The sequence below is a fragment of the Vipera berus genome (genome assembly GCF_964194415.1).
Source record: "Vipera berus genome assembly, chromosome: 4".
Taxonomy (NCBI): domain Eukaryota; kingdom Metazoa; phylum Chordata; class Lepidosauria; order Squamata; family Viperidae; genus Vipera; species Vipera berus.
In genome coordinates this window covers 72161365-72218334 of record NC_138206.1, presented here as the reverse complement: position 1 = coordinate 72218334, position 56970 = coordinate 72161365, and the positions used below count along the sequence as shown (strand labels likewise).

Genomic DNA, 56970 nt, shown 5'->3' with positions numbered 1-56970 from the left:
AAGATATTCTTGTAAGTGAGCTATTCATGTACCCAACATCCTGGCTAAGTGGTTTCTGACAGGTAAATCTGCCCCTGCAGCCCCCCTCTTCCCACTGCAGCCCCCCTTGCAATGCTATCAAGTATTGGCAACTGTTAGCAAGCTTGTATTGCAAATCCCCTAGTAGTTAGCAGAAATAAATAAGTTGTTTAATTGTTTAAGAGCAAATGTTTCTCTCAGAAATCATATTCCTCACTCTCATGTTCATTACACCCACACCTGGGTCCTTTCTCCACATATGATCCCTCTAATCCCCAGGGCCTCGTCTGTACGTATATGCCAGGGGTGTCAAACTGCTGGCCCATGGGCCGGATGCATCATGGCAAAACCACGCCCACCTTATTTCTGGCAATGGAAAAAAAGTCACGATATGTCTCGACATGTCATCTGACGTTGCAAGTTTGACACCCCTGGTATATTCTTTCCTCTGATCCTTGAAAAGCCAGTTGGGAAAGTTACAAATGGTGATAATTGCACAAGTGTCATAAATATATGCCATTTGCCAAGTCCCTGAATTTTGATCACATGACCAATGTGATCAAAATGGCTGCAATGATGTAAGTATGAAAAATGATGATAAGTCTCTTTTTCACTGCCATCATAACTTTGAAAGGTCAATAAATGAATGGTTGTAAATTGAGGTCTACCTGTAGCACATTTTAACTGCACAGAATTTCCTGACTTGTGAGCTAATTAAGAAAAAGAGAACTGTGAGTCCATCAGCATGGAACAAATTCTCCCAACACAGCAGAACAACCAAGTTACAGCCAAACTGCTCCCTCCCTTTTCAGAACCCCTTTTCCATCGACCTGGACCTCCTTCCCGTCAACCTTTGCTCCCCATCATCCCAGCCCTTCCATCCATAATGCCTTCCCCTCATCATAGAGATAAAAAATGTACAAGCTTGCATTCCTAAACTGCACACTTTTCCAAGGTAAATCTTCATACGATTTGACCCTCCTTCCCGCAAGTTCTTCAAGTACGACTCCATCGACGCAGGAAGTTTAAACTGGGATTATTACATTATTATAGACATGTTTTTCTATCTCCAGGCTCATTCCCCCCACGTGACCTTTCCTTCCCCTTTCGAATGCCGTCCTTCTAGAACGTCACCCACTCCGTCCCGTTCTCTCGGCGGCCCCGGCGAGCGATGGGGGCGGGCAGAGGGGAGGGCGACCTTCTGGCGCGCTTTCCGCGAGGGAGGGGGCGGGGCCGCGGTTATTTGGTCGGCCTGCGGCGCGCGACCGCTCTCTCTTTCTCTCCCTCGCGTGGCTTCGTTCCCCTTCCTTCTTCCCTGCTCCGACCCGTCTCGGCCTTCTGTGCCCAGCCATGCCCAACATCGTGCTCTTCAGCGGGAGTTCCCATCAGGACTTGTCCCAGCGCGTGGCTGATCGCCTGGGGCTGGATCTGGGGAAGGTGGTGACGAAGAAGTTCAGCAACCAGGAGACCAGGTGAGCCTAAGGTCGATGGGTCGGCCTGCCTCTGCCTCCCTTGGATGTTATCCCCGCGGTTCTCAACGCCGTCCCCCGATAGGGATTGCTCCTTTGCACTCAGGATGTGGAAATTGGGGCGGCCGATGAAAGAAGAGTGGGTATGAACCTGTTAAGTGAATAGTGCAGCCGGGTCAAGGATTTCTGGAAAGCGCAGCCTGCTCCAATCGCCTGTAAGTCTCGTCCCCTTCCTGCGTGGACTGGTCTTGGTGGAGGACAAGACTACCGTTAATGTTACTTGTGATCCTTCTAATTGGGGGGAGGAGACTGCTGAATAAATAATCAGGGAGAACTTTATGAAATAAACATTGCATGCGTCCCGAAGAACACTGCTCTGGATAATTCTGCTGGCATTTATTAATAAGTTCCTGCTAGAGGCCTCTTTAATCCCTTTGCTTCCTGTATACACCAGTATGTTTAGTCTGGAAGCTGCTACCTACGTTACACATCAACAGACCTGCTTAACCACAAATTATAGCCTCTGTACACTGTCTGGAATATTATCACCTTTCCAGCAGTTTTGGACAACAAGTACTTTTGTATTGCTGGTATAGATTTTTTTTTAAATGATCATATTGATACACAAAATCTCTGGGTAATCATCCAAGTGAATTATGTGCAAATTAGCTCTGAATTTAAAAATACTCCACTTATTGTCATATAATATTTCCAAGATGTACTTTTAAGGCTGTGTTTTGGTCACAAGTTGCAACTAATAACTTACCAAAACTGCTCAAGACTAATGATCCCCTCTACTCACTTAGCTTACATACACTTTATGTATGTAAAACAGCTTTAAACTGTTTTTCTCTTCCTGGTGACAGTCTTGTTTATGAAACGGACTGAATAATGTTTAAAAAAACCTGTTGGTTTCATGATTATTTAACTTTCTTGCTGCTGCTCAGTGTTTTCCACTGATCATGTGATTAGGAAAAAGGTTTAGTCCAGACATCAAGCAAAATTACAAATAATGTGAAAGTTTTTCCTTCTGAACTAATTTCACTTGGAAAAATTGACTTACAAGATTAAAAGAACATGCGTTGAACAATATTTAAAAATAGTTTAAAATTCACTAGATTTGTTGTACAGTGTTTCTAAGTATAGGGAGTGGAACTGTAGTTCTTTATTTTTAAATATATGTGCTTAACATTTCCTCCTTGAACTGTTCCAAATTTACTCAAGGAACATTTATTTGCTCCATATCCATTATGTTGTTGTGGTCTAGCTGTGACCAAAAATGCTGGCAGTGTTCATTAATAATTGCATAGACAAAGCTTATTACATATGTTCCTCCACAGTAAAGAAAGCACAGTAACAGTGGTTCTTCTGAATAGCATGATAGTTGTTGTGAAAGCAAGTAACAGAATAAATAAAGCTATTTAATTAAATTAAGATGAATATAGTTAAGTAGGCTTATTTTTCTTAAGTTTATATAGTTATTGTATTATCAGTCACATTAAGTCAAGAATTCAGTTCATTTAATTTATTATTTTTCACTTTTTGATTAACAAAAGCACTTACTCTATATTATATTCATTATGTTGTCTCATAGTCATGGAGTCATAGAACTGAAAGAGACAATGAGAGTCAACTAATCCAATGTCCTATTCAGTACTGGATCTACCAGAAATGTTGGACAAATGACCATCAGACTTTGTTGAAGAACTCTAGGAAAGAATTCACCATTTCAAGGGCTCAGTCTGTTACAAAGGCTGGCATTATACAGTCAAAAAGCTCTTTATATCTAGCATGAACATAATTCCTTGCAGTTTTAATTTATATTCTGCAAGAAGATAAGCCTATTCCTTCTTTTATGTGTCATATCTTAAATGCTATTATTATATTTGGAGACTTGAAAGAATAGGTAGGGATAGATCATCATGGAGAAAATCTATATGGTCACTAGGAGTTGAAAATGGCTGATACCAATAACCAGTTATATTTCCCCGTGGTCTCTCTTATAAGCTAGGGATACCCATTACTATTGTTATAAAGAAATATGAGGACACAGAATATTTTGTGGAAAATAAATATTTTAAGAAAAGAATTGGATTTGGCATTCATTCTTCAGGTAATTCTTAAAAAGCTGAAGTAGCATAAACCCCAAGGTTTTGTCAATTCACTTTTAGTCCTTGCTTACCAATTCCTTTTTATCTATTCCACTATTGGCACTTTAATTTTTAAAATATTCACTTTAATGTGGATATTTTACATAAAATGCTTCTCTATTTTTGAATTCTTGTTTATTCTTTTAACTTACATTGAAAATTCACTATGTTATGCTACATTAGTCTATGCTTGATCTATTTAATTGTGTTTTTTATTTATGCTTAATTTGAATGCTAATCAACTTTGACAGATCCAAAAAGCTAAGTAGAATTCGATCTAGTTAGTACTTGAGTTGGAGAATATCGGGGGCAGCAGAGTAAACCAGAAAGTTTCCCCCTCCCCAAAAATACCCAACACCATTGTGGAAGAAGATAATAACAAATCACTCTTGTAATGTTATCAAGAAAATTTTCTTCATGGTTTGTCTTTTTATCTTCATTTTTTCCCATGTGTCTTGTAAATAAAATTATTTTAAGAGAGTACAGTTGGATTCTGTATTCAACTTCTTAAGAAAGTATGGAATCATATCATTAAAGTAATTCTGCAAGATAGCCAATAATCTTCACAGTAGGAAATTGAAGTTCTATCTGGAGCTGATTTCCTATATCCAAGCTCATCTCCTTGAGTTAATTTCAGTTATTAAGTAATAGGAAATGAGGTGATACTGATACATTGCTGATGTTTTTGTCTTGTTGTTACTATCTATAATTAGATTTTTATCCCACATTTATTATTATTTATAAGTAAAGCAAGGTGGCGAAAATACATAATACACTTCTCTCTTACTTCACAATAACAGTCCTGTGAGGTGGACTGGGCTGAGACAGGGTAACTGGCCCAAAATCACCATGTGTCACTGAGAGTGTGTGCAGTCACACACACACTGGGAAATTGATGTCAGTCTTTACTTCTTCCTGGAGTTAATGGCACATGCAGCAATAGATACGCACTGTTTCATATTTGTGTTGTGCTCTGCATTTAATATTCTGTGTATAGTTACTGAAAAATGCCTACACTTTTTAAGCTTAGCTGTGTCTAGGCTAGAAATACAACTTGAGATGGGCTAATAATATTTGCCCATCAGCAAAACATTTGCAACTTGATGTTTTGTTTTGCTGATGGGCAAATATTATTAGCCCATCTCAAGTTGTATTTCTAGCCTAGTCTTCTCTAAACTGGTCCCCTCTAAACATTTTAAAACTGTAGCTTCCATAATTCTCATATAACATGACTGATAATTGGCCAGATCGACTGAAGTCAATTCTATGATCTGTAGACTCTTCATGTTTGGAAGGCATCCAGTCAAGGGAAGATCTTGCTGACTGCATTTGTTCTGTTCTTATCAATTAAGTATTAAAAGAGTACTAATCCTCTTCCTGAAATTCAGGCTATTTCCACACACCTCCAAGGAAAATGTACATTGATAAGGCTTGTCCTGAGGGTCAACAAACTTTTGTTCTTTTGGATCAGTTGAGGAAATGAATTCCAGAATCAACATTTGGTCAGCATACTCAATCTATTTTACCAGTCTCCAAAATTATTGTTTCTTGCTAATTGTTAGGTATGCCTCTTTGAACAGGTTTGAAAAACGGTAATATTACCTGACTAGTAGAAATAGTCAGTGCTTTTTTTTGTTAAAAAAAGGTGCCAGAACTCACACATCATACAATCCACCAAAAGATAAACCCTACATGGTTTATCTTTTTAATTGGAAAAAAAAAACCTTCAATTTTTAATGTATCTAAAAGACTAGGATTTTGTTCAAGGTAAGTTAATACTATTAATGTTACCATGCACTGTGTGGCTTTAAATTACAAGAAGGCATTTTTTTTTTATCTTTTGGGACATTTACCACTGTCATACCCATTTAGTTTAATGAGTGGAAATGTCAGCTTTCTATGTGGAATGAAATTGGCCCAATAAAAAAAAATTGGTTGCTTCTAAAAGATTGAATTATTTTTAAGAAGTTGTCAAGGTGGAAAAATTTACGTTTGGAGTTTAATATGGATATTGACCTGAAACAAGTTAAAGTTAAACTTTGTCAGTGAACAGATTACTTTTAATTTACCTTTAAGTTAAATCCAATTTAATAAATAGATCTAATTAAACCTCATACTGTAGATCTACCTTTACATCTGACCAATACATCATTAATATATATTATTATTAATAATACCTCCAAATCACAAGGCATTGGCTTTATCCTTTGCAATTTGAATATAAAAGTGAGGTAAGGGAGAAGAAAGGAAAAAAGGCATTGACTTCCAACTTTCTTTGGTGTAATAGAGTATCAACTTCAAACTTCAACCTTTTAGTTTTACAAAATAATATAAACTAGACATTTCAGTAACATAAAATCTATCTTAATTGGTAAAGCCCACAATCAAAATTTCATTTTTTTCCACCTCAAGCATAAAATCTAGAAGTGGTTTCCACGTGGCAATAAAAGCATTCATATTTTTTTCTTTAATCAATACTGTCAGTCTAACCATCTCTGCTAGCTCCATCAGTTTTAGTAACCATTCTTCTGTTGTAGGAATCGATGTAATCTTCCATTTCTAAGTGTAATCTTGCTGCTGTCAACATATATAACTTCAAAGTTCCATATTTTTTTTCCAGATCTTTGTCTATTAGCCCCAACAGAAAAGTCTCTGGTTTTCTTTCTATATTTAGTTTAAGAATTTTCTGTATTAGCATATGAATCCTACTCCAATGTTGTCTTGCTTTATCACACATCCACCAAAAATGGTAAAACTCTTCACATTTCCAACATCCATTTAAAATACCTTTATACATTTTTGATAACTTGTCTGGTGTTAAGTACCAACGGTACATCATCTTGTAAAAGTTTTCTTCTAGATTATAATTTAATGTAATTTTTTATTCCACACATTTTCCCATTGTTCAAGCATTATATTGTACCTAAAATTCCTTGCTCACTGAATCATACAATGTTTTACGTGTTCATTTTCCAGATTTAAATTCAATAATATTTTGTAAACTTTAGCAATAACATGTTCATCACTACCGCATAGTAGACTTTCCAATTCATTTTAACAAAATTAAACCCATAATTCTTTTTATTTAACTTGAATCTTTCTTTCAATTGCATATATGTAAACCAATGACAGACATGACCTTCTGATTCTAGCTCCTCCTTAGATTTGAGGGTAGGCTCACCCAGGTTGAAAGATATTATTTTAGCATAGGTCCACCAATTTGGCCTCATCACCATCTCTTTTCTAAAAAAGGCTTCTTGCAGGGAAGCCCAAAGTGCCATCTTTGTAGAGAAGTTTATTTTATATTTAATCCAAACTCTCAAAATGGCACGCCTGGTAAAATGATTATTAAAATCAACATTTACTTTAACTTTGTTATACCACAGATAGCCATGCCAACCAAGCCTTAATTCATGGCTTTCTAGGTCCAGTAACCTCTTATTCTGAAGGTTTACCCACTCTTTTAGCCAAACCAAACAAAAGCATCAAAATATAGTTTCAAATCAGGTAAACCCAAACCACCTCTTTCCTTAGCATCTTTATACCTAATTTTCGTTTCCCCCCCCTGCCGTATGAACTTAGAGATATCCCTCTGCCATTGTTTAAACAGAGTTTTAGTTGCAAGTATTGGTAATGTTTGAAACAGGAAGAGCAAGATTTCATTCTTATGTACTAAGGTGGGCTAACTGAAAGCCCTCTAGAATCTAGATGATGAAGATCAGCTCCCATCAGATCTAGCCATCCTGGCTAATGTTCAGGAAGTATTCCTGAATAAGAGCTAGAGGGCCTTTGGTTCTCCATTTCTGGTATGCACAAGCATTGTAAATCCTCTTGAAGTTAGTGAATTTTTTTCCCAAAGAATAGAATAGATTTTTTTTAATTAGCCAAGTATGATTGGACACAAAGAATTTGTCTCCGGTGCATAAGCTCTTAGTTTACATACAAGAAGTGATTTTGCATAGAACTACAATATTAATCTTTTATGCTCCTTAGCCTTAATTACCTTTATGTTTTGAGATTGTAAAATATTCCCATTTTTAATGCATTGAGACACGTCTTGTATTTTGCATTTGATAATATAGCTATATTCTCCCTTTCGAAAAGATTTATCTCTGCATGCAGTCAGGCACTGGATGGTGATCCTTTGCCATTTGAACTCATTCAGTTTCTTCCTTCCTTCCTTCCTTCCTTCCTTCCTTCCTTCCTTCCCAATGTAGTCAGTTTTTTCACTCCCATATGTGCCATAGGCAGGGAAAAATGAAATAGCCCCATAAATGGGTGGGAAAGGATTGTTAATATTGTACATCCCTTGTGAGCTGTTCATATAACATAGTTCATTGGAGAGGCATGAGATAGTATAGGGCTAACTACTACAGTGCTTAAGATTGATTGGCTGGAGGAAGTAATCCTGGGTTGTTGTTGTGTTTTGTTTAAATGAAAGATACAACTCCATGATCCATTTACACATAAGCAGTGTATTTTAATTTATAACCTTGATTGTATTTATTCCTCTGAGATTTTCACTGAAAGAAAACAAACATCAAGAGTTAATAACTCATCCTTTTCTTTTGTGATACCCTGAATTAAGAGTTCATGTGGCAGAGTTGCCAAACAGGTAGCCTGACAAATGTTCTTAAAATATTAGCTTACAGTTTTGATTACAAAGCTTTCCAAAACAACTGTCTGTAATTTAACATTGCTCCTGAACATAAAACAGATTCAGATAGTAATAAAACCAAAATTAAAATGTTTTTATAATATAGGTTATCTGAACTCATTTCAAGATAATTGAAGGCCTAGATTTGAGTTAGACTATTCTGTCACCCTTTTTTTGCTCCTGAGAAAAGACATGGAAGCTTTAAAAAATTGAAGACAAGCACTGTGTTTGAGAACCCCACATACAACAAAGCATATATAAGCCACCCAGAGTTGCCTCCAGTAGTGAGATGAGCAACACATAAATATAATAACTAAATAATAAAGCAGTTTTTAACTATGAATTTAAAAGCTACGCATTAAATATGAGATCTGTCTACCCCAGTTCAAAGTAGGAGAGACTCCATTCTGCCCCTATTTTTCCATTCCTCTCTACCAACAGGTTAATCAGTGTCCCAATGGTGCTTTTACAAACTCGAGTTTCTTGGTGTTTTTTTTTAAAAAACGTTTCACTTCTCATCCAGAAAGCTTCTTTAGTTCTGACTGGATGGTAGGGAATGAAAGGATTTATACAGTATTCCTTTTAGACAGCTGTATTCTTTTAGAGCAGGGGTGTCAAACTGCCGGCCCATGGGCCGGACGTGTCATCCAGAAGCCGTGCCCACCCCATTGCCAGCAATGGCAAAACTGTCCTGATACATTGCGTGACGTCGTGAGTTTGACATGTCTGTTTTAGAGAGTTGTTGAGGCCATTTGGAGGTTTGTCTGTGTCCTCAGAGTGACCTAATTAGTACAAATGTGGAGCCTTCTTGGAACTGCTGAAAGGAATGTGTTGTGGAGCTGTGCTTTCTGCAGGATGTTTTCTGCTGTATGTCCCTGAACACAGGCAGAGGCTGCCAGGGATGAATCTGTGTTGTCAGTTCATACTCCCTCACCATTCAAAGGGTGTTCATCCCAAAGTGCACAGCTAAATGTCTATGGAGATTCTCAGTCATCCAGAAACTGATTTCCAGAAAACTTGCAGACTACAGGAACCATTTGCACTTCAGTTTGAGATGCAGACAACACAGACTCCTTCCTGTGTCCTTCCATTCCCCAACATCCAGTCAGAACTGAAGAAGCTTTTTGGATGAGAAGCAAAACAAAACTTGGGGGCACCGGGGCGGGGCGGAGAAACGCAGCAGCAGCAACAGAGACTCTTGAAGCTAGAGAGCTCTGATTTCTAAAGCTGAGTGGCCGGCTGAGAGGAGCAGACCAGACAGTGGAGCTGAGCCAACCGGAAAGCTGAACGGAGGCTTCACCAGAAGCAGAGACAAGGACCAAAAGAAAGAAGGGAGCTGGCAGATAAAACCAACAAGAGGCCGGAGCAGTGAGCAATGGAAATGGAGGAAACAATTAAGTTTGAGGTCCCAATAGGAAGGGAGGGAAGACCCCCAGTAAAAAATAATAAAAAGGCATTGGAGCTCAAAAACTTAAAAAATAAAGAAAAGGATAAATAAAACTAACAATAGTAAGAAGGTTAAATAAATATAGAAAAATGAGCACAAACAGGTAGAAAAAGGATAGGAAAAAAGTAGGCACAATTACTTAAAACAGAGAAGGAAGAAACAAGGCTAACAGAAAAAGCACATTCACCAACCAAAAAGGGATTTTCAGTCAACAAATTCATGGAACAGGCAACTGATACTATTGTATTCAATACATGTTCCATGTATATGCTTATGCCCAAAGAACACCCAAATTATACATGCATTAGATGTAAACTATGTGAACTACTAGAGGAAAATGTAAGGGATCTAGAGGCAACTAGCCAAATTCCAATCTACGAAAGAAAGCTTTACCCGAACAGAACCAAATAATGAGCAAATAACTCCCAGAGGATTTGACCTTACTGATAAACCCTTGGAGGAAGACAAATGAAGGTATGTCACACATAGAAGGGAACACAATAATCAAAGAAAGAAGCAGCAGACATGTAACAAATCCCTACTGCCCAATCTAACCCAAACAGAAGCAGGCCCATTAAAACTGAACAATCGATTGCTCCCCTAGATGGAAATATAATAAGATAAGATAGATAAGATAACCTTTATTGTCATTTTTTTTACTGTGGGCACAACGGCACACATCAAAAATGAAAGTTGCCCACTCTCAAAGAGAAACATGAGGCACACCTAAACATACTATATACAACATATGTATAGACCCACACCCCTACTTATACATAAACAAATATTAAATACTGTCCATCTTAAATATATAACAGAAGGAGGAAGCTTGAGAGTTCACAAGGTTAATGCTGTATGGAAAGAAGCTAAGGCTGAATCTGGATGTTCTGCTACGGATACCACGAAGCTTCCTCCCAGAGGGTAACAAGGAAAACAGGTCATGAAGAGGATGTATAGTGTCCCAGATAATCTTACAGACCCTGCTCAAGCAACGCTTCTGTGCTATGTCCTGGATGGAGGGGAGGGAACTGCCAATGATCTTTTCAGACATCTTCACCGCTCTGCACTTCTTTCTTGTCTGAAGCAGTGATGCTTCCAAACCAGACTGATGCTGTATGACAGGATGCTCTCGATCGTCCCCCTGTAGAAAGTGGTAAGAATAGGAGAAGGAAGATGTGCTTTTCTCATGCAATGCAGAAAATGCAGGCGCTGCTGTGCCCGCTTTACCAGTTTCTCACTGTTGACTGACCAAGCCAGCCTACTCGTTAACTGCACACCCAGATATTTGATGCTGGTAACCATCTCCACACAGAAGTGTGGCCGTGCCTGCCTTTTCTGAAATCAACAATGATCTCTTTGGTTTTTCCGGTATTTAAAACTAGGTTGTTTTCCTTACACCAGTTCACCAACCCCTCAACCTCTTTGTGGTAAGCTTCCAAGTTGTCATCATGAATAAGGCCCATTACTGTTGTATCATCTGTGAACTTCACAATATGGTTGGTGGCAAACCTAGCACAACAGTCATGAGACAACAGGATGAACAGCAGCGGAATAATAATAATAATAATAATAATAATAATAATAATAATAATAATAATAATAATAATAATAATAATAATAATAATAATAATAATAATAATAATAAAGTTGAAAGGGATCTTGGAGGTCATCTAGTCCAACCCTCTGCTCAGGCAGGAAACCCTATACCATTTCAGACAAGTGGTGCTCTAGTCTCTTCTTAAAAACTTCCAGTATTGGAGCATTCACTGCTTCTGGAAGCAGGTTGTTCCACTGGTTAATTGTTCTAACTGTCAGGAAGTTTCTTGTAGTTCTAGGTTGCTTCTCTCCTTGTTTAGTTTCCATCCATTGCTTCTTGTCCTGCCTTCATGTGCTTTGGAGAATAGCTTGATTCCCTCTTCTTTGTGGCAACCCCTGAAATAATTGGAATACTGCTATCATGTTACCCCAGACCTTCTTTTCATTAAACTAGACATACCCAATTCCCACAACCATTCCTTATATGTTTTAGCCTCCAGTCCCCTAATCATCATTGTTGCTCTTCTCTGTACTCTTTCTAGAGTCTCAACATTTTTTTTTTTACATTGTGGTGACCAAAACTGGATGGAGTATTCCAGGTGTGGCCTTACCAAGGCATTGTAAGGTGGTATTAATACTTCACGTGATCTTGATTCTATCCCTCTGTTAATGCAGCCTAGCACTGTGTTGGCTTTTTTGGCAGTTGCAGCACATTGCTGGCTCATATTTAAGTGATTGTCCACTAGGACTCCAAGATTCCTCTCACAGTTACTACTATTGAGCAAGGTACCACCTATACTATACCTGTACATTTGGTTTTTCTTGTCTAAATGTAGAACCTTACTTTTTTCACCATTGAATTTCATTTTGTTAGATAGCGCCCAGTATTCAAGTTTGTCAAGATCCTCCTGTATCTTAAGCCTATCTTCTGGAGTGTTGGCTATTCCTGCCAGCTTAGTATCGTCTGTAAATTTGATGAGTTCCCCATCTATCCCCTCATCCAAATCATTGATGAAGATGTTGAAGAGTACTGGGCCTAGAACAGAGCCCTGGTGCACCCCACTATACACTTCCCTCAATCTAGATGCAGTTCCATTGAGGACCACACGCTGAGTACGGCCAGTCAGCCAGCTACGAATCCATCTGGTGGTGATGCTACCTAATCCACATTTTTCTATCTTATCAAGTAGTAGGTTGTGATCTACTTTATCAAATGTCTTACTGAAGTGCAAGTAAATTATATCCACAGCATTCCTCTGGTCCACTATAATTTTGTCATCTGGTCAAAGAACGCAATAAGATTTGTCTGGCATAAAGAGGAGGACTTAACGTGCCTAATTTGAAATTATATTATGACGCAGTGGTCTTAACATTGGTTAGTGATTGGCTTAATTTGACTAATAAAAGTATATCTTGAGGGATGGGATTTATTATATGGGTGGCATGCATATTTGATTTATGATAAAAAAAGTTGATAGGACTTTTAAATCCCACATTTTAAGAAGTGCTATATTGCATGTTTGGAAAAAGTATTATTACAAGTTAAATTATAAAATACCAATTTGGGGGATTCCTGGACACGCAATAGAGGGGATATCTATGGGTGTGAATTTGGATGTGATTTCTTACAAGCAACTACTTAGATTGGAAGGGAGCGACTGGCAATTAAGGTCGCTAGCTGAGCTAAAACAAGAAAATATTGTACAATCCTGGTTTCAGTACACTCAATTGCAAGCCAGGTGGAAATTAGACCAGAAGGTTGGTTTGACGCTGATGGATGAAAATTTGGTAAAACAGATTAAGGATCAAACACGAGCGCATATAAAGAGAATTTATAATGCCTTAATAGAATTAGATTCGGAAACGGAATTGGTCAAAGATTGCATGGTGAAATGGGCTCAAAGTATTCAAGAACCGATACCATTGGATGTGTGGGAGGTAATTTGGGTTAGAAATGTGAAATTTGCTCAAGCCCAAAATTTAAGAGAAAACTTCCATAAAATGTTCTATAGATGGCATTTGGACCCTAAGAAGCTGTCTTGCATGTATCCTAATTTACAGCCCAAATGTTGGAGATGTGGTAGTTTGAATGCTACCTACTTTCATATTTGGTGGACTTGTAGAAACATTAAAGCTTTTTGGATCAAAATTTGGTGGAACATGCAAAAGATTTTTAAGAGAAAGATAAAGTTTACCCCACAATTATTTTTACTAGGTGTTATTACAGATGGTGACATTAAAGAAATTAATTTGATGTTGAACCTCATAACAGCAGCGAGGTTATTGGTAGGGCAATATTGGAAGAAGAAGTGCCTGCCTACTATAGAAGAATGGACGCTTAAGGTGTCCAACTTAGCAGAAATGGCTAAGATCTCGGCTTACTTGAATTATCACTCACAAGAACGATACATTTCGATTTGGAGAAGATGGATAGATTATATTCAGAAAAAGTATGAGACCAAAAAGTTCCATTTAGCCTATGAATAAGTCTTTTTTATTGTTATTATTAGTTACAATAATGTATATATCATATGGTATTGTTATTGTATTAGTATAAATTGGATACTTGTAGTTTGTTTGTAATGATGTTATAGATGGGTTAAAGTGCATTGTGTATTTGGTTATTTATATAGTTGGTTAATGTTAGATAGATTATGATTATTTTGTATTTGTAAACCTGTACTCAGCTTTGGGAAGTGGGGGTGGGGGAGGGGCTGTGGGGTGGGTTGGGGAGGGGATAATATTGTAACTTCAATAAAACTTTTCAATAAAAAAAAAAGATTTGTCTGGCATGATCTGTTTTTGCCAAACCCATGTTGGCTTTTAGTAATGACTTTGTTTGCCTCTGGGTGTTCACTGATTTGTTGTTTGATTATCTTTTCCAGAATCTTCCCAGGTATTGAGGTCAGGTTGATAGGTCTGTAGTTACCTGGATCTATTTTTTCCCCTTTTTTGAAGATGGGAACTACATCAGCTCTCTTCCAGTCTTCTGATAGTTCCCCAGTGCTCCAGAATCTTTGAAGACCTACAACTTCCCCCTCAAAGGAAAACATGCAGACATTTAGCAAAGAAACAACACCAAACATCCCTAAAAGAGTTGCATGAACAAACACATGTGAGATAAACTGAAAAGCACCCAGACTGCAGCCCCCCCAAAAAAGAAGGTGAGTGTTGTTAATAGGAGATTCTATCCTCAAAGGAACAGAACCAGCCATCTGCAGACTAGACATACAAACCAGGGAAGTATGTTGTCTCCCTGGAGCAAAAATCAAAGATGTGGCTGTGAACCTAACCAAAGTAATTAGGCCTACAGATTACTAACCTTTCTTCCTTGTCCACATTGGGACAAATGACACAACAAGGAACCTGAGTACAATAGTGAGAGATTATAAACTAGGCAATAAAGTTAAAAAGCTAGGAGCACAAGTAGTTGTCTCATCAGTACTCCCAATGAAAGGCCAACTCCCACTGAGGGGAAAAAGAATTCTAGAAATAAATCATTGGCTAAAGGGTTGCTGTCGCAAGAAAACTTTGGTTTCCTGGATCGTGGATTGCATTTCCTACACGAAGGACTCTTGGCAAGGGATGGACTGCACCTCATGAAAACAAGGAAAAATGTACTCGGAAAAAGACTGGCCCAACTCATCAGGAGGATTTTAAACTAAAATTGAGGGGGAAGGATGACCAATTTTTACAATCTAGAACCCCAAACCAATCATAAATCCCAACAAAACAAATCAAACAATGAGGTGGGAGTGATGAGAAAAAACTCTTAAACAACAATCAGGAGATTCAGGAAACATACCCACGGACAGACATAAAGGTCTTAAATGCTTATATACAAATGCTCAAAGCTTGGAGAACAAACAGTGAACTAGAAACAATAGTACATGAGGGCAGGTATGACATAGTTGGCATTACAGAAATCTGATAGGAAGAAACCCATGAATGTACTGACGGATGGATACAAATTGTTCAAAAGAAATAGATCTACAAAAAGAGGAGGGAGAGTTGCACTATATGTAAGAGAACACTACATATCTACAGAAATGCAGGTGATCAAAGATAAAATCCCTCCAGAATGTATATGGGTCAATATAAAAAGAAAAAAAAGTAACATTGCCATATGTGTATATTACAGGCCACCCAACCAATCGGAAGAAATAGATGAACTCGTTGCCAACCAGTTAACAAATGTATGTAGGAATGATACCACAGTAGTAATGGTACACTTCAACTATCCAGATAGCACCTTGGAGACAAACTGCAGTGAGTGGGAGATCAAACAGATTTTTAACCAACCTAGCCGACAACTCACCCAAAAGGTGGAGAAGGGAACTAGACGTAAAGCTATACTGGACCTAATCCTTACTAATCAAGAATGATAGAATTGAAGTTGCCAGAACCTTGGGTGAAAGTGACCATGTCATGCTGAAATTCAATATAATGCAAACACAAACAATAGAAAATAATCCAACCACAGCTGCTTAACTCATTCTTTGCATCAGTCTTCACACAAAATGAAATTATAGCCCAACATACCAAAAAAAACACCCTACTACCGCAAAAGGTAAACTAGAAACAAAAAAATAAGAAAATGGTAAGAGAACACCTATCCGACCTTGATGAATACAAGTCACCAGATTACATCCCAGAGTTCTGAAGGAGCTGGCAAATGTTATTTCAGAACCGTTGCACCATATCTTTCAAAAATCCTGGAGCACCGGGGAAGTACCTGAGGATTGGAAAAGGGATGACGTGGTTCCTATCTTCAAGAAAGGGGAGGGGGGAAAAACAGACCCAGGAAACTACAGACAAATCAGACTAACATCAATATCTGGGAAAATCCTGGAAAAGATAATTAAAAAACACATCTGCAAACAACTAGAAGCAAAATTATAATGATTAACTAGAACGGGTTTGTCAAAAACAGATCATGCCAAACCAATCTTATTTCATTCTTTGGTAAAGTGACTAAATTAGTAGACCAGCGAAACACTGTGGACATAGTATACTTAGATTTCAATAAAGCATTTGACAAAGTAGACCAAAACCTGTTGCTTAGTAAGCTAGAGAAAGGTGGGATAGACAACAACACCATCAGATAAATCTGTAGCTGGCTGACAAACCGTACTCAGTAGTCCTCAATGGTACTTTATCCACATGGAGAGAAGTAAGTGGGGTACCACAAGGCTCCATCTTAATCCCAGTACTCTTCAATATCTTTATTAATGACTTAGATGAGGGAATGAAGGGGAGCTCATCAAATTTGCAGATGACACTAGAGTGGCAGGAAAAACCAACACCCCAGAAGACAAGCTCAGGATTCAAGAAGATCTTGACAAACTGGAACGAAGGGCTCTATCCAATAAAATGAGTTTCAGTGTGGAGAATAGCAAAGTTTTACATTTAGGCAGGAAAAATCAAAGGTATATGTACAGATTAGGTGAGACCTGGCTTAAAAACATTAACTGTGAGAGGGACCTTAGAATTCTAGTGGACGATCAATTGACTATGAGCCAGCAGTGTGCAGCAGCAGCCAGAAAAGCTAATACACTCCTGGGTTGTATAAACACAGAAATATTATTTATTTATTATTTTATTTATTAATTTTATTTGTATACCGCCCTTCTCCCGAAGGACTCAGGGCGGTGAACAGGGCAGTACATGTTAAAAGACAAAATACAAAAATTAAAAAAGATTAAACAAAATGCCCACCCCTGCCCTGAGTCCAAGGCCGGTGTAGCACCCGGAAGCCTGGTGGGCAAAGATCAACCAGGGGGATACCACCCTCTGGGCCCAACCAGGTCTCCGTGATGCAAGCCAGGTCCGCATGCTCACCCTCGACCAGATCCCGGACGAGAGGAACCTTATTAACGACGGACCTGGCGTTCAGGTACACCAGCCGGAGCTCAGGTGGCTGCACATCCTCGCTCCCGGGGCCTTGGGGTGAAGACAGAGGGTCGGAGCGCCTCACCGCTTGTAGATAGCGGGGATGCCCTCCCGGATATCGATACGGCCCTCTGTTCATACACCTGCTGCCATTCCCTAACGTCGTGGGAATAGGTAATCCCACAACCCGCTCCGGAGGCAACTTACCCCGGCTCCTCCCCTACGCGATCTGTCCCAGGCCTGGCCTGAACAATGGTTGGTGGATTACCCCCCATTTCCAACCAACCACGACCCTCCCCCCTCCCTAACCCCACAAAAAAATTAGCTAGAAAAGTAACCAGGGGTCTCTTATTAAATTTATACCTGAGGCCCCTGTTCCTGCCCAGCCATCTCTCAGGGTCCCAACAATCGGGCCCTTCATCAAGAGGCAGAGTGGAAAATGAGGCAGGTCGCACCCAGGATGGGGGGGCACCCCTGAGGGCGAACAGAACGGTACTAGGGTAACTAAGGCGCTTAATAATAATTAAATAAATCCAGCGGTCCACATTGGGCTATTTGTAGGCAGCTAGGTTGTTAGCGGTGAGCGGTGGCTCAGTGGGTTAGGACGCTGAGCTTGTCGATTGGAAGGTCGGCAGTTTGGCGGGTCGAATCCCGAGTGCCGCGTAGCAGAGTGAGCGCCTGTTACTCGTCCCAGCTTCTGCCAACCTAGCAGTTCGAAAGCATGTAAAAATGCAAGTAGAAAAATAGGGACCGCTCCAGTGGGAAGGTAACAGCGTTCCGTGCGCCTTTGGCGTCTAGTCATGCTGGCCACATGACCACGGAGATGTCCTCGGACAAGCGCTGGCTCTTCGGCTTTGAAACGGAGATGAGCACCGGCCCCTAGAGTTGGAAATGACTAGCACGCATGTGCGGGGGAACCTTTACCTTTACCTTTACCTTTAGGTTGTTAGAATAAAGTTAGAATAAAGATGTTAAAGAATATTGTTGACCTTGTCAAGTCAGGGCGGCAAAACATAAAAAACCATTAAGCCAAGTCCGTCCAAGCCAAGCCAAGCCAGCCAAGCCAGCTCTACTCTCACCCGAGCTGGCAACTGATATAAAGCCATAACAGTTCTCTCACAACAATTGGCGATACATCTGGGCAAAAAGACAACCGGGATAAATCCACCTCAGCTGATCTCTCACATCAGAGGGTGGATTGATAGTTAATTGTTCTGCCCTCTCACTGCAGACAAGTCCCAGATCTGTCAGGACCAGTTCTTGGCCAACAATAACTCTTAAAGTTGCAGCTGATGCTCCATAAGCAAGAGAGAGAGAGGGTGCTGGTCGGCTGCTCCGAAGCATCAGAGTTGGTTCCTAGCCGCCGTATCCCACAGTATCTTTCAACTCCGAAAGAGGGGAGGGTCTCCACGGCACAAAACAGCAGTCCAACAGATGATCCAGGACCTGGAACCATAACCATCTCAGTCGGGGGAAGGAAGGAGAAATCTCTTCGTTGCGGCATATACTGTGCTAGCTGAAACGCCGCCAGCTGAGACGCCAGCTGAGACGCGTAGTAAAACAGCAGGCAAACCATGATCACTGCTCAAAGAGCTCCCTACATCTCCACAACCAGCACTAATCAGCTGTTAATAGGCGGCAATTAGTTCAAACCGCCATATCATTCCCCAGTCTTAAAACTCCAAGGGGGGGGGAGGTCTTCAGGTGCAAAACAGCACCCCATAGTTGACACAGACCTCAAAACCACCATCTCAGTCAGGGGGGGAGGAGGAAGGGAGAAGGGGAGGTTTCCTTGCTGCGGCAACAAGCAAGCTGAAACGCCGCCAGATGGAAGTCGCGGCGAAGTAACAGGAGGTCTTCAGGCGCAAAACAGCAGCCCATAGATGATACAGACCTCAAAAATCACCATCTCAGTCGGGGGGAGGAGGAATGAAGAAGGAGAAGTTTCCTCGCTGCAGCAACACACGAGCCGAAACGCCGCCAGCTGGAAATCGCGGCGAGGTAGTAAACACATCCTCAATCACCAGCCCAGCTTCACCAGCGCCACAACCAGTTCGAAGAGAGCCTTCACACCACGAAACAGTGCCCGGCAACCACACTACCCACACTCCATCCAGGAACAGCAAGTTCCTCAGCTGTTCAGCTGCTCAGCTGCTCAAACAAAAGCCCATTGCGGAGCTCACAAACTCAGCTCCCAACCGCGGCTGCCATCTTAGTTCACCCTTTTGGGGGGGGTTGGGGGAGGGGGGGGAAATAGTTGGTAAAAATGTGAGAAGAAAAGCATCAATGAGACGCTCTCCTCCTCCTCCAGCAAAGGAACGACAGATCAAGATCACATGAAGTATTAGTACCCCTTTATAAAACTCTAGTAAGACCACACCTGGAATACTGCAACCACTTTTGGTCACCATTCTACAAAAAAGATGTTGAGACCTTGGAAAAAGTTCAGAGAAGAGCAACTAAAATGATCAAAGCCTGGAGACTAAAACATATGAAGAACAGCTGCAGGACTTGGGTTTGGCTAGTTTAAAGAAAAGAAGAAACGGGCGACATCATAGCAGTATTGCAGTATTTGAGGGGCTGCCACAAAGGAGAGAGGATCAAATTCTCCAAAGCACCAGAGGGCAAGACAGGAAACGTTAGTTGGAAACTGACCAATCAGAGAAGCAACCTTGAATTAAGAAGAAACTTTCTAACAGTGAGGACAATTAACCCGTGGAACAGTTTGCCTGAAATTATATAGGTTCTCCTGCTTGAGCAGGGGGCTGGCCTAGAAGACCTCCAAGGTCGCTTCCAGTTCTAGTGTATCTTCAAAGAAAAACAAAGTCCAGTTGCCTCTTGAAAAAGCACCTTTGGGACAACCATGACCTGAATGACTGAGAATCTCCTTAAAATTTAATCAGTGTGTTTGTCATTTTGAGACAGGCTTGCAGATGTTATCCCATCAGGGCTAAGCAATTGTTTATTAACTCCTGTCTAATGAATGGTAGAGTTGCTGCTCTTTACTTACTCTTGTAATGTAGTCATAGTGTTCGACATAGAGAAGTATAACTACAAAAACTAGCCTTGTTTTCTTAAATTAGCTCTTCTGGGTTGGTGGGAAAGGAACTTTAGGCATAAACTAAGGCCAGTCTCATAGGTGAAATTTGTATTGACTGTTCAACTTTCTGCACAAAATGGATGCATTGACTTGAATTCAGTGAAATGGATTAGGATATGAACTATACTCGTAAGGGTTGCATTGTGTTGCTTTGATAGTACAGAGGTATACAGCTAGTCCTTATTTAACAGCTGGTAATTATAAATGGTTACATTATGCCCCCTAGTTACATACCTGCATGTCTGGCTGGTTAGCTCTATGATCGGCTGTGGTGGTCTGCGGTCACATGACTGTAATTTGTGATGTATTTTTGTTGGTTTCTGGCATTTTTTGCTGATTTCCAGCATAAAATGCCCATTTAAAAGAATAGGCTCGCTTAACAACCACAATGAAAAAGGCTGGAAAATTACTTCTGGTCATATGGGTACCTCGACCTGTGACTACAAAGACAGCCATAATTCTGGGCTTAATTATGGTTATAAGTTGAGGGCTACTGTACCTATAGTTAAAATAGAGAACTGAATAGGCTTGTCCCAGCAAAGGAAAATTACCATCTGATATTAGCAGCGTTGACAGTAATTGTATTCTGATTTGTGAGGTCCAGGCCATGGATTTCTCACAACATGGCTACTGTTGTGGGATTGACTATAAATGGTTTCCATTGTTGACATGGCGAATCACAAAATGACCATTGGCCAGAAGGCAAACTGATTAAATTGCCTCTATTCTCCCCATGTGCCCAGAATGTTCTATATTGTTCTTATCTTTTATTTCTTGACTGTGGGGAAGTAAAGAACATACACCATTTCTGTTTTCTAAGAGTATTTACAAACTACTTTATAGTAAAAATTGGACAATTGAAATCTCTGACTTCAACACTATTGCTTAATTAGTGTTTTACCATTTTATGTTTATTTAAAATATTAAAAACCTTAATAAAAATATGAACGTCTTTCAATATAGTTGTGAGATATGGTTTACTGATCATTTTATCAGTTTTAGTCTGTTTTAATTTTACATTGTTTGCCTTATAAAATTGTATTGACCATCTCTACTATGGCAAAATAGAAAGGCAATATGATTAAATTATTATTGTTCCAAAATAAGTAGTCACTTCCAATTACAGAATCAGATCATGCGTTCACACATCCATTTCATCTCATTTTCTAACTATTGAGTTGGCATGCATTAATAGAGAATTTGAACAGAAAGATATGAACTACCAAATTTAATAAGATGTGTTGAAAAAAAACATACTTTAATGCTCTTTCATCTATATCATCATTTCTGAAGATTGCTTAAACTGGAGAGGGGAGGAAGAGGAGGGGAAGATGATTAGTTAATTAGTAATTTTGTCCTCAATACATGTGGAATAAAGTGATTTTTGTAACAGTGTAATGCAAAAGTTAGGCCCTTATAAGTTTAATTAGATAACATGACCTGTGGAAACAGGAATGATCTTCTCCATTGGTATTTTGTTGTTGCTGTTTGTTTAGGAAAATGGTTTGGAGTGTTGGAAATGACAATCACCTGGCCGTGGCTGAAGCAGCCACAACTTTGCTAGATTTCCATACCCTATGGTAATGAGTCCTGGATTTTGAACATATTCTGTAAATTAGACCATTTGTTTATGTTGATTCAAAAATTGCTGCCCTGTAATGCACTGTTTCACCCAAATAAAACAAATAGATACAAAGAGTTTCAGTAGTATATACCCTGTTTTCCCCAAAATAAGCCCTAACCCCAAAATAAGCCCTAGCTTGATTTTTTGGGGGTGGGTGGGTGGGCCTTATATAAGCCCTATCCCCAAAATAAGCTACCTATTTGCTAAGACATGAGGTGAGGCAGGGGGAGGTGGAGCTATCCCATGTGCCCCACACCCGCTTTCTGTGTCACAGAGTTCTGCTGCTGCCGTGAGGCACATCCTGCTGCTGTTGCCGCTGCTGCAAGGCGTGTCCTGCCATTGTTGCTGTCGCCTCTACGAAATGCATCCTGCCATTGCAAGGTGTGTCCTGCCACCATTGTTGCTGTCATAGGGTGGCAACAGGCGCAGGACGCGCCTTGTGGCAGTGGCAACAGTGGTGGGATGTGCCTCGCAGTGGCAACAGTGGTGGAATCTGCCTTGCGGCAGCAGGAACAACACAATGTGCCTCACGGCAGCAGCAGCAGCATAATTCCTCACGGCAGCGGTAGCAAGAGCCTTGTAGCACGGTAAACAGATGTGGAGCGCATGGGGCAGCTCCTGGAAAAAAATAAGACATCCCCTGAAAATAAGACATAATGCCTCTTTTGGAGGCAAAAAATTATAAGACCGGGTCTTATTTTCAGGGAAACTCAGTAGATAGAAAAGAAGGAATGTCTTTAAAACTTCTATATTCACTTAATTGTGGATGACTCATGTGTTCTATGTTGTGCCACTTTATTGCATTTTAGGGCTACTTTGTACATTATAAAATAGTGTAGCATAAAATAGTGTAGCAATTGGAAAGTTGGATTACGGGTAGGAATCTCAAATTGATATACCGTTACATTCCTCCATCTTGAAATGAGTTAGTCTATAAAACAAGTATAGGTTCCTTTCTGAGTTGCATTTTTTTTCCTAAGCAGGGAGCTAGATGCCAAGGAAAGTATTGTCCCGTGTGCATTTCAGTTATAGTGCTGAGTTTTCAGGTGGCTAAATGTAAGTCTGTACTTGGCAGCAGGCATAAAAATGTATTTTCACTCTTACTGACGGGCTGGATTGAAATGACTCCATTGCTCTTGTTTCTTTCCTAGGTTCAGTTCTGTTACTTTTTGCGCAGTGAAGCTTCATACATGTTTTGAACCGTTGCTTCCATTATTTGTCATGGATATTTGTTATTTTTTAAAAATGAATTCTACAACAAAAAAGACACCACAAAAATCCTTTTCCCCTCATTTTTGTTTGTTTGTTTTGAAAGGTGCAGTAGTTAGGCTGAATGCTATTGACTGCCCAATCTACAGAATGGGATGACTAAAAAAAAATTAAGCCATACTTCGATGTACTTCAACATAGCCAGTGAAGAGTAGCAAACTTACACTGCTCTCAGGGTGTTGGCTTGAGAGAAAATTCATGTCAGTATGCCAATGAGATATCTATTTTCCTGCAGCTGTTTTTAAGAAGTGCATTTTAAAATTGTCTACTTAAGGAAATATAGGACAAACCTTTTGTTATGTTTTTAATGTTGTTACTGATTCCCACCCTTCCAAAAATATCCCCAGAGGTCTGTATGGTTCTCATCCAGATCATATTTAGAAATTTGTTGAAAAATCTTGACTATTTCTCTATGGGATAAGGTGGATGGTGAGACCTTGTAGGACTTTTGTGTTATTGACTTTTTTTTTACTGTTTCCTGGTTTGAAAGTTGTAAACCAGATACAGTCTTGTGGACTTGGGCAGCTTCTAAACTGCATATAAAAAATAAATGAATCCCATGATGGAGCTAACCATTTGAATATATGAATGGAAATAAATGTCCATAAATGAATGGATACCTATATCTGAAAAGCAATGCAAACAGGCTCACCATGTAACCACTCTGTGCTTGCTTTTATTTGTCTCTGAAGAGGGCTAACTTGGAAATAATTCGATTATGAATGCAAAATGTTAATGGTCTGTAAGATTAGGGTGTTCAGTTGTCAACGCTGTCACAGCACATATTTTAATCTATCTTTCAGTGTGGAGATTGGTGAAAGTGTTAGAGGAGAAGATGTGTACATTATCCAAAGTGGTTGTGGAGAAATAAATGACAACTTGATGGAGCTTCTTATCATGATCAATGCTTGCAAAATTGCATCATCTTCCCGTGTGACAGCAGTAATTCCATGTTTTCCTTACGCCAGGCAAGATAAGAAAGATAAGGTAAGTGAGGGGTGATAATTCTCCATTAGTCAGTTTATTAAGATTATGAAATAGAGATAATTTATTTACAGGTAAACCGTTTGTTCCATAACTGATTTGTTTGGTACAATATTTTGTGAAGCGCTCAGCTTTACATTCGTCAGCTCTTGCCTCCTCAGGAGTTTTGGAAGGTAGGAAAGGGAGCCCACAATGTTGTCATTGCACAAAATGAGAACTATGATGATGTGTCAAAAAGCTGTGGCAGGGAAGGGGCTGAAAGTGGTATAGGAAGCTACAGAAGAATTGGGCTGTATTATCTTAAGATGTTCCAAACCAGAAACAATAGCGAAAAAAGTTTCTGTTCTTAAACATTAAAACAATTATTAAAAGTTCTTAAATCTGGCTAGGAAACTAAACTTATTGAGCACCCAGATGTCAGAATCCATTTATATTTCATTTCTAAGTATCTCCTCTGAGCCAAACCCAAATCTCATCTTCCCCAGGATTCTGCCATTCCCAAGGGGGAGAGGGAACAGGCATGGGACTTTATGGCTTTCACTTCCTCCCTTAAATGTAACCTTTGTTTATTCCTCCTGCCTGCTATCCATCACAATATAATCAATTGCTTTCTCACTAGGCATTCCCTCTACGGGCAACTAGGAAAGGGGGTGGGAAGGGGAGAAATGCAACCCTCTGGAATCTGGTTTGTTTCTCCGAGTGAAGTGTGAGGAGGGTGGAAATGATCCTGCTGCAAACGGACTGTTATCTCTCCTTTCCCACAATGGGCTTACCACCTGAAGCTTGGCTGATCCGGAACTGACCGAATGAACTGTGGGGTGGGGTTTGCTTGGGGACACTTTAAAAATATCAATCTGTGAGGGAATTCCTCAGATCCTGTCTATTATGTCTTCTATCTCCTATTTCTTAGTAAAAATTCCTGCTTGGAAAATCTTGTCTCCAAGAGTCCTATTTTCTTAAGATGTGGGCTGAAGTGGGTTCTGACACCCAGGCCACTGCAAAAGGTTTATTGTATTAGTACCGGTACTTGTAATTTTTTTCCATTTAAAAGTAATTTTAAACTTTACTAAAATATTGAGACAAACTGGCAATGCATTTCATGTATTCTTCAGACCATGCAGTTGCAAACTTTTAGTCTGTAATATGCAGTGCTAAAGAATTCTTAAATCCAGTTTGGGTTACTGCTATATTATGACTTCAGTTTTTTCAGCATCTTCCAATCTGGTAACGAAGTTGCATAATGTTAACCATGTTTGTTTATTTAAATTTTGTGACCAATGGTAGTCAAGTTGTACATCTTAAACTTGCCTTTAAAATTAGCTTAACATGTGACCTATGCATGCTGTTCTATTGCCAATAGTGTCATTTCAGGGTAATACAGAGATTCTGGCCTAAGTTAAGATTCAGAGCCATGAAAGTAGAATGCTCAATTTTTCCATATCATAAGTATCTTTAGATGAAAATAAATTAGATCTTCAATTAAAGTCCAATGCCAAGCAAAATACAAGAGAAAGGGAAAGACAGTTAAGAAACAATGCCCTGATTTTGGAACATGTTTTTTCCTTCACTCCACCTTAGTTGAGAAAAGACTGTTCTCCAAAGCCACCACCATGAAGAGGAGGAAGAGAAATTCAAGTCTTTATTTTTTAGACATAGTTTACTAAAATATTCTTACAGATATGTACTATATGTGTGTCCATGTGAATGAAACAAAAAAGACATTAACTGCTGCATTGCACTATGGAATTTGTCAACTTTCTAATCTCAAGTGATAACTCCGAGTAACACCATCAGCATGGCCAGTAATACATGGAGCTAGGGCCATGGGTTGCGTACCGTGGAGAAATAGATCTAAAATGCAAGGAGAAGGTTTCCTTCCATTGTAATACTTCATAATAATGTTAAATATGTAATATTTAATAATAAAATAAATACTCCTTATGCCTACAGTATTTGACTCAATATTTTAAATAAGAGTGATGGCAAGCTGGGCAAGTGTGACAAAAGCAATAAAAAAATCAAGTTTAAGAATATTAATGGCAAGATTATGCCGATCCAGATTTTAACAGAATCTTATATTCTTCTATACAAAAAGTAAATTATGTTGTTTCTATTGACAATTGCCTATATACCTGCCTGTAAAACTGTTGCTTTCAAAGAAGAAAAATATACTAACTTCTAGAAATCTCTCTATGCTGTGTTTAATTATTCCATTTAATTCTGTTAATTCTGCTGCTGGCCATGCCTTAATAATCTGCTTCTGATTATATATTTTCTTGGGTTTCAGTGTTTGGCTACCACAATTTTTGCAACTGTGAGCATAACAGTCGGAAACCTATGTTTAGATAATCAAGTAAGATACTCTTGGAACTCCGTGAAATAATCATTTTCATTTTTTACCCAAATACTTTGTATAGTAAAGAAAATCTGTCATTTATGTGAACAATAATCTCCAGTAGTTACTACGTTAGAAGTTGTATTTAATAGTCATACTGGTACATACTGTCTCATGGCAGTTTTCTTTCCCATCAGTTATGCTGTTATATACCTCATAGTTATCTTTAGCTATTTTATTTATTAAATTTGAATATCTCCCAACAGTCCTGAACAACTCACAAATAAACATTTTTTTAAAAAAAAATACAGTTAGAAACGAGCATAAAAAATAAAAGATAGCAAAGTTAATAGTAACCTACAGAAATGGGGGAAAAAGGACAGTCAATCCAAGCAGCTTCCCTCACCCTTGCTAAGGCTTGGGAGAAGAGTTTCAGTGCCCTTATTCCATTCAAATGCTAATATTAAAAAATTGTGATTTTTTCCTAAATGGATTTTTAAATTGTTTCTACTTCAAAGATGCCCTGTGTTTGTTATAATATATTTTACTTTCTTTGAACACTATATATAAGTTCTGTATGTGAACACATGATCTTAAAGTCTCATTTTTGATATTGTTTCATAAATGAAAATATTGAAACTAGACATTTCAAATGTGATTTACCTTTTTAATTCTTCAAACCATATGCAACATACATCTTTAAATGCATGAATAAATTTGTTTCTTAATGAACTCTATAATATTTTGTTTACAATACTACATCTTTGTAAATGAGAAAAGTCAGTTGGGATTTTGATAAATTTGACTGAACTGGTTTTTTAATTTTTCCTGTTCTTGCATATGAAGATTTGCACATTTCATTAATTTGCTTTTATTGTGTTTTCCTATATAGGACCAAGGTAGATGGGTAAGTGGTACCTTGCAGCTATTTTAACTCTAAAATATACCATGGATTATTACAAGCTCAGCATACCCATTTTTATCTCAACTAGAGTCTCATTGCATAATATTTAATTACCATTGGAGCAAGCTTTATCCTTGGGCTCTGTAAAAGCAAGAGCCTGGGACTTTTGCCATTACAAATAAGTTAGTAATTTTTTGTTAGTGTGACACAGTTCATACTGAAATCATTACAAACTTTTTCCAAAGTAAATATGTTAGCTGAAACAATATCTTAAATACTTGCAACTTTGCCAGACCAAGAAAGCTTTAAAAATCTGTGTATTTGCTCAAATCTTTTGTGTTTGTACATGAGCTGTATAAATAAAGTGTGCTCCTATATTATTGCAGAAGTAGCAAAATTTTACATGAGTATTACGAGAGAGAAAGTTTATCACTTGGTTGCATAGGCATGAGAAGCAAAATTGTATCATTTAATCTCATAGCATTCTAGAAAAATGTAAGTCAAAAAGTGTGGTAGACAAATTCACCTGCCTGAGCCCAACTGTTGGGTAAGGTCCAGCAGCTTTTCTGAATCGGTATTATCATAAAACGTTGTATGCCTGTAACATATCAGGTTTTTTATAATGGCTTTTTTGCTTGTTCTTCAGATATTTGTTACTAGGAATACCTAGAAAAAAATAAAATCTTCACATAGGGAAAAATACATGTTTGTGTGTTACCAAAATTAGATCTGAATTCTTGAAAGTTCAAAGTATGAAAGCAAAGTAAACTTTTCTCTCAGAGTTTGTTCCAAAATGTAAACAAATGGATGAAGAATTTAAAGTTGCCTTTTTGGTTTCAAATGATTCAATTTGAGATATTAACAACCCTGTTATTTGTTTGATGTAGGACCATTATGAGTGTAGATTAGAAAGTTGAAAGAAGTCTATTATTGCTGCAAATATATATATATATATATATATATATATATATATGGATCTTTGGTCATTCGGGTTTTTTCCCGCGTAGAATTGAAGGTGCTCCTACACCTTCTTTATTTCCTGTTTCAGCCTAACCTGAAGGCCATCGACAGGCAGTAGTCACACTGGTGACAGCTCATATTTGTGTAAATTTTAAATTGCTAACAAAGAATTAAGGGAGACTGATATGCATTTCAAACTTATTAGTTTTCATCAGTCAGCCATACCCTTCTGAGATTCGAACCTGGGCTGATTGCACATTAGGCAGTTGTTTTCACCTCTAGGCCACAGGCTCTCTCTCGCTTTGTTAGCTGAGAAGCAAGGGGAGATATGTGTCAAATGCTTGTTAACTATATATATATATATATATATATATATATATATATATATATATATATATATATATATATATATATATACACACACACACACACACACACATATACATATATATATGTATATATATACATATACATATATATATGTATATATGTGTGTGTGTGTATATATATATATATATATATATATATATATATATATATATATATATATATATATATATATATATATATATATATATATAGAGAGAGAGAGAGAGAGAGAGAGAGAGAGAGAGAGAGATGCCCATGTGGTGTTGCTAATGGTATCTCTAATTTTTTGTAAAACAAAAAGAATCCCCTTTTTTGCTAACTTTGGACATCTTTCGAATGATGCATTGTAGCTTGTTCTCTGAAGCAACTTATAATTTTAAAAGATTTTGAATACCGTAATTTTAGGGCTATTTAGGTCTAACAGTCCTGAGGATTCCTATATAAAGTTAGAACTCTTGCTAACTGTCTTTAAAAATGAATTTACTCCCTTTCTTTGGACTTTGTGGCAGCAGTACACTCTGTAAACCAGAATAATTGTTTGAAACCCTATTCTCAGAATTGTTCTTTCAAAAAAACACAATTTGCCTAATAAACCTGATGTTTGTCTTCTTTAATTGTCTTTGTTAGTTTGTTTGTTTAATTTTTATGTTGCCCATCTCCCCTACAAGGTGATTCTGGGTGGCTTATAGGTTATAACATTTCTGAGAATCAAGCTCAAATATTACTTTGAAATAATAGATGGTCTTTTAATTGTCTACTATTGCTCCTCTAACCATAAGCTTTAAATTGAATTTTACCATATAGCTTTTGATGTAAATAACATAGCTGTTATCTTTTTTAAAAAAAAACAACCTGTGTTGCATCTTGTTTGATTATTTTTTCATTTTGCTTGCTGAAATGAAATTTACGAAAGTTTTCTGCCTTATGGCTTTTTAGTATTTAAATCACTGCTTGAAATCTTGCAGTTTTGTTATCGTGCAATATGTCTTTTTGGTGAGCTGTTAGTGTTCCTTTAATTGTGAGATGTTTGCATGGATTGTTCACAAATCAAAGGAACTATACAACTGCAATGCCTGGTTGAACTGTGTAATACACATAACTCTGAATTAAGAAGAAGCACTTTGCCTACCATTCTAATTAATGTAGCCTATGTCCACAACTCCATAAACCAAACATTTTTAAGGGACTGCAGAGTAGCCACAGGGAATGACAATCCCAGGAAAATATATGGCTGCTTTAACAAGGTACAAATATCCTCAGAGTGCTTCTTCATGCTTTGCAGTAGTAGTTTTTTTTTTTGCCCTGAAGCACTGCACAGTTCCACTGTCTCTTGCTAAATGTCATTAAAACAAAAAAATGGAGAACAGAGATGGGAGGGACCAGCTTGTTATATATAACTTGTTAGGGCGAATACTATGAAAAAATACTATCCCAGAAAAAGCATGTCTATTGAGTTTCAACTCGAATAGGAACATTACTGTTTGGAAAGAATGGTACAACTTTTGATGGAATTCCTACTTGTTTTGCATAAAAATAATTTGTAGCAATAAATGTAGACTTTAAGAATTCTTTTCAAAGTTCATAAAATCCATATATTGTTTCTTCAGAGCAGGGCTCCCATTTCTGCAAAACTTGTTGCCAACATGTTATCAGTTGCTGGAGCAGACCACATTATCACCATGGATTTACATGCTTCCCAGATCCAGGTAATTATGAGTCAGAGACAATACTTATACAGATGTACTTCCTGGTAACTTCATGGGTATCCTTCTAGTTTTAGTGTTATGTTAAATTACACTTTAAATTACACTTTAAAAGAAATAACTGAAGCAAGATAAATATTAGAATGACCAAAGAAGAAATATAAAGAGATTATAGACCTTTCGTACAACTCAGGGACAACTGTCAGGCTTGAAATATATTCACCTGAGAATCAGCATGTGAATGGTGGAGAAGTGTCAACAATTGAAAAACACGAATTTCAGAAAACTCAGTGCTAATCAAGGGTAAAAAAAATGCATGATCCTCATATCTAGGCCATATTGCCTCTTAACACTCTCTGAACTCCTGTGCCTGGCTCTGATGTTCCTTTACAACACAGTTCTGCAAATGCTGCCCTTTGATAAGGATAAGCTTCCAAGAATTTAGAGGAGTAGATAAAATAATTCGCCACTGTGGGGACAATTCAGTGGACAAGCTGGATGATTCATAAAACACAGGATAAAAGAAAAGGAATATTATGTTAAAAAGTTAACACAGGAACCAAATCGCAATATAGCTGTGCAGAATAAATGGTTACAAAGCAAAACCACTTATACAATCTTTTAGCTCGGGCTCAAATAGATTGTTAGTCAGTACTTGGTGTCAGTAAATTGGTATTTCCTTTTAGACCTTTTCATTCTAATACAGAGGTCTCCAACCTTTCGGGTACCAGGGACAGGTTACATGGAGAGATTTTTCCACGGAGGGGTTATGATTTTGTGTGCTGTCTGCAACCTGGCTTTCCTTGTTTGTGCGGATCAGTTGCTGGCATGCTGCGGCCCGGTACTGGTCCACAGACTTGGGGTGGGGACCCCTGTTCTAATATGTATCTCTGGAGGATTTGTCTGCTTGCTTCCTTAAATTGATTGGGCACAACTACTTGGAGGCTACATTTCAGTCATAAATATAACAGCGAATTAGCCACCACCTTTGCACATATATCTAAAAGCTTTTTTTTAAATAATAAACTATATTAGAATTTTGGAACAGAATAAAAATTAACAAAATCTAATATTTAGAATAAAAAAAGAGCAAAGGAAGAGACAGAAATCAAAAGAAAAAGATTATAAAGAAGCTACAGATAGTCCTTGACGTACAACAGTACATTTAGTGACCATTCCAAGTTACAACGGCACTGAAAAATGTGACCTATGACCGTTTTTCACAGTTATGACCAGTGCAACATCCTCATGATCATGTGATCAAAATTCAGGAGCTTGGCAATTGGTTATAGTTGTTGTGGCCACATGATCACCTTTTGCGATCTTCTGACAAGCAGAGTCAATGGGGAAGCCAGATGCACTTAACAACCTTGTGGCTAACTTAGCAACTGCAGTGATACACTTAACTGTGGCAAGACAGGTTGTAAAATGGGGGAAAAGTCATTTAACAAATGTCTTTCTTAACAACAGAAATTTTGGGCTCAATTGTTGTAAATCGAGGACTACCTGTACTTCCAGTTTTCTTTTATAGCAATTATAAATATAAATTACCCTCTTACTCTGTGGTTATACCACTGATTACATTTTTTGTATAATGTTATTTTTGTTCTAATCAAAACCATATAGCTTCATCTATAAGGGTTTTCCAATATCAAATGTAGACAATATCATATCTTTAATTAAAGCAGTCATTTTGGCCATCTGAGCAAGTTCCATCATTGTCACCATTCATTACTCCATTGTGGGTCAGGTTGAATCTTCCCACCTTTATGCATATATTAGTCTCACTTATAGTTGTAATATTTAAAAACAAAGTTTCATGTCCAGCTGCTTATCCATCAGTTCTCCAAAAATCTCTGGTTTGAATTGTATATGAAATCTTTAAAATCTCTGTTATTATCTGTAATTGAGTCTAGAATTTTTTGGGGTTTTTTACATGTCTACGAACGTGTGATGAAGTTTCTCATTGGTGACATTCCCAGCATATGTTTGAAGAACCTTTATATATTCTAGACTGTTTTCTGGTGATATGATGATAACTTTATTGTCACTTTGAATGTACACCATTCGGCATACATCAAAATGAAATTTCGTTGCATACAGCTCTCAAAGGGTCACCACCTCCGATATATACTCCTTGTTCGGGGCCCGCTCAAATTTCACATTGTCCATTTTAGTCTCTAGGGAGTGAACGATGGCAAACAGGACAGATGGAAATGGGGCTCCATGTGGATTAGCCCTCAAGTTAGCTTGTATTCTGACAACCTCGCCTTCTTTCCTTTTTCTGATGCTGACTCTTCCACCCTTTCCTTAAAGAGGCCTTGCTTCTTTTCGCCCCTGCAGCACGCTGCTGCCGCCGCCACCAACTCCTCCAAAAGCCTCTCTCTCTTCCTCTGGGCCTGCCGACAGCCTCATCCAGTTCCTTCGCTCCATAAGCTCCAGGTCCTCTCCTCCTCTGCCTCCTCTGGAAACAGCCCTGATTTGCAGTAGAATCCATCACTGGGCCAGCAGTCAGATCTTGCTGCTGGGCAGAACAAATTCAAACAGCGCCAACGACTTTTAACGGTCTCACCAACAGTTCCAAAACAGTTCCAAAATAACTAGAAACTCGCCAGGCCAGCAAAGATTGTCAGTCGTATGTCTGTAATATGCCTATAGCCCTTACTATCCCTCCCAAAACTATTCGCCTTCAAGAGCCAATGCAGCCGCAGCCATCTTAGAACTATATGTACCAATGATACATCCTTTTATAAACATTCTCTTTAAGACTAGAACATAGTGCACAAAAATAATTCCCACCATGGAAAAGTGGATGGTAAAAGGTGATAGAGCTAGCAAAGATGGCAAAACTGACTGTTTTAATCCCATAGAAGAACTTAACTAGTTTTGTTTTACTTGGATACACTTCTGGGCTTTTTGCTCAAATTTGAAAAAAATGAAATGATTAAATGATATAATGAAATAGCCATTATAATAATCAAAACTTGATTTTAAGGTTTGATTATTATAATGGTTTTGTTATTATAGAAATAGCTTGAAACCTGAAATGTACAGTAAAGTAAAAGTTCAAGGTTGTACTGTTTTTTGTGTTTTAGTGCACTGAAAAGTCAGAAGTCACTACTTTTTTTTCCTCTTTCTACTTTTCTTTCCCTTGGTTCTTTAACTTGCTTTTCTTGTATTTTTATTTTAGAATAAAATTTAATAAAAAATGTATGCCAAAATAAGACTACAATATGGAATAAAGTCTAAACTTATTTTTTGAAAGCCTAAATAAAAGCAAGTTTATTTTGCCCTGCATGTTGCCTAGAAAACACTATTTAAAACTATATATCATCATCTCTGTCTTCTGCGTGATCTTTTAATCAAGCCAGATAAAGACAGCTGTTCACAGAATTCAATGTACAACTGTTTCTTTTCTTGTAATATTCAGGGCTTCTTTGATATCCCTGTGGACAACCTATATGCAGAACCAGCTGTATTACAATGGATCAAAGAAAACATTGTGGACTGGAGAAACTGTGTCATTGTATCTCCCGATGCAGGTGGAGCAAAAAGGTCACAGCAGTTATTGTGTGCTTATAAACATTCATTCTAAACAAAATGATTTGGCGTTCAACGTTTGACTAAGTTGTAGCAAACAAACCATATATGATAGGGTTCTGGATATAAGAGCTGTGGCAGCACAGTGGTTAGAATGCAGTATTGTAGGCTAATTCTGCCAACTGCTAGCAGTTCAGTTCTCACCTGCTCAAGGTTGATTCAGCCTTCCATTCTTCTGAGCTTGGTAAAATGAGGACCCAGATTGTTGGGGGCAATATGCTGTCTCTGTAAACCACTTAAAGAGGGCTATAAAGCACTGTGAAGTGATATATAAATCTAAGTGCTATTGCTATTTTAGTTTTTAAGGCAAAAAAGTTCTTGAGCAATTTGGGTGCTCATCTAACACTTCTCTGCTATGCCTAAAATGCCTACATCATATTTGTGTTTCTGCCTTTGATGATTGCACCACAATCACAGAAAAAGTTGTGTGTGGTTTAAAGAGTTGCATATAGATGCCATATTGATACCCTTATGCATTCCAAAGAACATTTTGGTCCTGGAAGCCAGCGGTTGCATTGTACACTTCTCTTTTGCCTTATGTTTCAAAAAGCAATCTTGAGCGTCAGACTTGCAACTTTGGAAAGCTTTAAGCCAGGGCTTTTCAACCTTTTCACTCATTGTGAAAAGTCACCCAGCAAGGTGTCAAAAACTTGACCCCCCCCAAAAAAGGAAAAAAACTGATAAAGTACAGGTAGCCCTCGACTTACAACAATTCGCTTAGTGACTGAAGTTACGATGGCACTGAAAAAAGTGACTTATGACCATTTTTCACACTTATGACTGTTGCAGCATCCCCAGGGTCATGTGATTTACATTTGGATGCTTGGCAACTGATTATACTTATGACGGTCACAGTGTCCCAGGGTCATGTGATCACCTTTTGCAACTTTTTGACAAGCAAAGTCAATTGGGGGGGGCAGCTCATCACTCAGGTTGCGCCCTCAGGGATGCGCCTGTTGGAAAAGGATGGCGGCGGCCATACGGAAGACAGGTGCGGCTCTGAGGCGACAGACGGAGCGTGGTCTGGGAGGATGCGGCGTCTCCGCAGCCTCACTTTGGAAGGGACTCGCTACCCGCTTGCCCGCCTCTGTGGCTCCTTCCCCGGGCGCTTCACGTCCAGCTCTACAGCAGGCCTGCAAAGGGGCCATGTGTGCCTTGGACGGGACCGCGCTTCTCCCATGGGGCGGGCGCCCGGGCGCAGGGCCAATCAGGAGCCCTGTGAGGGGGCAAGCACTGGGAGCCGTAGTTGAAGGCTGTGTGTGAGCAGGGATCAATGCTGTTTTCCAGGTAATAAATGCTTCTTCAAGGCTCAGCAGACAAGCTGGGATCAGCGCCGAGCTCTAGCTGGAGCCTGGCACTGATCCTGGCACTTCCACTGAGCCCTGACAGCTCCCAAGAAGTGCCGATCGCTTATGTTGTTACTGGATGCTGGCTTGTGGGCTCGGGGTGGGGCTACATCTATGCGGCTATGATCCCGGCGCTTGAGCCCTGGTAGCCCCAGTGCCAGGATGCCACCTCTCTACCAGCCTTCTCCCCGGCCAGGGCTGCTGCCGGGAGACTGGAGCCCATCGGCAGAGGCCAAGGCCGGCCTTAAGGAGTTGCCAGCTGATTGGCGCATATGGCTGGCCCGAAGGACTCCGGTCCACGGAGAGCTCCCAGTGGGTCGACACAGCAAGGCTGGTGCATGGGTGCGGGAGGGGGGAGGAGGAAGGTGACACCATGTACCACCAGCTTGCATACCACCAGTGGTACACGTACCACCGGTTGAAAAGCCCTGCTCTAAGCTATAAAGATTATTTGACTTATTCATTTTCACTTTGTTAGTGCAGTCAATAATAATAATGTAATAATTATAATACCGTGTTTTCCCCAAAATAAGACCAGGTCTTATACATACATGTACATGTACATACATATACATACATATATATACATCTGTAAGTTTTTTCTAGTCAAACCGGTTTGATTGATGCACCTTAGGTGTTTTGAATTTGCTATATTGCAGTTCTATTATTATGATATAACCAAGAGTCATTAGGGCTTATTTGTGGGGGATGTCTTATTTTGTAGCCACCTGCCAACTTCCTCACATCGTCTGCTTGTCCACAGCTGCAACAGCTTACAGGGCTTCCCAGGGCAGATGCTCAGGAGGCGAGGGCAGTGCTGGCAGAACGCGCCTTCAGGCAAAGAGGGGAGCGACATGGACAGGTGGGGGAAGCCAAAGGACTGGGCGGTGCAAGCCTCCTTTGCCGCCTCCCTCCGCCTGCCACACTCTTTTGCAAGCAGACGCTTCCAGTATTCCTCTGAGCAAAAGGTGGGCACCTATGGGGCACTTAGAAACAGCAAATTGCTCCATTTCCAAGTGCCCCATTTGCAAGCAGACAAAGCTTCCAGTCTGTTCACACGAAAAGTGTTTGGTTGCCTATGGGGCGCTTTGAAACACAGCGATTGGCTCCATTTCCAAGCACCCCTTAGGCACCCAAACACTTTTCGCCCAGAGAGAGAATGGAGGCTTTGTCTGCTTGCAAATGGTGTGTTTGCAAGAGCCCCATAGGGGCTCAAACATTTTTCGCCTGGACGGAGAAATGACAGAGACTGGAAGCTTCGTCTGCTTGCAAAAGGACAATGTGGCAGGTCCTTCAGCTTCCCCCACCTGTCCGCGCCACTTTCCTCCTCACCTGAAGCCTTGTTCTGCCAGCACTGCCCTCGCCTCCCAAGTCTGCCCTGGGAAGCCCTGTAAGTTGTTGAGGCTGCGGGCAAACAGACGGTGAGACGGAGCAGATGGGCAGCTTCGGCAGGTGGAGGGAGGCAGGGGAGGCTTGCACTGCCCAGTCATGGCACAAGCCATGGGATAGTTGGCAGAGAAGGAGGTGGTGGCTGCCGCCAGACAGATAATCTGTGGGGCGAAGGGGAGTGGCCAAGAGCAAAGAAAGCCCCTCCAATGGCTGATGCGGCTGTTGCGCAACAGTGGTGGACCCTTCACCATCACTTCTCCCAGGCTCTGAAACAGCGGAGGGTGACTGGTTAAGGCGACCGAGCCTCCCCCGCCCATCCTGAAAGATCTATGCTTTCCGTGGCACCAGTTGTGACTTTGGTTGGTGCCATTGGATTTTTGGACCTAAAAGAATTAGATAATTTGGAAGGCCCCAATGACTGCAGAACTGGCCATGATCAATCTTCTGGAAAGGCAGAGCAACGGAGGATTCGGCTATTTAGTAGTGCAGACTTTGATGGTGTAATATACTATCACATCTCTGCCTTCGGACTGTTGCTTATTGTCATCCACATATCGTCCCCAAAGGATTCAGAGTTCCCTGGGTACTAGCCACCGTGAGAGGGTGGCTTGAACTTACATCTGCTGCCCCTAGAGGTGAGAGCTCTAGGGGACATGCTGTACCCAGGATGGATGTTTCGGACCATTCCCCCAGGAATAGGCTTTCCGACTGTCGTGAGAGGACGGTGGTTGGCCTGTCCTGGGGTGGCACCCAGCTGAGTGGCAGTGGCTGGGTGGAAGCTCGGGACACCTATTTGTTCTCTGTTTGGACCCTCCTTAATTAATTGACTATGGACTGCCTGTATCTGGACTGCTCTTATGCCTTGTTTTAGGTACTCCTCTACGGACTTGCTCGCCCTCAGGGGTGCTCCCCCTTCCTGGAGGCGGCCCGCCTTTCCAGCCGAGTACAATCTTGAGGAAGGGCCCATTTATTGGGATCCTGAGAGATGGCTGGGCACGGGTATGGGCCTCCGACGTAAACCTAACAAGAGGTCCCTGGTTTGTTTTTTGTCGAAATTTTTTTGGGGGCTAGGGAGGAGGGAGGGTTCTTCTCTTGGTTGTTCGGACGAGGGGGGCAGTCCAACAACCTCTGTTCAGGCCAGTGCTGAGGCGGATCGCGGGGGGGAGGAGCGGGGGTCGGTCGCTTCTGGGGCTCCAGGGCCAGTCGTGGGACTATCCATCCCCACGACGATAGGGAATGGCAGCAGGTGTAGGAACAGAGGGCCGTATCGATCTCAGGGAAGGCCTCTCCGCTGCTTACAAGCGGTGAGGCACTCCGACCCTCTGGTTCCGCCCCGAGGTCCCGGGAGTGAGGACGTGCAGCCTCCTGAGCTCCGGCTGGTGTACTTGAATGCCAGGTCGGTCATCAACAAGGCTCCTCTCGTCCGTGACTTGGTCGAGGGTGAGCAGGCGGACCTGGCTTGCATCACGGAAACTTGGTTGGGCCCAGAGGGCGGCATTCCTCTGGTTGATCTTTGCCCACCAGGTTTCCGGGTGCTGCACCGGCCTCGGGCTCAGGGTAGGGGTGGGGGAGTGGCTGTTGTTATGAGGGAGACCTTGTGTCCACGGGAGGCCACCGTTCCTCAGATAGTCGGGTGTGAGTCTCTCTTTTTGAGATGCGGCCCTGGTGCACAGTTGGGCTTGCTGCTGGTGTACCTTTCGCCTAGTCACGCAGCAGCAGCCCTGCCTGAGCTGCTCGATGTCCTCTCTGGGCTGGTGGTTGAGTTCCCGAAACTTATAGTTTTGGGGGACTTCAACCTACCATCGCTGGGAGGATCATCTGAGTTGGCTCGGGAGTTCATGGCTTCCATGACGGCCATGGACCTGACGCAAGTAATTTCGGGACCGACTCATGAGGGAGGCCACACCCTTGACCTAGTTTTCTTATCTGGACGGTGGTTAGATGATCTTGGTGGGGGCTCTCCAATTATTATGCCCCTGTCATGGACCGATCATCATCTCCTGCGGCTGGTCTTCCGTTTTGCCACCCCCCGCCGTGGGTGTTTGGAACCAATTAAATGGTACCGCCCCAGACGCTTAATGGATCCCCAGAGGTTCCAGGCGGCGCTGGGGTCCCCACCTGCCTCCCTTGCTCACAGCTCGGCAGATGCCTTAGTGGAAGCCTAGGAAAGGACGGCCACTGAGGCTCTTGACCGAGTTGTACCCCTGCGGCCCCTGACCCGGTGCAGATCCCGTCGAGCTCCATGGTTCTCTGCGGAGCTCCGGGAGATGAAGCGTCGGAGACGGGGCCTAGAGAGCGGTTGGAGGTCCAGCCGATCCGAATCCGACCGATTGCGACTAAGAGCCTACATTAGGTCTTATCTCGCTGCGATAAGGGAGGCGAGGTCTAACCACTTCGCCACCCTTATCGCGTCCGCAGATAATCGCCCGGCCGCCCTGTTTAGGGTGACTCGCTCCCTCCTAAATCAGGAGGTGAGGGAGGATCCCTTGCAGGGTCGTGCCGAGGAGTTTAACCAACATCTGTCGGACAAAATCGCTCGGATTCGGACCGGTCTGGACTCTGACTGGGCAGAGTCTGACGATCAGGACACGGGCGGTCTTGTCGATATCACCTGGGAGGAGTTTGATTCTGTGACTCCGGAGGAAGTGGACAGGATCATGGGGAGGCTGAGCACCACCACATGTTTATTGGACCCGTGCCCTTCCTGGCTGGTCTATGCAGCCCGGGAGAGGACACGCAGCTGGTTCCAGGCAGTTATATCGGCTTCTCTGAGTGAGGGTAGCTTCCCCGCCGTCTTGAAGGAGGCGGTGGTGAGGCCTCTCCTCAAGAAGCCTGCCTTGGACCCAGCTGTATTGAACAACTTTCGTCCTGTCTCCAACCTTCGCTTTCTTGCGAAGGTTGTTGAGAGTGTGGTGGCGCATCAGCTCCCTCTGGTCCTGGATGAAGCGGATTATCTAGACCCGTACCAATCGGGTTTCAGGCCCGGGCACAGCACGGAGACGGCATTGGTCGCGCTGGTGAATGATCTCTGGAGGGCTCGGGACAGGGGATATTCCTCTGTTCTAGTCCTATTAGACCTCTCGGCGGCTTTCGATACCATCGACCATGGTATCTTGCTGCGGCGTCTCAGGGGGCTGGGAGTGGGAGGCACAGTCTTACAGTGGTTCTCATCCTATCTCCAGGGACGTTCGCAGTCGGTGTTGGCAGGAGGGCAGAGGTCGACCGCGAGGTCTCTCATTTGTGGAGTTCCTCAGGGGTCGGTCCTCTCGCCTCTCCTGTTCAACATCTACATGAAACCGCTGGGTGAGATCATTCGTGGCTTTGGAGTTGGGTATCATCAGTACGCTGATGATACCCAACTTTTCCTTTCGACCCCAAACCACCCCAGTGATGCCCTCAACGTGATGTCCCGTTGCCTGGAGGCGGTTCGGGTCTGGATGGGGAGGAACAGACTTCAACTCAACCCCGACAAGACTGAGTGGCTTTGCATACCTTCATCCCGGGTTTATTCGGACATTCCACCTCTGGCTATGGGGGGTGAACTATTACCCCCCGTAGATAGGGCTCGCAACTTGGGAGTCCTCCTAGATTCACGGCTCACCTTGGAAGACCATATAGGAGCTGTGACTAGGGGGGCCTTCGCCCAGGTTCGCCTGGTGCGCCAGTTGCGGCCCTATCTTAGCCGGGATGATTTGTGCACGGTCACTCATGCGCTCGTGTCCTCTCGTCTGGACTACTGCAACGCTCTCTACATGGGGCTGCCCTTGAGGACCACCCGGAAGCTCCAACTGGTACAGAATGCAGCTGCGAGAGTTGTGTTGGGAGTCTCCCGATACTCCCACGTTACACCTCTGCTCCGTGAGCTGCATTGGTTGCCAGTTGTCTTCCGGGTGAGATTCAAGGTACTGGTAACGGTGTTCAAAGCCCTCCATGGCATGGGGCCGGAGTACCTTAGGGAACATCTGCTGCCGGCATCAAGCTCCCTGCGCCCTGTGCGTTCCCACAGAGAGGGCCTCCTCAGGGTGCCACCGATCAGAGAATGTCGATTGGTGGCCCCCAGGGGGAGATCCTTCTCTGTGGGCGCTCCGGAGCTGTGGAATCAGCTACCGGTAGAGCTCCGGATGGCGCCCGATCTTCGCTCCTTTCGTCGCGATCTCAAGACGTTTCTGTTTGTACAAGCCGGCCTAGCCTGATGGGGATTGGTGGGGTTTTTTATTTTTGGTGTCTTAATTTTATCTTGGGGTTTTAGAATTGTATTCCAATTGTTTTAACTTGGGCAATCATTTAATCTCTTTTTAATGTTTGTATTTAGTATTTTATTCTGCCCTGTGAACCGCCCTGAGTCCTCAGGGAGAAGGGCGGTATATAAATATTATTAAATTAAATTAAATTAAAATTAAATCCTCCATAGCATGGCAGTCTGGCTCGGGAGGGGAGTGAAAAGGAAAAGGCAGGCAGGCAGCCGGGTCATTGAATGGGTGGGGGGAGGTCACTGACCGGGGAGTGGCCTGGCTGTGGGGGCCCTGTGGTAAGGGCATGCTGAGTGTGTGGGGCAGCTCTACCACCCCTGTCTCTGCCTTGCCTAGCCTTGTGGCAGCGGCACCAGTGCGACGCATGCTCTCCTGTCCCGTTGTGGCAGCGAGCAACCAAATGATGGGACAGACTGGGTGGGCTCTTAACTAGGGCTCATTTTTGGGGTAGGGCTTATATTAGGCACGTGCCAAAAATCTGGCTAGGGTTTATTTTCTGGGGGTGTGTGTTATTTTCGGGGAAACAGTAGTATGTAATATAATAATAGTAATCTAAGATATAATGCTGAAGGTATTTTTAATGGTGGATTTAACTCTGGAACTTGATACCTTTGACAAAGCTGGTAGTCCCTCTGTTCATTTTGTGCCAAAGGGTTAAGAGCTTCTTACACAAGCATACCTATTTCTGTTTAGATAAAACATTTCAAGTTTAAAATGGCATCATTCTGACCCTGCCAGTAGTGTTTCAGGTTAAACCAATCAATTTTGGGCTTGAAACACTTTGTAAGCTCAGAACAGTTGTTTCAAAATTGAAATCTTTTGTAACACCACTATATTGGCAATTTAAAGGTTCCTCTCCTTGGAATTACATGCTTCCTAATGTTGGATTTTTAAATCAAGATTACACTAAATTTGCCATAGTGGGTAAAAACAAGAGGATCACACAGAAATAGCAAACTTGTAAAATATTAGTCATGGACATAGGTCAGATTTGTAGATGGCAACAATGATTGTTTTTTAAAAGTCCAACAATCTCCCCTAAATGAGCAGTTTTTCAAATCAGAATCATGACAACTTGAAGAATGGAGGTACATATGTGTACAGATAGTTCTTGACGTACAACAATTCATTTAGTGACCATTCAACTGACTCATATCTATGATAATTGCAGTGTCCTGGGATCATTTGATCACCTTTGCAACCTTCTGACAATTAAAGTCAATGGGGAATCTAGATACACTTAACTGTGACAAAAAAGGTCATAAAAGGGAGCAAAACTCCAATTAACTGTCTCACTTAGCAATAGAAATTTTGGGCTCAATTGTGGTCTTAAGTCGAAGACTACCTACATGTATGTATGTCAGATTTGTAGATAGTGCTATGATTTGCTTAACTGAACAAACAGTCATAATTCAAGAACATCCGTAAGAAACATGTCCATGTGTATCCATATGCAAACATACAGACTGCCTGTGGTTCTCTATATCTCAGAAAATGTCGTTGATACTTTGAAAACTTACTGTACATGGTCTGTACATCTAAGATTTTATCCATAAGTATATACACACCACCCATCATTACACACACACACACACACATCATTATACATATTTAGTTTATTTTAGTTCATTTTGTTTATTTATAAAGTAGACCACTAGAGATCACTCAATTTTGTGTATATGAATACATACAACCAAACACAGAATAGATTTATTTGAAAAGCACTTAAATTTGAATATCTTAACTTAAAAATATCCAGCGATCTGTTTAGAGACTTTTGGAAATCATAAAATAATTAATTTGTTGTCAGGATGTATATTTTTAAAGTGAGGTAGTGTTGATGTATCAATGTATCAATCTCAGTAATAGACATGAGCACACATATTACGGATTTAGTATATAAAAGATATAAGGAAGTCTAGTATTCCTTTGAAACCTTGGTTACGTGCAATATTTAAAATTATTTGCTCTCTCATTTTTCCTCTCTTAATACTATAGGGTCACTTCAATTGCAGACAGGCTTAATGTGGAATTTGCCCTGATTCACAAAGAAAGAAAGAAAGCCAATGAAGTGGACCGAATGGTCTTGGTTGGGGATGTGACTGATCGTGTAGCAATTCTTGTGGATGATATGGCAGACACATGTGGCACAATATGTCATGCAGCTGACAAGTAAGTAAATCCTGAGGAATATAGTCTGATTTTTGGATTAAGACGTTAGGCAAAAGGAAGCAAAGGTAATGAAAGAGTTTTTTGTAAAGGAACAGTGAGTTCTAATTTAAGAAATATGGATCGTGGATGCACAGAATTTTAGATTTGTATTTTTTTTTCTGTTCATCAAAAGGATGCTTCCAAAAAGTTAAGGACAAAATAAACTTTGTAAAATTGAATTTTTCCAGATGAAAATCAATTTTGACTTAAGCGATATGATAATCTTTCACTGCAGAGTCATCACACTTTTGCAGCGCACATATACAGGTAGTCCTCAAGTTACAATTGAGCCCAAAATTTATGTTGCTAAGTGAGACATTTGTTAAGTGAGTTTTGCCCCATTTTACGACTTTTCTTGCCACAGTTGTTAATTAATCATTAGTTAGTTAAATGAATCTGGCTTCCCCATTGACTTTGCTTGCTTGTCAGAAGGTTGCAAAAGGTGATTACATAGCCCCAGGAAACTACAACTGCCATAAATATGAAATATAAATATGAAGCAGTTGCCAAGCATCTGAATTTTGATCATGTGACCAGGGGGATGCTGCAACAGTCATAAGTGTGAAAAACAGTCATAAGGCACTTTTTCCAGTGCCATTGTAACTTTGAACAGTGACCAAATGAACTGCTGTAAGTTGAGGACTACCTGCAGTCAGGCATGGAAATTATTTTCATAAAGTATGTTGAGAATACCTAGTGACTCTGAAGATGCTCCAATATAGAGAACAGAGTTCAAAAAGGCTCCATATACAAGAACAGAATGTAAAAGAAGAGTTATCTTAGCAGCTTGGTTTATTAAGGGATAATCCTCATTTTGCTTCATATTACTGTGACAATTTTAATGTTCACTTAAACATGCATGGCATGACACAGAAGCATAATGTAGCATAATAATGGCATAATATAATATAATAGGAAGCATAATATTGGCTGCCTTTAAGCACTCCCAAGTATGTAAAGAAATGTTCCATCTGATAGTTTTATCTGCTAGGAAAAAAGCATGCATGTCTTTTACTATCTTAAATTTTTCTGGTAAATATTAGGGATATTTAGATTTGCCTAAAATCTAATGTATAATTGGCTGATGTTTGTAGAAACACTTTCCCCTATCTTGTGTGTTTAACAGGCTGGTTTCTGCAGGGGCAACTAAAGTTTATGCAATTCTCACTCATGGGATCTTTTCTGGCCCTGCTATTTCTCGGATCAATAATGCTGCATTTGAAGCTGTTGTTGTAACTAATACAATTCCACAGGAGGAGAAAATGAAACATTGTCCTAAGATCCAGGTACTTTTCATGTTCTTTTAATATCTGGTATGCAGTTTTTATTTGAATTTCACAGCATAAAGGGGGAAGAAACTTCTGATTGGGGATTGTATTTACTGATGTTAGGCTAAGATAATTTAGACCCAAACAAGAAGATGTGACCCACAAACTTTCTATGGCTTTTACTTAAAACAATAGGAATTGCCAAATTTAATGTTTAGGATGAAGCATACTTTTGTTAACATGGTGACAGAGACACTTATTAATTTATTTTAAAAAATATTTTGAAGTGGTATCCAATAAAAGATTGCAAAGCAAACTAAATGACTGCACATGTAAGGCACTGGAAATGAATTTGTTTATATTTCTAGAAAGCTCGCATCATACCTACCTTACTCTGTACACCGCCCCGAGTCCCTCGGGAGAAGGGCGGTATATAAAAACAAACAAATAAATAAATAAATAAATTGTGAAAAAAACTACAGTATTATATTCATGGGGGAATAGAGTTTGAAATATGCAGATCTGTCTCTGGAAACAAGATTACAGGGAGGTTAGCAACTTCAATAAATGACAGTTTACCTAAAAGAATTAATGACAACAGATTAGTTCAGTGAAATAAGAAAAAGTTAAGGAAAATGATTTTTGGAGTCATTCTACTTACCGTCTGGTGGTTTGGCTGGATGATTGCTTGTATGCATTTTTTTTGTCTTCATCAGAGACAGTTTTCATCTATAAAAAGTTTGCATTGAAAGGTGTTTTGTGCCTACAGTATGTATTTTATAAGTACTAGTACAGAAACATGCAAATTATATGTTTATTCTTAATTTATTTGTAAACTTGTTTCTGGCTTTGCCCATCTCGGTCTCAAAGGGCACATTGACAACCAGTACCTTAAATTGTACCAGACAGCCCATTAGTAATCATTGCATTGGATGGGTAAAGATATAATTGCCCATAATTACTCATATGGTTGAATTTTGGATCAGTTGTAGCTTCTGAATGATCTTCTAGAGTAGCCCTATGTAGAGCACATTGCAGTAATCCAGATGTGCCTATGAGTTAGGGCCGTGGTGGTGAACCTATGGCACGCGTACCACAGGTAGCACCCAGAACTCTGTGGGCATGCACACCATCGCCTCAGTCCTAGGCCTTCAGTTGGGTTTTATAAAACCTTTTCACTCTAGGCCTCCGCTGCCATGTGCAAAAAAAAATAAGTTCAATCAATCAATTTCAACTTCTCATGGGGAAAAAAAGATCTCACAAAGTTGGAATTGATTGAACTTTTTAGTCCCACCCAGTCTGCCGTTACCACTGCAGCCATGACCACCAATGGGCCACACCCACCCAATGGGCCACGCACAGGAGTCCTGGAGGGCTCCAAATTACAAGCAAATTCTATTTGGGGAAGTGCTATCATTTCAAGAACTAAAGATGAAAAAAATCACTGCAACTAATAGGTCCTTCAAGCCACTCAGTTTTGCTAAGACTTGCTTTCTGTCCAGCCCCTCACAGTCTTCAGGCATTGAGATACGACCTTCAGAGCATTGCTTGTTCAATCAAGGATTGAGGTGTAAAGTTGGTATCATCTATAAGCTGATACCATCTGCATGCAGATTACCTGCCCAAGAGCCTTATGTAAATATTGAATAAAAGTGGGGAGAATGCCAAGCCTGCAGGAGCCCACAAAGAAAGGGTTATTGTGCTGTATCTGTCCCGAGCTACCAATTTTAACTGGAAACTGCCTTGGAGGAAGGAAAACCACTGAAAAACAATATGTTCTATTCCCAATCCTTAGAGAGAGTCCAAAAGAACACTGTAATTAAGAGCCATGGTGGCACAGTGTTTAGAATGCAGTACTGCAGGCTAATTCTGCTGACTGGCAGTTCAGTTCTCACCAGCTCAAGGTTGAATCAGCCTTCCATCCTTCCGAAGTCAGTAAAATGAGGACCCAGATTGTTTGGGAGCAATATGCTGACTCTGTAAACTACTTAGAGAGGGCTGTAAAGCACTCTGAAGTGATATAAAAGTCTAAGTACTATTGGTATTGCTAATTGATTATATGGAATTCTTGAGTGGTCAGGCAGGACCAGGAAATGTGTACCACTGCAAGGATGGTGATCAATGCCAAATGATTTGTGTACATAAAACGTCTCAATATTTTGCACAAAAATAAGCTACTTTTTCTGAGTCTTGATTCTTTGGCTTTGTTTCCTTGTCACATGAGACTACTTTTTTTTTATGTAGCATTCAGGTAGGAATCAACCCTTATGTGTGTGTGGATAATGGGATTTATAATAAGCTGTTGCCTTTTCTTCTAGGTTATTGATATTTCTATGATTCTGGCTGAGGCAATCAGAAGAACACACAATGGTGAATCTGTATCCTACCTGTTCAGCCATGTGCCCTTATAATTTCAAGTCAACATTACAATGAAGAACACAGTTCAATATTAAGATAATACCTTGGAAAGCTTTAGATTGACTATGCATTTCCTACTTCTAACATGGACAATAAGTAAAATGGGCAACACTGTTTTTATTGGTTGCAAATTTACAAACTTTGTGCTTTAAAAGAGGACACTATAATAGTTGCCATGATTTATATTGATGACTATTACATGAAAAATATCATATGTTCCAAAAGCCATACTTGCACTTAAACATCTGTTTATAGACTTCAGGCATTTAGATAAATTGTTCAGGTAGATCCCTTTTGCAGGGAGAGGTAATCTAGGCTACAAATTTTTTATGGGAACATGATAATCATTTTACCTCTCTTGAAATTAGACTTGGAGTAATTATTAACTCCCATGTCCTCTCATCCAAAGAATCTTTTGTTTCAGATCTTTGTTCAAACTAATAGGATCTCAACATACAGCATTGTTTGTCTTGAGTTACTGAATTATGTTTAACATTTCAGATCTTTCTAACACAATTAAATGAAGTAAGTCAAATTAAACATGTGCTTGGTTAAGTGACTTCTTTTAAGATTGAAAAATATGCAATTCTTTTAGACTATAAACACATGTATAATTAATTTTAAGCTAATTAACATTATCTAATGATTTGTTCACACAAAGCTGGATTGCTATCAAAACTCATTCTCTCCTGCACCACAGACCTATATGCTGTTTAAAAGTGGATCACATGAACCTGCTTCTGCTGTGTTTGGACAAATTGGCAGCCAGCTTGTTAAGGAAAGCAAGAGTGGATTCTGAGATGGCTCCACCTTTGTTGCACCCTGGATTGGTGGCAGTCCTTACTCCTGCTGTGCCTTGACAAGCCAGCAATATAGTTAGGATTTTCTACAGTTGCTACTATAAACAGTGTGCATCAATTCAAATAAAATGCCAAATAACAAAAGAGACTAATTGTTTCAAAAATAAATCCCAGGTTTCAGGATTTTTACCAAACACACAAGCTCTTCTTTCCTATTAAAAATATGATTTTAAGTTTTATTGTTTTATTCCTTATTTCCAATTAAAAGAATTTATTTTATAAAAATTGTTTTAAGATATTTGTTATAAATTAAATTTTGATTCTTAAAAGTAAGCAGTATATTTTGTTGACTTTTCCTAACCCAAACAAAACCATTAATTTATTCATAGGAGTGTCACATATATCATTGCAAAGGGCACCATGAGTTTGAGAATTTCTGACTTAATGGCATCTGAGGACACCTTTATTCAATGATGATGATCATAAGAAATCATGCTGCTTAAACCGCATTAGTCAGCACTGCTACCCCAAACCATTTACTGATGCAAGCTTATATATTACTTCTCAACAGCTTGCATTTGGGCCATTTGCATCCTCAAGGTCTAGTCTACTCTATGCTACATCTATGCTATACTATATTGCATAAAAGAGGCAAATCAGACTTTCTTAATTCATTTTAATGATGTTTACAACATTGGGAAATTTAATTACTTAAAACTATCCACATGTGTGTTTTTTTCTTTTAGTAATGAGTTAGATATGCCAGAAAAGTCTGTATTTTTATAATAAAATTTTTAACAATTATTCTTAGATTGATCAGTATTTTCAGCAACAATTGCCTCAGTTGATATTCCTATCTACATATCAAATGAAGTTGCATCTCTAGATTACAATATAAAAACAATACCATCTAAAACTTGAAATTCTTAACAATGCAGAGAAGAGTTGCAAAGTTTCTTAAATTGAAATCAAAAGTAGTGTACAGAGTATTGTATTATTCAAGCTATTATGCATTGTTGTTACCCTAATCTAACATTTGATAAAATATTCCTTTGTGTCTTTATATTTGTCTTTTACTGTGATTCTAAGAAAGCTGAGGCAAAGTTAGTTAATGTGTTAAGTTATAAATTAGTTTTCTATTTCAAGTCCTATCAGAAAAGCCTGTTCATTGTTTCAGAATTTCTGAATCTTAAAACAGCATTATTCTGATTGGTGGTGATATTTAGTTAATTGAGAAAGAACAAGGACATCATTCTTTATTTAAAAAGTTGACTGCATAATTCCCTAGGGCTTAGATATAGCCTGACCCTGACCCTATGGTCTTGCATAAACTGTTGGACATGTTGAGAATCAGGATTCAACTGATTCATTTTTGCCTACCTAGTCATCCAAGAAAAAACAACAGCAAAAGTGAACCTCTCTTGCTGTATTAATTATCAAAACTCCACAGTAAATACAATTCCTTAGCACCCATCTGTAGCATTTAGACAGAGCCTTCTGTTGTTTCCCTGATCAATGGGATTGGTGATATCAGATGTTTCCCAGATAGCCCCTCTCTTCCAAATATAGTGATTTTTTATTCAGTTTCATTTGTGTATTGCCAGAATCACCAACACTGAGATTTGTTAGCGACTGCTGGGATATATCATAGGTACAAATAATCTGAACCAAAATTTGATATAAATGCACTGTGTAACTTTTAATTGACTCACAAAACCCCTTTGACACAGTTAAAATTTGACAACACATAGGCCAAGCAGCTTGTTTTAGGTGGCTAGGGAGAACAGGTGCCTATTTGTTTTGCTTATAACTGTGCATATAGAACAATGAGTGTCTTTTGCCAGCCCTCATTTCCTTATTTTACATTGAGGGGAAAAATTTTTGATCCCCTGCTGATTTTGCACATTTGCCCATTGACAAAGAAATGATCAGTCTGTAATTTTAATGGTAGGTTTATTTTAACAGTGAGAAAGAGGATAACAACAAATAAATCCAGAAAAATGCATTTCAAAAAAGTTATAAATTGATTTGCATTTTAATGAATAAAATAAGTATTTGATCCCCTATCAATCAGCAAGATTTCTGGCTCCCAGGTGTCTTTTATACAGGTAACTAGCTGAGATTAGGAGCAGTCTCTTAAAGGGAGTGCTCCTAATCTCAGCTTGTTACCTGTATAAAAGACACCTGTCCACAGAAACATTCAATCAGATTCCAAACTCTCCACCAGGGCCAAGACCAAAGAGTTGTCCAAGGATGTTAAAGACAAGATTGTAGACCAACATAAGGCTGGAATGGGGTACAAGACTATTGCCAAGCAATGGTTATTCACAAATGGAAGAAACACAAAATAATGGTCAATCTCCCTCGGTCTGGGGTTCCATGCAAGATCTCACCTTGTGGAGTTTCAATGATCATGAGAATGTTGAGGAATCTGCCCAGAACTATATAGGAGGATCTTGTCAATGATCTCAAGGCAGCTGGGACCATAGTCCCCAAGAAAACAATTTGTAACTATGCTGTGAAGGACTGAAATCCTGCAGTGCCACAAGGTCCCCCTGCTCAAGAAAGCACACATACAGAGCCGTCTGAAATTTGCCAATGATCATCTGAATGATTCAGAGGAGAACTGGGTGAAAGTGTGGTCAGATGAGATCAAAATCGAGCTTTTTGGCATCAACTCAACTCGCCGTGTTAGGAGGAGGAATGCTGTCTGTGACCCCAAGAACACCACCCTCACTGTCAAATACAGAGATGGAAACATGCTTTGGGGGTGTTTTTCTGCTAAGGGGACAGGACAACTTCACTGCATCAAAGGGACGATGGACAGGGCCATGTACCATCAAACCTTGGGTGAGAACCTTCCCTCAGCCAGGGCATTGAAAATGGGTCGTGGAGGGGTATTCCAGCATGGCAATGACCCAAAACACACCGCCAAGGCAACAGAGGAGTGGTTCAAGAAGCACATTAAGGTCCTGGAGTGGCCTAGCTAGTCTCCAGACCTTAATCCCATAGAAAATCTGTGGAGGGAGCTGAAGATTCAAGCTGCCAAACGTCAGCCTCGAAACAATGACTTGGAAAGGCTCTGCAAAGAGGAGTGGGACAAAAGCCTTCCTGAGATGTGTGTAAACCTGGTAGTCAACTACAAAAAACATCTGACCTCTGTGATTGCCAACAAGGTTTTGCTACCAAGTACTAAGTCATGTTTTGTGAAGGGGTCAAATACTTATTTCACTCATTAAAATGCAAATGAATTTATAACTTTTTTGAAATGTATTTTTCTGGATTTTTTGTTGTTATTCTGTCTTTCACTATTAAAATAAACCTACCATTAAAATTATATGACTGATCATTTCTTTGTCAGTGCAAATGTACAAAATCAGCAGGGGATCAAAATTTTTCCCCTCACTATCATAAGCATAATTATCTCAGTTAATTGTCCCATGCCATTCCATGTTTGCTAAACTTTTGACTGCTAATGTTGGGATAGTCACAATTCAGGCATAATTGCTAAGTTCACCATTGTAGATTCAGGAGGCAAATCTAGGCAGAACTGAGAACAACTCCCATTGGGAGTTGAAAAATGAGCTTAATATCAATGTGCACTACAAAAATAAAACATTGCTGATTAACTGAGCAGGAAGTGCTTTTTAATTTATCTCATGTTTTTTTTATTTGTTATACTATACACTCCCTCATTTATTCTACTAGATTTAACATTTTCTAGAGTTTAGTGCTATACCTTAGCTTTGCCATATTTTACAAGACCTTGAGACTCTTTCATAGTCATTCTACCCTTACTTGTAAATTCTCTACCTCATACTCCAGTACCATATTTAGACCTTTGCAAATGGTTTTAACCAGTGGTGGGATTCAACCAGGTACCGATTTGGCAGAACTGGTAGCTAATTTTTTGTTGCCCAGGCCCAAAATGGACTTCCAGAAGTGGCATCCACACAGAGAACCGGTTCTTCACATATTTGAACCCCACCACTGATTTTAACCAGTCTTAACCGCTTCTGTTTTATCTTGTTTTTACTTTCTATTTCAATAGATGATTTTCTATCATTTTATCATTATCCAATAACAATTTTTTTTCAGTAGGGCTGATCTCCTCTGTACCAATTTATTTCTGTCTTTTATCAGTGTTACATTTTTTACCTTAGCTGTATTTAATCTTAATCTCTCTACCTCCATTCTATTATTGTTCAAATCCCATTCCTTTGTAGCAGTGTATCTGGGTGGGTCCTGCAGTATCCTCTAGGTCACAGGTGTCAAACTCACCACATGACGCGATGCAACATATTGCGACTCTTTTTGCATTGCCGGGAATAGGGTGGGCGCAACTTCAGTATGATGAAAACAGCCCGTGGACCGGCAGTTTGACACCTCTGCTCTAGGTCAATGTCCCTGGTATGTTGCTTGCTGGTCCAGTGGGAGAAGAGAGTAAGCAAAAGTATCCCTTCTCTTTCATCTCTATCCCCTTCTCTAGTAATTTCTTTATACACAGCCTGTCATGGTTAATCAGTGCACTCCTCTGAAGCTCACAGCAATAACTAGCACTGTAACAAAAATTCTCTCAGTTCAAATCAGATGCCTAACTAGTCAAAAGCCTACTCCATAGTGGCCATCTAGGAAGCCAGTAAGACAGGGTGATCTGAAACCAAACTTATTTATCTCTTTTTACTTTATAAATTCCTAAATTTGCTTCATTTATTCTTTATTTATTTTCTATATCTATCTAGTAACATACAGTGGAAATTTTTAATATTAAGTAATTAATGTACCCCTTACTGCCTTGTCGTGGTGAAGGATCTTGCATAATTCAATGAAGCTATGAGCTATGCCGTGCAGGGCCACCCAAGACGGACAGGTCATAGCAGAAAGTTCTGACAAAACGTGATCCACTGGAGAAGGAAATGGCAAACCACTCCAGTATCTTTGCCATGAAAACCCTATGGACAATACCAAAAGGCAAAACGATATGATGCTGGAAGATGAGCCCCTCAGGTCGAAAGGCGTCCAGTATGCTACTGGGGAAGAGCAGAGGGCTAGTACTAGTAGTGCCAGAAAGAATGAAGCGACTGGGCCAAAGCCAAAAGAATGCTCAGCTGTGGATGTGTCTGGTGGTGAAAGGAAAGTCCGATGCTATAAAGACTTCTCCATAGGAACCTGGAATGTAAGATCCATGAATCAAGGCAAGCTGGACGTGGTCAAACGAGATGACAAGACTGAACATCGACATCTTAATATTATCAAGTGATACAAGCCATTTATACTAAGAGATGTAAAGTGTTAAGTTTGTTTTATTGCATGCCTCATATTTGTGTAAGATTTGCTTTTTTACATATAAAGCTGTACTAATTTCTCAATTTTAAAAAAAAATTCTCTGATGGCAAAAAAAAAATGAACATCGACATCTTAGGAATCAGCGAACTAAAATGGACAGGAATGGGTGAATTTAATTCAGATGACCATCAGGTATACTACAGCGGGCAAGAATCCCTCAGAAGAAATGGAGTAGCCTTCATAGTCAATAAAAGAGTAGGAAAAGCAATACTGGGATACAATCCTCAAAATGACAGAATGATCTCAGTTTGAATCCAAGGCAAACCATTCAATATTACAGTAGACCAAGTCTATGCCCCAACCACTGGTGCTGAAGAAGATGAAATTGACCGGTTCTATGAAGCCCTACAGCACCTTATAGAACTAACACCAAAAAATGATGTCCTTATCATCATGGGGGATTGGAATGCTAAAGTAGGAAGCCAAAAGATAACCGGAATAACAGGCAAGTTTGGCCTTGGAGTACAAAATGAAGCAGGGCACAGGCTGATAAAATTTTGTCAAGAGAATATGATGGTCATAGCAAACACTCTTTTCCAACAACCCAAGAGACAACTCTACACATGGACATCACCAGACAGTCAACACAGAAATCAGATTGACTATGTGCTCTGCAGCCAAAGATGGATAAGCTCTATACAGTCAGTAAAAACAAGACTAGGATATGACTATGGCTCAGACCATGAGCTTCTCATTGCAAAGTTTAGGCTTAAACTGAAGAAAGTAGGGAAAAGCACTAGGCCACTCAGGTATGAACTAAATCATATCCCTGATGAATATACAGTAGAGGTGACAAATAGATTTAAGGAATTAGATCTGATAAACAGAGTGCCTGAAGAACTATGGACAGAGGTTCGCAATATTGTACAAGAGGTAGCAACTAAAACCATCCCAAAGAAAAAGAAATGCAAGAAAGGGAAATGGCTGTCTGAGGAAGCTTTGCAAATAGCTGAGGAAAGGAGGGAAGCGAAAGGCAAGGGAGAAAAAGAAAGATATGCCCAATTGAATGCAGAATTCCAGAGAATAGCTAGAAGAGATAAGAATGCCTTCTTAAATGAACAGTGCAAAGAAATAGAAGAAAACAATAGAATAGGGAGGACCAGAGATATCTTCAAGAAAATTGGAGAGATGAAGGGAACGTTTCATGCAAAAATGGGCATGATAAAGGACCAAAATGGCAAGGACCTAACAGAGGCAGAAGAGATTAAGAAGAGGTGGCAAAATTACACAGAAGAACTATACAAGAATGGGCTTAATGTCCCTGATAACCATGATGAGGTGGTCACTGACCTTGAGCTAGACATCCTAGAATGTGAAGTGAAGTGGACCTTAGAAAAACTGAGCAACAACAAAGCTAATGTAGGTGACAGTATTCCAGCTGAGCTATTCAAAATCTTAAAGACGATGCAGTAAAAGTGCTACACTCAATTTGCCAGCAAATTGGAAAATTCAACAGTGGCTACAGGATTGGAAAAGATCAGTTTACACTCCAATCCAAAGAAAGGCAGTGCCAAAGAATGTTCAAACTATCGCACCATTGCACTCATTTCACACGCTAGTAAAATTATGCTTAAAATCCTACAAGCTAGACTCCTGCAGTATGTGGATCGAGAACTACCAGAAGTACAGGCAGGATTTCGAAGAGGCAGAGGAACTAGAGATCAAATTGCCAACATACGCTGGATCATGGAGAAAGCTAGGGAGTTCCAGAAAAACATCTACTTCTGTTTCATTGACTATTGATTGTGTGGATCATAACAAACTGTGGCAAGTCCTTAAAGAGATGGGTGTACCAGACCATCTTATTTGTCTCTTGAGAAACCTATATGCAAGTCAAGAAGCAACAGTGAGAACTGGACACGGAACCACTGATTGGTTCAAAATTCGGTAAGGAGTCCGGGAAGGCTGTATACTGTCGTCCTGCCTATTTAACTTATATGCAGAGCACATCATGAGAAAGGCAGGACTAGATGAATCAAAAGTTGGAATTAAGATTGCTGGGAGAAATATCAACAACCTAAGATATGCAGATGACGCCACTCTAATGGCAGAAAGTGAAGAACTAAAGATCCTCTTGTTGCGGGTAGGCATCCGGCCTTCTCAATTCCTGGCAAATATATGGGGAAGAAATGGAGGTAGTGACAGATTTTATTTTCCTGGGGTCCAAGGTCACTGCAGATGGGGACTGTAGCCAAGAAATTAAAAGATGCTTGCTCCTGGGGAGGAAAGCCATGGTAAATCTAGACAGCACACTAAAAAGCAGAGACATCACCCTGTCAACAAAAGTGCATATAGTCAAGGCTATTGTCTTCCCAGTTGCAATGTATGGCAGTGAAAGCTGGACCATAAGAAAGGCTGAGCGCCAAAGAATTGAGGCCTTTGAACTGTGGTGCTGGAGAAGAGTCCTGCGAGTCCCTTGGATTGCAAGGCGATCAAACTGGTCAGTTCTAGAGGAGATCAACCCTGACTGCTCTTTAGAAGGCCAGATCCTGAAGTTGAAACTCAAATAGTTTGGCCACCTAATGAGAAGGAAGGACTCACTGGAGAAGAGCCTCATGCTGGGAAAGATTGAGGGCAATAAAAGAAGGGGACAACAGAGAAAGAGGTGGCTGGATGGAGTCACTGAAGCAGTAGGCGTGAGCTTAAATGGACTCCCGAAAATGGTAGAGGACAGGAAGGCCTGGAGGAACATTGTCCATGGGGTCGCGATGGGTCGGACACGACTTCGCAGCTAACAACAACAACAATTAAATTAAGATGAAAATCATTGGACCACCAATACTTTGATGTGGGTTGTAGTTCTTTTTTTTAATGTTATACTTAAGTTTGGATGAAAAAGCCAAACAATTCTGTGCTTATAATGTTGACATACTAAATTGTAATTAACATTGGTTTTTTTATTGTCAGCACTTAAAGTTATCTAAAGAATATAATGTTAATCTCTAATCATAATATATAACCATAATATTGAAACAGTACAATATATCATTAATAACACTAATAAAACAAAATAATTATTTTAAAAAGTCAGCCACAGGACGTATATAGTTTCCTATCACTATCCCCACTACCAAGATATTCAAGTTCAACAGTACAATGTTACTAAGAAACATAGGCAGGGCTTGTATGCATCAATCTCCTTATTCTACATGGATTTGCTAAATCACCTTTAAAAGCCATCCCAGTTGGCAGTGATCGCCATATATAATGGAAAGAAATACTAGTTTAACTTTATATTTGACTTTCTTGCATTTAGTTTCATTGGATGAATTAATAGCAGTATTACAGAAAGTAGAATAGCTTGCTGTGTTTTGCATAATAATGCTTATCCAGAAAAAGAATACCTGATGAGTCTTTTCTCTGGCACATGGCATCCCTTTTCTATACCATGAGTTGGCAGTAGCATCTGAGTAGAGCACTAGTATTCTTGGTTAGGGATCCAGGTCACTACCTGCCAAAATGTATATTTGGAAAATACCAAAAATCATAAGCATTTGACTCATTAAAACTTAAAAGATGAGAGCTCATAACACCATTCAATGGATACATAACACAATTCATGTTGGTATCCCACAATTTTACAACTTTGGATCAACTCCTTCAAAGAACTGAAAACTTTGCAAAATGTAAATTGATCTTGGCTTGCTTCAGAGGCAATTCATTCAAATCAAGTATTTGTATATTGAAGCTTTTTAATATTACTGTGGCTTCCAAAATTTTGTTTGCTAAGGGGTTTGACTCTTATTGAGTGTTCTTTGAATGAGCAATTTATTGTTATAAAAAATGGGGGGGGGGATATTTTATATAACATTTTAACTAACATCTTTTACATCAGTGGCAGGTTGAGGCTAAATCAGAATGATTTTACTGAGCTAAAGCTCGTTTTAATGAATGACAATTGTCCCCTATTTAGCTTTTATTGCAA

The 56970-nt window shown here is 40.0% G+C and overlaps 1 protein-coding gene across 4 annotated transcripts; it reads left to right on the top strand.

Annotated features, from left to right (window-relative positions):
• Positions 1–1160: 1160 nt before the first annotated feature.
• On the top strand, positions 1161–47439 carry PRPS2 (phosphoribosyl pyrophosphate synthetase 2). Of its 4 annotated transcripts, XM_081326248.1 has the most exons (8): positions 1161–1490; positions 23966–24149; positions 27374–27388; positions 30322–30420; positions 33848–33972; positions 43001–43174; positions 44340–44499; positions 46800–47439. In XM_081326248.1, exons 1-8 carry the CDS (start codon positions 1369–1371, stop codon positions 46890–46892), a joined length of 972 nt encoding a protein of 323 aa, XP_081182374.1. In that variant the 5' UTR covers positions 1161–1368; the 3' UTR covers positions 46893–47439. The 4 variants fall into 4 exon arrangements, with proteins under 4 accessions (XP_081182374.1, XP_081182375.1, XP_081182376.1 ...); XM_081326249.1 differs by lacking the exon at positions 27374–27388 and having other exon boundaries at positions 1167–1490; XM_081326250.1 differs by lacking the exons at positions 1161–1490; positions 27374–27388 and having other exon boundaries at positions 24009–24149; positions 33848–33959.
• Positions 47440–56970: the final 9531 nt, after the last annotated feature.

Coding starts and splice junctions, on each gene's coding strand:
- PRPS2 (XM_081326248.1), top strand. CDS start 1,369: ATGCCCAACATCGTGCTCTTCAGCGGGAGTTCCCATCAGGACTTGTCC. Junction 1,491..23,965: donor TTCAGCAACCAGGAGACCAG/GTGAGCCTAAGG, acceptor TCTATCTTTCAG/TGTGGAGATTGGTGAAAGTG. Junction 43,175..44,339: donor ATATGTCATGCAGCTGACAA/GTAAGTAAATCC, acceptor TGTGTTTAACAG/GCTGGTTTCTGCAGGGGCAA.